Below are 70,059 nucleotides of genomic sequence, written 5' to 3' on the forward strand. Positions count from 1 at the left end.
AGAAAAGAAAAGGAAAAAAATCAACTAACAACAAACCACCTTCCGTCACACGCCGCATCAGAAAGAAGAGGATGTGGTTGTACTTTCAAAGGGCGCAAGCGCTCCTACATGCTAACATGTGTATTGTACATGCCAACATGTTTTTAGATTAAAATATTAATTTTTCAAGCAGATGCATGGCTTATTTTTTCATAATTCAAAGGGTAAAAATGTGTTTTTAATGTATTTCAAATAGCAAAAAAACATAACGTTCATCATTATACTGTTGGATGCATGTATCCCTAAAAAATTCTTTATTAACCGATTAACCATTAGAAAAGATCAAATTACCTCTAACACCAAGGTGTTTCATTTTCATTTTTATTTGAGGCGCAAAAAAAATAATTTCATTATAGCAATTAATAGTTTTTTTTATATCTAGGTGTATAATATTTTTGCTATGCCTTCTAGAGTTTTTAATAATTTTAATTTTTTAATAAATTAAATTTATAAAATTAAAAATGGAACAACAAATCTTTCAAAATTATGTGACTTGGAACATAGTCAATTCATTACTTTTGAAACATGTTAGATACTTCTCATATTTGAAAGATACTTTTATATATGTATCCGATATTTATAGATATTTTAGTGACATAAATTCAGCTATTTTTACAATCGAGAGAATACAATATATTTTATAGTTTATATATATTAACATTAAATTAAAATTGCGTATGTCTCTATAATATTAAGAAAAATCAAAATGATGATTTTTATTTAATTAGTAATTTTGTTATTTATTAGTATTATTTGAATGATTTCTTTTCCATGTTTTATGAAATGTTTAACATTTATCTATTTTTAAATGTTAAGATTTATAAAATTATAAAATTTTATTTTAATAGCATATCCGTAATGTATCTTATTCTAATATTTTAATAATTGACATATCATCAACGTATCCATATGCGTGTTTGATGTCCATATTCGTTTTTTTTTTTTTTTTTGTTACCTAGAATTTCCTATTTAAATATAACATTTCTCTATCTGATGAACTGAAAAACAATTTTTCATCTTTTTAGATTTCTGAGTTTTACAAACACATTTTAAAGATTTTAATTTTCCTTACAAGTTTTTTATTGTTTTTCAAATGAAAAAATAAATAAATAAAATTATAAATTAAACAATACTTTTTTATATATAATATCAATAAAAATAATTTTTTAAAAAAAAATTATCAAACCAGTTAACTCAAGATTTTGATAAGATTAAACCCATCTAGTTTTTGTGAAATTCAATTTAATCTAGGAATTAAATCATATCAAGTTTAATAATCATAGAAAAATGATGGAAAATAATTTAAGGAATCTTAATTTTAAAAATTAAAAAAGAAAGTGATAAAGGAATATTTTTTGTTGTTGTGCTGAATATGGATCAGTACGAAGTAGCTATGTAAATATAATTTTGGTTTGAATTTAAAGAGATACCGTGAGAAAGAAAGTTATTATGATTGTTGTGCCTATGCAACGACAGGGTAACAGAGAATGTTTTTGACATATGAAGGGAGTGTTGTGCCTATGCAACGAGGCAAATTCCAATTCACTGTTCCCTGTAGTACGTTTTATACTAAAAGTGTTTTTAAAAAAGATTAATTTTGTAAAATTTTTATTTACTTTAAATTAATTTTTTTTATCCATTTTATATTAATAATTTGTTTGGTTTTGTGTTTCAAAAATGTTTTAAAAAAAAATTAATTTTTTTATTTTCAATTAATTTTTTTATTTTTATATCGTTTTAATATGTTGATGTTAAAAATAATTTTTAAAAAACAATACATATTATTTTAATATATTTTCAAACAAAAAAAACACTTTAAAAAACAATTTTTTCAATATTTATTGTAGTCTAAGGACATATTTGAGATTGTGATAATGATTATGGTTCAAAGTGTTTTTCACTTAGAATGTATTAAAATAATATTTTTTTTATTTTTAAAAAAATTATTTTTTAAAATCAATTTATCCACAATATAAAAACATAATTTTAATAAAAAAAAATTCAAAAAAAACAAAAACACGGTTTGAATCCCTTTCCCAACCAAATCCTAATCCAGAGATATCTGTACTAAAGAAGTGAAATGATCATCAAGTCAGGTTTATCTTTCTACCCATCATTTTTAACCATGGGAGAAGATTATGTTACTTTCATTTGCTGTCATTTCTTCTGCTGTTTATTGTCCTTTTCTTTGGAGCAAGCAAATATTCTCACTTTTAATTAAAAGGGTGTTTTTTTTTTTCTGATCTGAAACATGTTTTAAAAATATTTAAAAAAATAAATAAATAAATAAATATATATATATTATTTTAATATATTTCTAAATAAAAAAATTCTCCCCCACAATATTAAATTAGCACTAAATATCACAATTTCTTACTGCCATTGTTTCCTAACCGTGTTATTTTTCAAAATAGAATTATGTATATGCTAATTAGCCAAAAAAAAAAAATGTTCAATTGAATACTTTATCTGATTAAGTCACCACATCTTTGTGCTTTTGAATTTTTCTTTTTTACTTTAAATTAATTTTTTTATGCTTTCAAGTTATTTTAATGTGCTATATCAAAAATAATTTTTACAAAATAAAAAAAATATTATTTTAATATATTTATAAATAAAAAATACTTTAAAAAATATCAATTATTACAATTCTAAACACTAGAAGTCACGTTCATTTTTCACATTACTTTTACCGATACTCGGCGTCTCTATGTGACATTTTTCACCAAAAGATAAAGGATATGCAAATAGAGATATGGATTGGCTTTGGAGATTGGGTTTACTGTCTAGTACTGTTAAGTCAGTTCTATTTATCACGACAAAATTTTTTTAGTGTGATAGTTGATATTAGAGTAGTTGATATTTTTTAAAAATATTTTTTATTTAAAAATATATTAAAATAATATATTTAAAAAAGGTTTATTTTTAACATTATTATATCAAAATAATTTTAAAATATTAAAAAAAAAAGTTAATTTGAAGAAAAGAAAAAAAAATTAAAAAATCATTCTTTTTCAAAAAAAAACTTTTAAAATAAAAAATAAACAAACTTTTAATGCTAGGAAAACCTTTGTACTTTCAAACTTTGTATTGTTTCATGGGTAAAAGATATTTTTGGATTAGCTTTACGTCAACATTAGATCATGCTCCACATTGATCTAATGTGTTTAGAAAAAAATTATAAGTTTTTCTGATGTTAACTCTTAAGAAATCAAGAAAAAAAAATCAACCTCCTTTAATCCTTAACCACCAAGACACATTTTAGAGTTAAGGGCAATGTTGAATCTTTTCAATCATACTCGAAGCGGACCAATAGGCTCCATATCAATACCATTCGAATGTCCAAAGAAAGCTGCCTCCGCACAGAAATGAGAGAGAAAGCAGAAAGGCCCAGAAAAAGACTTTCAAGTTTGCATTTGCTAGGAGTAATACTTCTTGACATGATTTCCCTCTTCAATGCCTGGTATTCAAAGGACTACAGCAGGGAAATACTTTCCCTAGACCAATCACCGCACTTGGCGCACCATGTCATTCAGTCACTGGATCTGTTTTGAGAATCGAGTTAACAAGTCAAAAGGTTTTAAGATTTAAAGAAAACATGAAAAGCCTCTACTTGATGGAACAAAAGAAGGCTGGAGCTGGTTCCATGCCATGCCTAATGAACTATAATACTCTTCAAACCATGCATTGGCAAATTTGCATGGTTGGTCTTCCACCAGCACTTTCAGAAATCAAATCCGAGCCAAAATAAATAATCATAGTAGAAATGTAGCGTAGAAAAGATTGGATACGATGAAGTAACCAAGACTACACAACTAGGAGATGACTTTTATTCAAAATTCACAAAAAGAAAACAACTTGAGAACATAAAAAAGTTTAATCCTTTCAAAGGATTTATGTTACCCTCCTCTATAAGAATTTCTTCATATTGGAAATTAGTGTGGTTTTGGGCACAGAACCAATAATTGCATCTTTCTTCTCCCCGTTTTTGAAGATCATGATTGTCGGGATGCTTCGAATTCCATACTTGGTTGTGGTGGAAGGACTTTCATCAGTATTCAATTTGAAGCACTTGAGCTTTCCATCATATTCCGTAGATAGTTCAGCTATTACTGGATGGATTATCCGGCAGGGTCCACACCACGGAGCCCAAAACTCAACCAGCACGGGCCCATCAGCCTCGATGATGAGTGACTGCCATGTTTCATCCGTCACTGCAGGAACTGAGATTTTGAAAACCAAGGAAAGATGTCAATTTTAACTGTGATATAGAGAACTCATTTGGAGTGCATTATAAGAAAGAACAACAGCAACAACATGATTAGAATTGGAGTGCGGTAAATAGAACTAGAGATTAGTGGCATAAATATTCAACTTATTTCAAGGGCAAGTAGCAACATGTAGAGGTAATTAAAATTCTAACCTGGAAGTTTTTCCTGCATAAAGGTCCATAAAGATTTTTCATAAATATGTTAACTGCCTTGAGTGATATCTCAATAGAATAAATAAAATACAACTAAAAACAGTAGAATGATATTCAGTTTCACAGCGATCACCTTTCCTCCTTCCTCGACGACTTTGTGAAGCCGGTGAACTTGTTTAACATTTTCATTCATTTCATTTCCAAATTAAACCATTTAGCTCCTTCCCACTCTACAAGAAAATATATCATCCTGTCCCTTACCATGGTTTGAAAGCTAAAGAGAGCTCTGGAATGCAAGGGAAGAATAGGTGACGAAAGACTCCATCAGTTTAGTTCCTTATATGACCAATTATTGGCAATTATATTTTAGCAGGATCACTGGAGGATATTCAGAAGGTTTTAATATGTCAGAAGTTATGGAATGTAGAAGTAAAAGGCCAGTTTTTTTGAGGTACTCTCAGACCAGCACCAAATCAGAGAATCAGATGCTGTTGCTTCACTCAATTGATACACCAATATCCCCAAGAAAAAAGAGTCCAAATAAGGAGATAAACAAGCCCAATTATTCTTATTACTTTGAGCAGACAACAACTAGGAAGAATACGATAGACAAATAATACAACCAGTTTAAATAACATTTTGCCATCAGCAGATAACCATCAGGAAATGAAGATAATTCAAGGGATCATAAGATAAAAAAACCATACAGAGGATGATCTGGAGAGAACGAGCATAATCAGTTAAGTGGGTCATTTAGGGAATTGAGGGTATTAATACACTGAGAATTTGGGCTAGTTTGAGACCTAAATAGATATCTGAAAAATGCAGGCCCTAATCCAGTATTTCATAACCTTTGCGTGATATTGCAACCCAAACAAAGCCTTAAAGACACTTGAGAAGTCCAGTCCCAGACTGGCCAGTTGAAGAGTTTTTTCATTTCAAGCATGAACTTGTTCCAAATATTCACTTTATACTGCCATTAGAATATGTCATGCAGGATTCTCAACCATGATAAAACTTGATTTTCCTAGGCTAGTGACCAAGCATGAGTTTGTCAAGCTAAACAAAGTTTCAAAGCAGTAGCTAAGTTAGCAATACAAAGTTCATGGGGCTCATAGTAATATATATTAACCAGAAAAAATAAAATTCCAAATATCAGGCCACAGTGCAGTGTTTCTAGATTTGAATGGATAACTAGATAAGAAGAGGTGACTTATGCTTTCATCAAAACATAACGCAGGAACTCTAAAATCATATTTAATGTAGACGAACAAATATTCTCAAGGATGATTCCGTAAAATTTTGAGGAATACATTTGAAACGAAATTTAACTTGAAAAGATTTTTTGTTTCAATGGTGGTTAGATATACTATGAACGAAGGGAAAATCAAGACAATTTAATAAGAAGTTCTTGTCTTTAGTTGTTATGCTTCTCACATTGGTTTCTCTAACCATACCTAATCAAGTGAAGAAGTATCAATTTATTGAAAAGTGTATGAAATTTGCAGTTACCTGCATTCCTAAGCATCTAAACTTGAAACATTTGGAGACACAAAATCATCCAAAATGGAAACAAATTACTAAAAGACATTCCTGGATTTGATGAAATCACAAGTTAGCACCCCACTACCAGCAGTTTGGATGTATACAGCCTATAAGTGCATAAATTCAGCGATGATTTTTTTTTGGGCTCGTCTTTTTAAAAGATAAAAAAAATATACTGAGAAGGTGACACCCACATAAATGTTTCTTCATTTACTTGAGAAAAAGACAGGTGGTTTTGTTCTCTTTGAATCCTCTGAACCCTAGAGAACAGATACGCCAATTTCAAAAAGACTAGGAAAACAAAAATTGCAGGATTCTCAGCCAATTGGAAGATACATAAGAAAAAGCCAGTGAACATCTTTTTTTCTAAAAGAAGAAAATCAACTTCAAGCACGTTAAACAACTAATATAAGTTTCTGCCATCTAATCGCAATGAATCTCGAAAATTTATTCCATCAACAGAGTACTTCTCTTTAGGATCCAGACAACCTCCTAGTCTTTGACAAAGGAAGTGACACAGCTCATTTTCAACACTCACGAACTTCTCTATTCCAAAACTCACACCTTCCCTCTATCATGCAAGCTCCACCACCCCTGCCCTCTCCTCTCCCAACTGCAAATTTCACTAACAAAAGAAATTGTCCTTCTTCAGGCCTGAAACTCTGATACTTGCAAAATGCTGAAAGATTGCAAACCAGATAATTGATAAGTTCAAACTTTTACATTGTAGTGCATTGCTCGCACATGCATTCTCCACTCACCATCAATTACAACCACCCGTTCCTCTTCAGATTTTTCTCACACTTAACATAAGGTTCATTCTTCTATTTGATGATCATGAAGGTCACTTTAACATTCTCCAATGCAATTATTGTTTTTAGAATTGCAATTTCAGCTCTTAATTCCTTAAACCCCATTTTCGAATATCAGTCCCTAATCCCTCCTCTCTGATCAATTTTGTTTCTTGATGATAAAGAGCATCTAGAAAAGCCCTAATACACACTAAAAAAAGGTTTCAATCTCCTGTTTAGATGATAATAGAGATCTCTTCTTAACATTCTCAAATGCAACACTTACTTGAACCATCCTTTGGGTAATATTACTCCTCCTCCCCAATCAAAGATCATATCTTGGGCATCCAGAAAAACTCTAATTTGCTTAAACCCCATTTACAAACTAGATTAGATCTTTGAAAAGTTACTGTTTTTTATCAGTGATTCAATCTTGTTTTTAATATTGTTTATCGGTGATATATTCATGTTTATAATCACACCTTCTGAAAATCACACCTCTCTACCACACAAACTCCACCACCCCTCCCCTCTACCAACTGCAAATTTCACTTTAAAAAAAAAAATTGCCCCTTCTTCTTCAGGCCTGAAACTCTGGTACTTGAAAAACGCTGCAAGATTGCAAACCAGATAATTGATAAATTCAAACTTTAACATTGTAGTGCATTGCTTGCATATGCATTCTCCACCTGCTATAAATTACAACCACCCGTTACTCTTCAGATTTTTCTCACACTCAACAAAAGAGTCAATCTCCTATTTTGATAATCATGAAGGTCTCTTTAACATTCTCCAAAGCAATTTTGGTTTTTAGAATTGCAATTTCAGTACTAAATTCCTTAAACTCCATTTTCGAATATCAGTCCCTAATCCCTCCTGGCGAATCAATTTCGTTACATCTAGAAAATCCCTAACACACACCAAAAATTAGGTTTCAATCTCCTGTTCATATGATAGTAGAGCTCTCTTCTTAACACTCTCAAATGCAACTCTTACTTGAACCCTACTCTGGGTAATATTGATCCTCCTTCCCAATCAAAGATCATATCTTGGACATCTAGAAAAACTCTAATTTGCTTAAACCCCATTTACAAACTATATTAGGTCTTTGAAAATTACTGTTGTTTATCAGTGATTTAATCTTGTTTTTAATATTGTTTATCGGTGATTTATTCATGTTTATAATCAAGGGCGATCAAATAAGACTCGAAATCTTGAGCTAAAGAGACTCTCTTGGTGCAATAATCCAAATCTGAGATAGCACAAGATCACAAACAACGAATCAAACAAAAGCTTAAGAACTAAAATAAACAAGACCAAATAACAAAACCCAAAATTAAAAATCAATTAAAAAATAAAAACTTACTGTCAACAAAAGTCTCATGAGCTTCAGACACAATACGAGAAAAAACCTTAGGATTTCTCCTCGTACTATTCGAAACCAACGAAGTTGACAATTTTGAACCCATTTGGATCCTCAATCCTCTGAACTCCGCAAAGGAAGCTATGCCACAACAGCGGCTGGATAAAGGAAGCACACCTGGGAGCTGAGGTGACGGCACCATCATCATAGGCGGGGGATTAGGGAGGGAGCATTTTAGGCGTGAAGAGTAAGAGGATAAAGCTATCGATGAGTCCATTTTGAAAGCTTTTCTTTGAAAGTTGGGTTTGCCTTGTGTCTTTGGTTTGGAGAGGAAGAAGAAGAAGAAGAAGAAGGCGGCACGACAAAGCTTTGAAAGTGGGCAGAGATGCTATGATTTCTCTCTGTTATTAACGAATAATGTCAGTTTCTACACAATACTGTGTTTGTGAACGTGTTCGAAATTGAGATTGAGAATAGATAGAACACAATTATGTATAAACCTTCACTATACACACATTTTTTGTTTTTATCAAAATTTGATTTCTTTTAATTAATTTTTTTTATCATTTTATAATATAATGATATATAATGTTTAAAATAAATTTAAAAATAATATTATTTTAATATATTTTCAAAAATAAAAAATTTCAAAAAATAATTATTAGCACAATATCAAATACTATCTCATTATAACACAAAATCTTTAAAGTTTGCTTTGGGTTTGTACTTAGGAAAATGGAACGGGTTTAAAAGAGTGTATGAGAGAATAAAAATGGTTGTTTTTTAAAGTATTTTTTATTCAAAAATGTATCAAAATAATATTTTTTTTAAAAAAAAAAAATTATTTTTGATATCAATAAATCAAATTGATTTACAAACACCAAAAAAAAATTAATTTAAAGTAAGTACAAAATAAAAAATAATAATTTTTTTCAAAAACATTTCTGAAATGTAAAAACAAATAGGTTTTTATTCCAGCTTATAAATTAATTAAGTTAACACGTCTTGAATAGAAAAGCACTATTTTAATTTTTAAATTTAAAATAATATTATTTTTTTTGAAGAACATAAATTTAGATTTTAAATGGTTTAACAAAAATATAAGTCAACTTGAATTTTTAATAGATTTACATCAAATTTACTTCTTTTATTATTAATATTTTTATAAAATCGATCCCATATCATACTATTTAACTCTACTATAAAGTGAGCTCTGCTATTTTGGTGGGCAAACTAATTTTGCACCTAGCTATCACTGCTGGTTTTGATTAGAGTAATCATAAGTTATTAAATCTGTGGGTGTGGGTATAAAGTATAAACCATGAAGTGATTATTTTATAGTATGAAATCAATGACTTATGGAAGAATAAAATTGTATTAAATGCAATGAAAAAAAATAATCTTAAGTCAATTCAAATTAACATAACAAACATGTTATATTAAAAATAAAAGATAAATCAACTTAAATTAACTTATCAAATCTAAACTCAAGTCATGAAATCAATGATTTAAAATATAATAGTTTGATGGCATCAATGTTTATCAATGCTGACATTATAACAACTTCCAATATAATAATGTCTTGAGAAGATAGCCATTGAGTAACACTACAAAACGAAAGAAAAAATCTTTTTTTACAAATAGTTGAGTGTTCTTATCACCATGATTTCATGTCTTTGGTGATGATGGTGATGATCTTGAACCATTAACGAGGATTGGAGACACGGCTAAGATTGTGAAAACAACTTGGTGATTAATTAGGGATTGTAATAAACTACACATATAATACATGTTGTTATTCATATATTGATTTGTCCACATTATTACAAAAATTTAAGTCTAAGTTTTAGAACACACATATGTCTTGAGGTTTCAAATTACAATATGATCCATTGGGTTGCTGAGGTCAATCTGCGAGTTCATAGGTTTTTTCTATTTAGTAAGAAGAAGTTTTAGTGCAAAAAATTAGTCTAAAATAAAACTCAATTTAGGTTAAATTCTAAATTAATAATCATCGATCGAATCACATCAAGTTTTATTATGATTATCGAATATCTAGAAAATCAGCTCTAACATGCATAAAAAACATGAAGAAAGCATTCCCTATCACAAAACTTATGCTTTTCACCTGATTGGTTATACTAGGCTTACTAAATATTGCGAGGCTGTATTATTTTTTTGTAAGAAAAAAAAAATCTATAACTTGAGTTATACATCCAAGTAAGTTAAATAACTTGGTGTTATTTTAATTAAATAAGAAAAAAAATCAGTAATAATAGTAATTAAACCAAAACAAAATTAAAAAGTAGTCATGATAACTTAGTAAAAAAATAATATGGTTTAATTTCCAGTCAATTAAATATGAAAAGACAAAATTAAATTAAATGAGACAGAAAAATGCTTAAATCAATCCAAGTTAGCATGACAAACATGTTCCATTGGAAATAAGAGATTAATCAATCCAGATTAACTTGTCAAACCTACAACTCAAATTATGAGATCGATATATCCTGATAAAAAATAAATAAATAAAAACCACAAAGCCCATCTTTCTCTTAAAAAAACCTAATTTCGAACAATGAAATAGAAAAACAAAATAAGTCAAAGAAATGAATATCAACCCATATAAACTTTTTCAAACCCGTAACTCGGACATTAGACTAAAAACACCTTACATGAAAAAAAAAACACGAAGTTCAATCCTTAACCAATCAAATATTGAAGAATGAATTTTGAAAAATAATCAATTGACAAAACGATCCAAAACCAAACATATCAATTAAAAAAAAATAAGAATCCAAGTTGAATTAAAAAATAAATAAGAGGACAAAATTGAAAAGAAAAATCACTTTAACAAAGGAAACAAATTTAAAAGAATGAGGATCAAATTAAAAAATAATATATTATAAATTTGAATTGAATGATGAAATTGAAAAAAAATAAAAATTATACAAAAAAAATTAAGAAAAAAAATTAGAAATCAAAAGAATAAGAATTGAAGTTGAAATATCAATAACTAAGAAGATAATAGTGAAATTTTAAATGGTTAATGCAATTTTCAAGAGGAAAAGAGACAAAAAAAAAAAAAAAAAAAAAACTTCACTAGTGACAATAAATCCCACCATAATTAAAGTAAATGTTAGTAAAAATTCAAATGATCAAAATTATGAAGGAAAAAAAAAAGCATTTTTTAATATAAAAAATACGTCGATAGCATAATTTTTTAAAATTAAAACTTATCATGTTTAGAAAAAGCAATCAAAAACAACAGATTATTTCTTGATGATTTTTATGTGGCTATATAAAAAAATAAAAATAAATTAGTTTAAGAAAATTATATAAAAAAAGTTACAATAAAAGAATAGATTTATGCTCATTAAATATTACTGAACAATTTTTAAGTTTTTCTTATATTTTAGGTTAATAAATAATTATTCATAAAGTAATTTCTAATATTATCATAAAAGCTCATGGTAGGTTTTTTATTTAAAGAGAATTCTCTTTTAATCAAAAAAAGAAAAATAATTAAAGGAAAAAAAAGATGAAAGGCCAAGAAAATCAAGTCCAGAAGCACTTGAGTTTGAAAGTACAGCCTGCGCATGTTTGGCCTTTAATGTGCACAGTGAAAATCTGTTCTATTTCAGTTTACAGTATTAATGATAATAATATTATTAATTAATGCTAATTAATTATGTGAATTACATGAGACATGTTTAAAGGAAACGTTTACAATGGCTGCAATCCCAGTCCTGTATTTTCGTATATTATATCAAATTCAGGAAAATGTTTCTTTTCAATTTCCTGTTAGTAAAAAAAGGCAACCAACAGGACAGGCCTCGCGTTTCCTCAGTTTTTGCTGCTGTTTGATATCAACTGTGTTGTTTTGAAATCACTTGTGTTATTTGTGTTTAGCTGATGAGTTCCCATGAAGGAAGAATGTGAGGGTACGTTGAATTTGTTAACAATAATTCTCTATGATGAATTTAATGAGCAATATGCGTGTGTTACTGCTAGAAAGCTAACGGTTGCTTGCCACCATGACACCTTCTCGCTGTTCTTTGCCTAAACGTTTCCACCACCATTCATGCGATGATGCAATCATGTTCTTTCTGGCTAAAAATAGTAAAAGAAGAAAAATAGGCAAAGGCTGTTTTTTGGCAGCAAAAAGAAAAGAAAAGGGGGGTCATTGCTGGTGTAAGGAGGGTTGGAGATTGATTTAGATCTCCAGAAGATTAAAAATAAAGCTGAAAGGGGACAAAAAAGAAAACAGAAGCATGGCTAGGAAGTTTAATTCATGGTTTTATCTCATTTGCTTCTTCTTCCTGGCTGGACTTGCCACCTCTTCCTCCTTTATTTCCAGTAAGAATCATTCCTTTCTCACATCATAATATTGTATGAGCGTAGCATTTTGAATTTTCTCTCATTAATTCTCGGGTTGGTTTTCTTTCCCTTTGTTTACTATTAAAAACTGCAGATGATGCACTTGATGTTCATGGAGGTTCTGGCCGTACCCTTCTCCAGATGAAAAAAAGTAAGTTTTCTTTTTATTTTCTCCCGTCTTTGGGATAATTCTCGGAAACCTGTATGTTTCTGCAGATTCCAGGATTTGCCTCCATTAATATCTCAATGACAAGAAAGTTAGGACAAACTTTGATCAGAAAATGAATGCTTTTGCAGATGGGAAACATTTCTCCATTCCATTTTCCCTCTGTTGATTCTTTGTTATTGATTCTTGAACTGATTTTTTTAATGGCTTGAATGGCAATGCTGAGCATAGAATGCTACTGTTCATCCCATTGGTTAAGGTGATCAAAGGGAAATGAATATATTTATAAATTACATAGAATCACTTGTTAAAATCACACAGAAGTCTGAAAGAAGTTTGTTGAAGGAAATCTTCAATGGCGGAAAATCTTCACTGCCTGCTCTATCCATCTTCAGCAAAGAAGACAGTTGCTCAAATGCGAACAGCATGCTATACAACAGCACATATGAACAGCTCAAGTTATATCACACATAGATCTGGAATTGGACGTTCTCTCTTGGGCACCATCTGAACCATCGTTCTATAGGACTTTACAACGCTGATTAACAGAAATTTGAGGCTGGTTTTCTGCCATTGACATCACTTGCCTATACTTTTCTATGCAAATGGACTATTTTATTGAAGAAACATAAACCAATAGACAAGATATTAGGCTTGATGCATAATCTAGTTATTATAATAAGATATGACACACTGATTTTTCATGTTTTCCTCCATTTCTCCTTGTCTGCAGCCTGCAACGTAAGCTTTGAGAATTTGGATTACAGTGTCCTCACAGATAAATGCAAAGGACCCCAATACCCAGCAAAATCATGTTGTGATGCTTTCAAGGAATTTGCTTGCCCTTTTAGCGATGCCATAAATGACCTGGAAACTGACTGTGCCTCAACCATGTTCAGCTACATAAATCTCTATGGGAAATACCCTCCTGGCTTGTTTGCCAATGAGTGCAGAGAAGATAAGAATGGTCTTGATTGCCAAAACGTGGACCAATCCAAGAAAAGTAGAGGAGTTCAAATTGCAGCTACTCAATCCTCATTGTTGACGCTCACAGCAGGGCTCATAGTGTTGTTACTCCAATTATTCTAGATGGTCAAGAGTGGATAACCATTCATTTCCTAACTGTTACACCTTCCTGTCCCAAAGTATTGCTTCATCAAATTGCGGTTCCACCATCATTGTGGTCCTTTGTGCTACAATTTGGCATTCTTTTAACTATTAATTGGTGCATAGTTCGCTATCAGATTCTTTCGACTTCGACAAGCCATGTGCTGTTTTTACTGTGAACATGTGTAGCTATGTGACATTCAGAAGAAATTCTTGAATTATTAATGCTGGTGTATCATTGCTATTGACTAAGTTCTACTGTCAATTTGTTAAATTGAATTTGAGAGAATTGCAATCTGCAATCAAGCTGGGGTACTGAGATTTGATCTTTTCACTTGCCCCCTGACATAATTGAAGATTCTGGAGTTATGTCAACGTCTGTTGTCCCTCTATGCACTTGCAATTGCAATGTCATACTACATGTTGCCGAGTTTGCACATCTTGTAACAGTGTTCTCTCAATGTAATAAATGAAAGGGTGAACATGAATCTTTGTAGCAAAGATAAGTTATGGAATCATAAAGTCATGAATCGAGGTTTTTTGAGAAAAATATAGATTTTAGAGGGAGGGCCACGCATGATAGGACAATTTGGATGAAAAGGCATCCGGACAACATCTATTATTGCTTTCAAAACAGTTGTGACTTTCATTTCATGGCCCTTGCTTCTTGGATCTGTTCTGTATCAAATTCCCAGCTGAAAGGCTCAAAATTCTATGGATAAGGGTAGATTTTTCTATTCCCAGAACAATTGGATATGGAACCATACCTGTCCATTCATTGCAACAACAAAGAATCGGATCCCTTATCTTTTTTGAGGTGATTACCATGTAACTTTACCAGCAAACTCCATGTATCTTTCTAGTCATTGTCACCTTTAGCTCTCCCATTCAATGTTTCATTGAAAGGGAAAAGGAAGCATTGATTACTCGTGGAAGTGACCAAAAGAGGAAGGCTATGATGGATATAAGAGCCTGATAGCTTAAAACAATCTGCAATACAACGATGCCTGATTACGCAAACGAGAAATCAAGATATATAAACATAGCCTTCGAGGGATCATAGTTAACTCTTCCATTTGGGAGGTTGCCTTGCCTTGTTGGGCTCTGTCAACACCCTAGATTCAGTATAGAGAGTTGAGTCATCCTCCTCGAATCCAATAAAGGAAGGAGCCATATACTGTGCCCAGGCTCGAAAAAGTTAGGGTTCTAGATCACTGAAGATCTATGCTAGGGTTCTAGATGCTCGTAGTAGTTTCATGACCACTGAAGATTTTGAACTGTGTCTTGTGAGTATTATCTCATGTTCTAATGCCATGTATAAGATGATCAAGGGTATAATTCTTGGGCCCATCAACATCACAGTCAAGAAAGGAAGCCGAGATCTATGATATGCCAAGAACGGCACTGTAGTTTAATTATTGTGCTTGCATCTTTCATGGTGATATGGTCATCCAGTTGATCATCTTAATATGTCCATAGCTCGCTCAAAATGCTTGTGATACATATCCAGTTTCTTACCACTCATTCTTGGCAAAGTGGTGCACGCTACCTTTTTTAAATGGAGAGCTGATATTTGTGCCTTGTGGTTCAAAAATTAAAGGTGTTTCATGTGGAATAAATCCAGTTTTGAGATCTCTATGTTGACTATAAATAGGTTTTTTTTTTATTTTGAATCAAAAGTCAGTCAACCCTGTTTGATAAAAGAAAAAAATCGATTGAAAGATGTGCAGACATCATATCAAGAACTCAAAAATCAATGTGTTTTTCTCAAAAGCTTCATTTGTAGCTTTTATTTATTAAAAAAAAAAACTAATCCTCATTATGAGGAGAAATACTGTGAATCTGCGTAGTGAAATTTTTTTTTGTCCCTTGGATTTTTTACACTTTAGTCTCTTAATTATTTTATTTTTCAATTTGATCCTTAATAATTTATTTGATTTGTGACCGGTCTTAATAATTTATTTTTGATGCGTTTTTATGGTGATCTCGAGGTATCAATGAAATATTATGTTTCTTGGTAGTTCTTAATTTTATGAAATAAAATTTATTTATAATAATTAAAGCTTTAAGGACTGAGTTAAGAGTTTAAATAAATATTCAATCTATTTTTGTCAAAATCAATGAATAATTTGCACGGTCAAGGTAAGTTTTTTTCGGTCCATCAGCTTTTTTTTCTTTCTAATTTGATCTTTTTAAATTGATTTTATTTGTTGTTGGACTGATAGTTTATTTTTGTTGCCTTGATACAGGGGTCTTATAACAAAATAAAATTCAGCTAATTTAAAATAATTAAGTGTTAAAAGATTAAAATTTAAAGTTGAACAAGTATGGGGACTAGGGTGGACGACCAAAACAAATTAGCTAGCACTCGCATTGCATGCGGCAGCGGGTCTGAAATTGCAACATCTAAATTCTGATTAGATTATTATCATTACAGCTACAGCTACATCTAAATTCATGGTCCAATTTCTAAGCCAAACAAACCCTTAGCAATTAGCTTTGGGGTTTAAAAAAGTGTGATCAATAAACCAAGTGGTGAATTAATTATAGAATTTAGATTGCGTTAACATACCGATGAGTGGAATGAAGAATATCCATTTTCCAATTTTTAAGCATTCATAAGGATGCATATACTTATTCCATCACATCCTTTCTTTTTTACTTCTTTTTCTCTGTTTGACCATTGAAAATACACAACTCGTCCCTCCCATTATCATGGGTTCAAGTTCGAAAAAGTTGCTTCAATTTTTTACCATTCTTTTGGAAGCATGAGACACCACTAGGCCATTTGGTCCCTTGATCACATTCTTGTTCCACTAAATTTTGTTCATCTTGTTCCGATGCTGTCTGCAAACTATTTCAAGCAAAAGCATAGTGCTTGATCAAGAATTTAGCACGCTTCATGGAGGTAGCAGATCAAATTTTAGGAAACCACAAGAGCCTGGTGCAAATCAAGAATTTGGCTATGTTATTCCAAGAGAACTAATTTTGAAGTTAACCCAATAGGGCTTTAGGTGGACGACATGTCAGCTCAAGAACAACAAAAAAAATGGATGCAAGTAACATGCCAATTGAACTTGGTTGATCACAAATGAGCTCCCAAATTCATCCAAGCATGGAAGTACTTGATTTTTGGCTCTCAATACCCTAATTTAGCAAGGTCAATAAGGACGAAGTATTTTGTTCCATACTTGAAAGAAAATTGTTCATAAATTGGAATTTCCCTTTGTGACTTCCATAGAACCACATCTTGGACTTGTAGAGCTACAAAACATTGCCATCCATCAGACATCCATGCGTAACCTAACGATGCCTGCCTGGTACAAAATATTGCTGTGAAAAGATAAGTAATGGAACATGACTAATTTAGCAAGCAATCATTTTCTAATCCCAGAAAAATCGATGGCACAAAGAAAATCAGCCGTGAATTATGATCAGGACAAGCAATTTTTGAGTGAAAACACCATTACAAAATTTCAACTCAAGCATTACAGATGTTCTCCTAATCAGATCCACTCAAAGAAACTAAAGAAAAAAGGTCAAACTTTCTTTATGCCATCTTTTTCTCTCTTAATTAAAGAGAAAAGATGGGTGCTAGCTAAAATTAGTACGACTAATCAGTATCATCCATGGAGCTATCAAGGCCAGATGTTGACTCTCTCGTCATCTGTGAGCAGTGACCAGTGTTTCAATAAACCTCAACCCATCATACCTTGGTGCAAATTTATCCATGGAAGCCGATCTCTGTTGATCTTTGTTTGAGCCAGCTTCCTATAAAAGAAAAGGTATAAAACTTTAAGACTAATAGTTTTAGAAAAAACAGAGATCAATCGCAAACTAAAAAGTAAGCTTAAACTATATCAATCAATCAGGGGAAAAAATTGAAGAAACCAAACACCAAAAGGGGTGATTTAAAATTCCACGAGTTTTCAAGAAACCCAAAATTGAGTAATTGAATTTCTTGTTAAAAACATTTATGGTTTTCCAAGAAAGTACAAGGCAGGATCTTTGAGGTAAAAGAGATCCCAAGCTTCTCTGGAATCAATTACTGAACCACAAGACAAGGCAAGACCCAGAAACAAAAAAAACAGAGATAAGAACACAAGAAACCAATTCCCATGAAAAAAAAATTCAAGAAAATACACAAACCCAGAATTGTTTTGTCAACTGTCTTACCTTAACATTGGAGTTACAGCTAGAAGATAAGGAGGAAGCAGAGAAGGCAGTAGCAGTAGCAGTAGCAGCAGCAACAAAGGCTGCAAAGAGGCTCGATTTCTTCATCGGCATGATGATTTGTTTGGAATTCAAATTATTGAAATTTTGTAAAGGCCAAGAAATTGGAAAATAGTTTCTTGGAGAGAGAGGGAGAGAGAGAGAGATGGAAGAGAGTTGAAACTTGTGAAGAAAGGGGTTACTCATGGCGCATATATATATATATAAAAGGATTTTTGGTCATTGAGGGTAACTTTCGAATATTTACGCGGCAACTATCCCCTTCTCCGGGTATTGAATTTACAATTTTGGGTTTGAATTTGTTCTTTAGAGTGATGTTATCATACATGAATTTGATGTAGTAATTCATGAGAATTTTACTTTTAATTCTTAAATTGAAAATTGAATTGAAGAATTTGAAAATCCAACATCGTTGACAAAGAAGGAAACAAACCTCTTTAACTACAAACTCAATTTCTTTGTAGTTTATAAGAAATTATCTCGTGAAGTTAACTCAAGCAAACAAATTTTTTTTATGCATAAATCTATCTATCAACTAAACTTAAAAATCAAGTTTGAGTTTACTTGGTAAAGCTTAATATTGAAGGAATCCAAATTATACTTGTTTGGATCATGACTCATATAGATATTGATAAACTAAGATTTTATAAATATTTTTTATGTATCTTTTCTAAAAAAAATATCAGATCAAGAAAAGTATACTGATATAATTTTTTTTGTATTCTTGGATGTGTTGGATTAACATACATCATCACCAAACATGTCTCCATGAAGACATGCTAGGTAGACCCACGTACTATTAAGTCTAGTCAAATTCAGCTCAAAAGTTGTTAGGTTTAGCCACCGCCAGAACCAAGTGATTTATGGGTTGGCCACTACCACACCCAAATGGTGTTGGGTCTAGCAGTGTGCGCCAAACCTAGCACATGGGTCTAGTAATGTGTCAAACCTAGACATAACTTGGGTCTGACATGTGACACCATCTAAGTTCGTCACTTATTAGACCCAACTCTTAGGTTTGGCAAGTGTTTTTGTGCCCACTAGCTTGGTCTGGGGCACTGTCAGACCAACGAGGTAAACTTATCGCGCATTATCCAATGGTGTCAAGCTTGAGGACTTTTGTCATCACACCCTAGGTATGGCCAATATAGCCAAATTCATTATACTCATGGATTCAAACATAATACCTGAATCGAATATTATTAATTCTATCTATTTTTACATAAAATCTAAAAGAAATTATTTCTTAACAAATAGGCTTAATTAAACAAGTTTACAATCGACCAACATCATTAAGTGTATTGAAGTCTCTCACTGCCTACAATTTCTCCATCTTTTTTATGGATAAAATAAATGGAATACATCTCACAATACAACTAAAAATATTATAAATGTAAAAGTACACTACAACTTATCCTCTCTACAAAATAAAAAAGATTCATGAGTTTTAAATACATCATGAATCTTTCAAAATAAAAGCCCACAATCTTCATTCTCTATTGCATACATATTTGAGAACATCTCTTTTTATAATTTTATTGTACTTTCTTTCTCTAAAAAGATACTTATTTAAATATCCAAGAGTGTCCACATTCATCAAAGAAGGTATTAGCCACAAGTCATCTTGGCCTATCAAGCACTACGTACAAACTATTAATCATATCGGTTAGGAAAAATAGATGAGATTGCTATGATCAATTAATTAACCGATTATCCAACCTAAAAGCTTTGTTCTAAGTTGCTTGGATTTTTTTATATTTCATGAGATATATACATGAATGAAAGAAGTTTATCAAATTTATTGAGTTTATATATATATATATATTGCATTCTAATGTTTCTAATTTCAAATATTATAATTTATATGTAGACTATTACAATTATAAAAATTCTACAATAACATTTTATAAAATAATATTAAAAATAATAAAAAAGAATTGTAGAATATGTAATATTAATATAGATAAAAAGAGTTTTTATACCGATTGAAATCATCATAAATATACTTAATATGCATTATCTATTCTCAAGCTAGAATTATATTATTTGTTGTCAAATCAATTATTATAAGATTTTTTTAATAATAATGATGATGATAATGGATTTAAAGTAATTAATGAATCCATTGAAATTCATTATCAATGATTAAAATTATTTGAATTACTCCTAGGATAAATGTTTTAGAACAAAATTTAATTAATTTATTTTTTTTGCTAAAATTTAATATGGTTTGTACATTTTGAATCGTTTTGATGTGCTGATGTCAAAAATAATTTTTTTAAAATGAAAAAATATCATTAATATATATTTTAACACAAAAATTTATTTAAAAAACAATCACTACCACACTACCAAACATATTCTTACAAGACTCAATTCTTCACTTGATGCCTTTCTCATTCGAATGGATTTCTGGAATTTTGAGATAAACTAAAAGAAGAGGAAAGGGAAGGGTAATCCTGTAAAAGGGAGACTTTCTTCTAGTACCCGATAAAAAAATGAAAAGGGGCAAATAGTAATAACACAAACGGGTAGAGGTTTTCCGCGGCATGTCGATGTTGTTTTTTTCCGAGACGACATGTCGGGAGTGTGTCGGGAGAGTGTCCTGATTGGTTGATTTCTTCATTAAATAGTCAATTAATGGATGACAAGAGTACGGACAACGGACAACATTTTTTTCATTTTCAATAACTTCACAAAGTTAATGAAAATGAAAACTGGATAGTGATTTGGAAAAGGCCAAGATTTGTAGGTTTTGGAAATGAATGAGGTGGTAGAGATGGAAGATATTATCATAGTGATTTTCACTGTTGGTTTCTTTTTTAAAAAATATATATTAAAATTTATAGTATATATATTTTTTTATTTTTTAAAATTTATCCTCACATCAATACTTTAAAATAATTCAAAAAATCTAAAAAATTAATTTAAAACAATATTTTTAAACTTTTTAAAAAAAATGGTGTGGACGCAAAGATGAACATAATGATTTTTATTTGTAAGATGTGATATAAATTTTCTATTATACCCTTTTATTTTCTTATAGTTATCCCAAAAAAAAATTTTGTTTTTTTTTTCTAAAAAAAATTGGGTGTACGAATTAGATATTATATATGTAATTAGGGAAAAATATAGCATTTTCTTGGATATCAATCAACCTTATCTATCAAATTATTTGACACTCATATAAACCAATTTTATGAGATTTTCAAAGAGCTAAAAATTTGTTGTTATCAAGTTACAGTCATTATTATATATTTATATATTAAAAACATAAATTTTATTATATATTCAAGTTGTTTATCAACATACAAAATCGATACCTTCTCACTATTTTTAATTTATATATTCTTTTAATTCTATTATGACTACTGTTGAGATTTAAGGGAAAAGAATAGGAAATTATGTATTGTAACCCTTGATAATCATAGAGTAAGAACATGGTTTAAGTTTGAAGGCGTTGTCGATGCTTGAATTCTTGACAAGAAATTTTAGAGTCAAGTTATTTCATGAAATAAATTGTTCTAAGAGTAAGATTTATTTGATTTAAGTTTAATTTATATTAAAACATTCTAAAAAAAAAAACTAGAGATTGATAGATCCCAAACACACTCAAAATGTGCTTAATTCATTACCTGAGTTGATGATTATGAGTTGGGTGTTGATTAATATTAATTTAAAATAATATTAATTTAAAAAATATTTAAAAATTAAATTAAATTTTAATTAGATCATAAATTAACTTATCGACGAAATACACCGAGCCACCTTCGACTTATTTAATTTAAAATATCATTCAGAGTTGGTCGGGTTTAAAGTCACAGTAATGTGTTGAAGGGTACTTTTGTCATGTTGTTAAGGTATTATGCAGGCAAGAGACACGAGCTCAAGATTTTTCAATTCTTGAGTTGTACTTGCTCCGCAGAAAAGATCATCAGCCATCTGGGTTCATGACACGTGTCGACCAATTATTTTGTCAACCACTATTTTTATCCCAAATTTTGTATATTTTCAGAGGTGGGTTTCGTTAGCATTAGGGTGTTTAGGAGTGTGATAGTGGTTATTTTTAAATAACTTTTTATGCTGAAAAACATATCAATAATGTTTTTTATTTTTTAAAAATTATTTTTGATATTAGCACATCAAAACAATCTAAAAAGTACAAATCGTACTTAATTTTAACAAAAAAAAATTTAAAATTTTTTAGAAAACAGGTTTAACATTAATGCCAAACGGAAGAAGGTAGGAAACTTCCACAGCAAAAACAAAGCAGAGGTTATTTTCAGCTGACAAGAGAGAAAGCAGATGCCAGGTTTCCCAGGTGAAGCTGTCACTGTTGCTAACTTCCAAACAAAGGCTCTGCTGACAGGTGGGATATTTGGAACTATAGATTCAAGAGAGAGGAAGGAGACGTGTTTAAGTAGCATTTTGTTGTTTTTATGTTTAAAAAGTAATTTAAAAAAAAAATTATTTTATCTTTTTATTTTAAAATTTTTTTGTTTTTAAATTATTTTAATATGCTAATATTAAAAATAATTTTTAAAAAATAAAATAATATTATTTTTATGTAATTCCAAATAAAAAATATTTCAAAAAAAAAAACCATCCCTACATTTCTAAAGGTAGAAATATTTTATAACTTGCTTCTTAGAAGCTAGCTGTTGGTTTTAATATTCAAATTCAAGAAATCAAAATGGAGAGCAAAACTTTTTATCCATCAAACTAATAAAATTTGATTTGATTTATGATTGTTATAAAATCTAGGTTAAGAATGGATAAATTAACTCAGGTTAATTAAAATAATATCATTTTAATTTATTTTTTTAAAAGCTAAAATAACATTATTTTGGATTTTAAAAAAAAAATCAATTTATGTATCACTTGGATTTTAACAAGCTTATCTCGATCAACTCCCAACCATTTTAACTTAAAATAAGTTTAAATTAAATGTCGACCCGATCTGTTTAATCCTACTTAACAAGCTATTTTATATATTTTTTCAAGTTTTCAGAAACTATATATATAATTTTTTCATATATATAACTTTTCTATACACACGAGTTTTTCTATGAAATATAGACACAATTCATAGCTCCAATAACATTTTCCACAAGTAATATTTTCAACAATAACATGCATGACACATCAAGCAACCATGCCTAATAATTTTTTATTTCTTTACATAAAGCATGGATAGCACCACACCATATTTTCTTTAATAGAAGGCCAACTTCACAAACAAGGTTTAATATCAATCTCTTTACCAATGATAGAATCTCCTTCTCCATTAAAAAGTTTCAAGGCCTAGCTATATAAATACACCCAGTCAATAGACAAGCAAGCTAGAGCAAAGCTAAGCCTATAAATCAAGACTATTCTAGCTAAAAACCACTCTCAACAAGTTGAAAGGCAACCAGAGCTACATCATGGATAATTATACCAAAACCAAGCTAGGCTATACAATTTTTAGGTCAATACATGAATATACTTATATATTTTTTTTTAATTTCTATATATTTTCTTTCCTTTCCTTACATTTATTGACATATCGGAGAGTTCCTTATTCCCTAGGCAAATCATACAACTATTAGTGAAGTCCATCAACCAATGATTAGTCGGTCCACCATCCATAAACTCAGCCTTAAAAAACTCAATTTCTATAGTGAACCATTACATAATCATATGCAATCCTATCACTTTGTGTAATGAAATCCAACAAAATTTCACTATCGAGTGCATGCACGGTGTGATTTCATCATCCCAAAAGCCTTCAACAGTTGCATAGAGCCAAGAAAAATATTCACTTTTATCTCAAGTTGAAATCAAAAGTTGTATCTCTGTAGCTAACCACATATGAATCATTAGAAATGACAGAAAATTAGAATAAAGTTTAATTAATCGACGTCAAAACCTCGCAATAATTTAGTGGGCACCAAATAACGTTGGAGCCGACAATGCAAAACATGACCAAACCGAATCAGGAGGCACACATGTCATGCTATGAGAAGGACAACTTCTTAAATAAACTAATTTCATAGTCATTAATTTGCTATATGTATGAAAAATAATTTCTAAGCCCACATGATCCATGAGATATTAACCAACCACTCATTTTATATTACTTTATTAAATCTAATCTAGTTTGGCATATCAATTTATATCAATTTAAAATTTAATCAACTTGAAATTTATTCTGAACTAAGTTTTTTTTTAAAATAATATAAAAGTTATCTTAGTCAAATTCAAGCGACTCGATGAATAAATTCAAAATTTAATTAAAACTTGATTTAATTTTTAATTTTATTTAATAATATTGTTTTGAATTATTTTAAATTAACTTGTTAAACTTGTATTTCAAGTTTTTAATTAATATATATAGTAAATAGATTGGATATGATATTGTTGCGTTAAATTAATGAATTGTATTTTGATATAAAACTTGTCAATGACTACCATCTTAACGAATGCCCTAATTACTTTGGTTACCTTTTACCCATTCTACACTACTTGGATATAGGCTAAATTAGATTATCCTTAGTGATGGCCATGATTTATGCCCTCGTCCTTATACATGATTTACAATAGCTATTGCATGTTTAGAGGATATTTGAAAGTGTGATGATAATGATTGTTTTTTTAAGTGTTTTTTATTTTTAAAATATATTAAATAATTTTTTTATTTTTTAAAAATTATTTTTGATATTATACATCAAAATGATATGAAAATATAAAAAAATATATTAATTTAAAATAAAAAAATAAAAAAAAATTAATTTTTTTCAGAAACACTTTTAAAACAAAGTGAATAACATTACTTAAGACACAAAATGAATGTTGGCATAAGATTGTTGTGGATCTTGAAGCTTATTCAAAGACAAGCAGCCCAAATTGGATTTGTATGTCAATGAGCTTTAATTTAAATTTAATATGAACTTATATTTTAGTCGGTTTTAATTTATACTCTAAATATCTTTTAATAAATTATTTTGATTTTGATTCAATGATGACAAACTATCCCCGTATACTAGTCCATAAAAGGTGTGATTGGTTTTAAAGTATTTTTTATTTAAAAAATATTTAAAAATTATTTTTTTTTATTAATATATTAAAAAAAAATTAAAAACAAAAAAAAATTAATTTAAAAAAAAATTCAAAATTTACTCAGGTTCATGATGAGATGTGTTATCTTCTAGTCAAGCCTATAAACTCATCACCAACCAAAAATGCAAAAAATATAATGTATTAAATATGATCAAGATTGGTGGTCCAATACTCGTTATCAATTATGCTAAATCACATAAGCATGTCAGCTTCAACTAGTCAGGCTGTCCATAATCAATTCCGCAGCTCATTTTCCCACCGTCAACCTGACACCACCATAAATAAAAACGCAATTCGAAGAGCGATGGCATCAAGTGTGAATGTTTTTCTGGTGGGTCTCCTGCATTCTCTCTTAAATGATGAACTCATTTGACTGGAAATCTGATAAATTGCTCAGTAGCAGTTGACTTGAATTGAGTCAGTGAGGTAATCATTAGTCAACAGCATCACAAAACCTAGCTCCAAATCATTTCATGAACAGGTCCCGAGTAGATGTTATTATATATGGCCTCTGACCAGTACCCTCTTCCTCCCTCACTCTTCGGCGAAGAAAAATAATCACTGGAACCCGTTGTTCATACTCTTAAAGCACATAGCAATTCTGGTAAGGCAACCAAGCATACCTCACAGAACGAGAAATACAGATGGTTTGTAGCAGGGACGAGTTATCTGGACAGATCTATTACTTCTGGATTACTTTCAATAGAGAAAGAAGTTAAGTAAACAACTCTTTTTTTCAATAAAAACGGAGAACTTCTTCTCATCTTATTAGCTTGTATTCATGTTTGGTTTGCTTCATCATGAACATTAAATGAATAACTTTCTAGGAACCTTGGCTCATAGACTCCATGAAACACAAGATATCATGTTTCTTTAACGGGAAAGAGTCTACATAACTGGATCCTAATCTGCTTCTCGTTTGAAAAAAATCCAAATCGAGGACACTCCTGGTTCTATATTGTGACATTTTCATCCGAAAGCAGTGTCCATGTTTCACAGTATGATTCAGCATAAGCTTCTTCAGGTATGTATGGACAGAAGATGGACATTTTCATGAGCTAGCATGCTCACCATGCACCCTTTTTTTCAGCTCCTTATGATCTCTATCTGATCAATAGACACAAGATCAATAGACAAATTAGCTTCGAGAGGAGAAGGAGGGGAGGGGAGATTTTTTAGCATTGGGAAAGAAAAGTGAAGGCGTGACCTAGTTCATATATGTGAAGGTAAAGAAGCAAATGGCACTTGAGCTTGCGGCCCAGCGGTGAAATTCCCTTTCTCTGCATCAGGTTCAAGTCTTATTCTGCACATCTATCACCCTGTAATATTTTATATGTTTCCTGTACTTGTAAGATGTTCAATAAATTTAGAAATTAATTGTGATGTGCATAAGTTGATACAGATATCCGAAATATTAAAAAAAAAAGAAAAAAAAAAGCAAATGCCAAAGCTGAGAGACATGTTGCATTAACAAGATTGTGGTGTGTGGATTTAGGTTTCCAACCTTTTACAAGAATTGGGCGGCATTCTACTTCGTGATGCTTTGTTCCTAATCAGATTCGTTCTTGAAACTAAGTTTCTTCAGGTATGTAGTTCCACCCATGCTTCCAAGATCGACGAGGTTGAAAGAATGGCAATATTGAAGTTACAAAACCTGCAAAAACAAGCTTTTGTATGGGTTTGGTACTCTCTGATACTTTAATTTGTTGAATCATTAAACATTATCAAACTTAACCTGGATTAGTGAATTGATCGAATAACACACCGATCTAAAATCTATTCATGCTGCGTCGAGTTTTATCTTCGACTAATTTGAAAATTGATCTTTGTTAATGATTCATTTTCAACTTTTATTTAAGGTTTGACCTAACAAATTTAATTTGAATCCCAAGGCAAGTCCGATGATTGTGAGAGTGTCTGTAAAAATATTGTTTTTACGGTTATATCATGTTTTTATAAATATTTAAATTTATTTTTTTATATTTTTAGTGAGTTAATACTAAAAATAAATTTTAAAAAATAAAAAATATTTTTAAAAAATCACTATCATAATATCAAATTCTAAGTATTTCATCCACCTAACTTGCATAATTATGTCGTCAAAGTTAATAATTAGTGACATAATTGTAAGAATTTTGTGGTTTGCGTACTAAACTAAAAAGAAAATCTCTTAGCAATGTCATCTTAACTAACATAAAACTAGACCCAAAAAAAAAAATACAGAACTTTCTTAGAAAGTAGTATTAACTTGTGCAGTTAAATGATGCTTTTTTACAAAAAAAATTATTTTTTAAATTTATTTTTGTGTTTTTTATTGTTTTAATATATTAATATTAAAAATAAAAAATATTTTATTTTAATATATTTTTAAAATTAAAAATACTTCAAAAATTATTTCTGACGTAATTTCAATCACGCAAGCCCAGCTGAATTTTCTCTGCATTATCCTCTTCAAACATCCCAACATTTCTCTCTCCAAAAAGCCTTTGAAAACCCATCTCTTTCGCTTCAATCTCTATAATTTCAATTTTCCACTTTCCAAAATGGCATCTGGGTCATCGGGTCGGGCGAACTCGGGTTCAAAGGGATTCGATTTTGGGACCGATGACATTCTCTGCTCTTATGAAGATTACGGTACCAACAATCAAGATTCATCAAACGGGTCTCATTCGGATCCTGTGATCGGGTCCAATTCGAGCAAGGTAGCTGTTTTGGTTTGATAAAGCTTTGATCTTTTTGGTTTGGGTCAAGTATAATTATTGAATTTGCTTGTACCTTTTTTGGAATTTGGGGATTTAGGGTTTCGATTGTGTTTTTTTTATGGTGGGTTTTGGTTAGTGCTGATTTTTTGTGGGTTTTTGATCAGTTGGATTCTTGACTTTGAAATGAAATTTTTAATTTTTTTTCTTGCTGTTTTAGCTGTAAATATTGAAATTTCTTTGAACGTTTTTAGGGACACAGGGTTGAAGATTGTTGGATTTGGTTATGAATTTTGCTGGCTAATTTTGGGATGATTAATGGGTTTTTGGGGGGGCATTTGGCAGTTGAACCCTCATTTTTTTAGTGAAAGTCTTGATTTTAGCTTCTTTAACAATTTTGCTATGTATGGATTATGGAAAGCAAAAGATGGGTATTATAGTTTACAGGTTTTGTTGAAAAAATCACAGGCTTTGTGGGTTTGGTTGACTTGGGATTTCCTTGCTTTGCAAAATAGAATATGAAATTTAATTGAGTTTTGGCCATGTTTCGTTGTTTATATCATTTCTTAAGATAAGTGTGTGAAGTTGGCGTAGTGGGGGTGTTGAGCTTTAGATGAAATAAGATGATTTGTAAGGATGCTAACCTTAGGCTATGTACTGGAGTTTTTATTACAAATTGAGAAAGAAGTTTTAGGCCTCGATATTTAGCTGCACATAGTCTCATGCTTGCTTTGGTTGGCAATCCTTGTTGAGCACAAGGAGATCTTGTTACTTTGGAACCAAACACCTTGAAGTTTCTTTGGAGTAAAAAATGTGTTTTAAAATGAGTCAATCTGACTGCTTTTTAAATGCCAAGATTTTCATGAGGACAATAAGGGGGAAGGGGTGTGGTTGTGTTTACTTGGCTATTCATTAGTTCAAAGTATCTAATTTGGATAGCACACTAGCGGCATTGGAAAGCAAAGAATTTAGAGGAGTCCTCTGGAGCTGATGTTCTATCAATTGAATTGTTTAGATCTTACATATCTTTCTTTTCTGCAAATTTATATTTTTTGGTGGTGATAACTGGCTGCACTTTAAAAATTTCCTGCAAAGCTTTTTTGCGCACCCACAAAATCACTTGCCACTAGATAGGTTTTTTTTTCCCTTTCTTCCTCTTTGGTAGTTTGTTTGCTAAGAAAGCACCCAATTGATATTTCTGGTGTATATGATGGGAGAAATCCTTCTAGTTTGGGAATTGAAAGCCTAATTCAGATTGCTTTCTTAGATCTTTGCAATAGTTTCTTACTTTCAACTCAAGTTATATGCTCAAACTGGAATGCATTTTTCACATCCATTCAGTATAAGCAGAATTATTATCACAATCACTTATGAAGAATTGCTATTTTCTACTTCAAGCAGGATTTCCACAAAAGCAAAATGACAAGGTCATCAGTGTATCCTGCTAGTTCCTATAGCCAGCCTGAGGATTCTTTCCATTTCAGTCCAGATGTTGTCTCTTCTGTTGAGAAAGGCATGAAAAAACATACTGACAACATTATGCGTTTTCTTGAGGGTATCAGTTCACGACTGTCCCAGTTGGAATTGTCTTGCTACAACCTTGATAAAGCAATTGGAGATATGCGATCGGATTCTATTCATGACAATGAGGAGGCAGATTTAAAACTTAAATCTCTTGAGAAGCATATTCAAGAGGTGAGTTTACTTTGCTTTTGTGTTTTCACTATCATGTATTCATAAGTGGTTGTGTTTGATGGCTAAATATATGCTAGAAAGTTGAACCTTGAAAAATTGGACAAAACAGCTAAATCACAATGGATAGTTGAGGTTATGATCCATAATAATGTCCTAACAGTATTTGTTTTATGCTTGTTATGCACTAGGAACTCACTTCCAAGGCTATGCCTGATGACCTGATCTTAGATAAGCTGTTTCCTGTCAAACTTTAGTACTTGAAAAGGTCAAGGTTTTTAGTTTTTATACACTTGCATTTCTTTTAGAGCTAAGATTTATTGATTATTATCTAGGCATTACCAACAAGAAGTGTTGGATGCATTCTTTAAAGATTATTGATGGATTTAATTGGGACACTTAAGATTGTGGGCCATACCGCTTTCATCTTCTTCTTTTACATGTACTGAGCTCTGTATTATGAATTCATGATACATGTCTTTCATTTCTCTAATGGTTCAATTTTCCATTCACAAACATGTGTTTTTCAAACCTTTTTCCTTTTAGTATGTGCATATGGTAATCTTGTTCATTTCCCTTGGTCTTTGAATGAAATTTGGAAGTGCATAGGGTTACCAGATTTTCAACCTTTTGGTTGTATGACACATCCTGGACTGGCATGCCATTTTTAAACTTGTTAATTTGTCTTTTAGGTCTCAATTTTCTAGTCCATTTTTTTCATTCCATGTGGTGGGGATTTACAAGTAAGAGTTATCGAGGTAGATGGGGGAAGGCACTGGCAGATGGTTGAAAGAGTAAGAGAGAAGCAACCAGTGCTTGGGCTAGAAAAGTTGTTTTGGCATTAAAAATAAAATCATAATACATAATATATTAACTTTGGAACAATTCTAAGGAAAAAGTTTAGAGTTAAAACTGTAATCAGACCATAATTACAGGCTGTAATGATAATCTTTTCCATCTTTAAATTTCATTTGTGCAAGTCATCAAAAACTAGGATTTTTTAGGACTTTAACTAACCCTATGAAACTAATGCAGCTTTCAAATGAAGAAAGAGAAATGTGAATGTCATAACTTTATGTGTATCAATCCGTTTCACATTTGCAGATGTGGATCTGTACAGCTCTTCAGAGAGACTATTTTGAGATTACTTAATGATGTTCATTCCATTATTGAATGAGGTGAAATGCATATTTGAGTGATATTAGTACCTAGATAACATTAGAGAGGCTAAATGAGTAGGTGTGATATTAGTACTAATGTAATATCAGGGTATTATCTGTTTTCTGTTTGTTCTGTCTGGAGCCCCAGCAGAAAAGAATTATGGGTTTATGTGGGAAGGCAGTTCTACTTTTCTCATAAACTTTCGAAGTATTAAAATATAATTACAAATGCATTTGTCACTTCTTTTTTGTCGACTACATGTCTTGATTTTCAAGTATTTTATGTTCTTCTGGCCGTATGATACTAGAGCATGTCTTGTTTTATGATGCTTGCTGCAGGTGCACCGGTCTGTCCAGATCCTAAGAGATAAGCAAGAGCTTGCTGAGACTCAGAAAGAATTAGCCAAGCTTCAGCTTGCACAGAAGGAACCCTCTTCATCAAGCCAGTCCCAATCTAATGAGGAAAAAGCAACACCAGCTGCCTCTGATCCTAAAGCAACTGACAACGCATCTGATATACGTAACCAGCAATTGGCTCTTGCTCTACCACACCATGTAGCACCACAGCAACATGCACCACCTGTGCCTCCACCCTCTCAAACCCCACCTCAGAATGTGACTCAACAGCAATCTTATTATTTGCCTCCTGCTCAGCTACCAACTCCAGCAGCTCCTATCCAACACCCTCAGAACCAATATCTACCTTCTGATCCTCAGTACCGAACACCCCAAATGCAAGATGTCTCTAGAGTGGCACCACAGCCTGCACAGCCACAAGTAAACCAGACGCTACAAGGCCAGCAATTTCCTCAGTATCAGCAACAGTGGCCCCAACAGTTACCTTTGCAGGTACAACCACCTCAACAGACACAGCCCCAGATCAAGCCTCCATCTACAACAGCTTACACTCCCTACCAACCACCATGTCAGCCAACAAATCCCTCTCCACAAGAAACTCTGCCTAACAGCTTGCCCATGCAAGTTTCATATTCAGGTGTTCCTCAATCCTTAGCTAGTCGTGCTGACACCATGCCATATGGATATGGTGCTGGAAGAACAGCTGTTCCACAGCAACCACGGCAACCTTCACCTCAGCAAATTAAGGGCACTTTTGGAGGGCAGCACGGTGATGCATATGCAACTGCTGGACCTCACCCAGGCCAGCCTCCAGTAAGTGCATACATGGTCTATGATGGTGAAGGTGGGAGAACACACCATCCACCTCAACAATCTCACTTCCCACAGGGTGGATACCCTCCTCAGCCAGCTCCAGGCACAGGTATGCTGCCTCGCCATTCAAGCCCTTCACACTTTTTTCGTAACCATCCCTACAGTGACTTGATCGAGAAATTGGTAAGCATGGGTTTCCGGGGTGATCATGCTGCCAGCGTGATTCAGAGGATGGAGGAGAGTGGTGAGCCTGTGGATTTTAATGCTGTGCTTGATAGGTTGAATGTGCAGTCATCTGGGGGTTCTCAGAGGGGAGGATGGTCAGGTTGAAGCCACCATCACCCATGTTCTAAACCTGAATTGCAGGGACAGTTTGCTCGTCTTCAATTGAATAAAGGCATTTATAATGCACGGTGTTCTCCAGTGCTGTGTATATAGTTATTGAGTCTTCATGTATCTATGATGTTGTATGTCAGTAGTTCTTCCTTGTTGCATGTGTGTTGGACCTTACCCTCTGATTTTTAGTAAGGGAGATCCAATTTCACCGCGAGCCTTTTAACTACCATGTAACTTGTGAGCAATTTGGGTTTGTAAGCATGAATCCTCTCATTGGTTTTTGTTTTTAATTTCTTGGAATCCCGTGTTCTTCCATTGACTCAATGTTTAGAACTTGGATGCTTCTATCTCATTGTTTTCCTATTCTACTGGCCTTTGGTTGTTTTCATCAATGGACCGTGAAATATGATATACGAATCTGTAGAATCCTCGTGAAATAAATGGATTTAGTTTTGAGTCTTGACAAATTACAAAATCCAGTCCGATTCCATGTGGACTTAAATTCTGAATTGGTTAGTCTAGATTTAAGTCTGAGTAGAACAGCATGGTGCGGTCAAAATTTGCGAAATAAAATATTTGATCTGAATTATCTGTAGTTAATTAGGGTTTTAAAGCAAGTTGGGTGTTGAATCTTCCTCTTCATCTACCAGAAACCAAGTTACATTTTATTCATCTAGTATGACACCAAATTAGCTTGTGACTTGAGTTGGGTCTGATTGGATATTTAATTTTTATTAAAAATTGATGTCATTTTAGTTTTTTAATTTTTTTTCTTAAACAATATTGTTTTGACGTAGACCGGGTTAATACACCGACTCACATAATTACCTATCCAAGCCCAGGTCATAACTATGAATTTTCTCTCTTTTAGGTTTAAATTTAATTTCATTAATTTTCTTTGGTTTATATCTTTAATTTTGTTTGGTGGTTTTCTTGTGAATGTTTGCTTTTAATATTATATGATTAAATGGTATGTTTATTTTTAAAAAAAATCATTTAACTTAAATAAATTCATAATTCAAAACATTTATTTTATGAATTAACTAGGTTAATATGTTTTGATCTAAAACATGATCGTTTTAATATTTTTTTAATAAAAATAAAATCTTTTCATGTTTTTTTATTCAAATATTATAAGCTCAAGTTTCGAATCAAAATTTTTTGTTTGAGATTCTTATCAATGGATTAATTAAAAAATTTATTATGATATTAATTGATAGGGTATTATTCAATTCCTATTTTTTTTAATAGGATAACAATATATTAACAACCATGTTTTTTGCACATCTTTGTATAATATTTTTTTTCTTGACATTTAATGCAATTCTTTTTCTATAAATGTTTATTTTTATTATTATATAATTAGATTATAAACTTGATTTAAAAGAAAAATTGTTAAACTAATCATATTCTTTACTCATATATTAGATTTGGTGAATTAACTCACATTAATTTAAGTTAATAAAAAGTCATTTCAAAAATTTATAGGAAGAAAAATAAAATAATAATAACTTGAATTTTTTATTTTTCGATGACATGTCAAATTCAGAAAGAGATAACGAGGTTGTGGTTGATACTGCTAGGTTGAACTTTCTATGACAAGCCAAAGCCAACTCCTACATGGTTGGATTTGAGTCCAGGCCATGCAAGTACCCCATCAAGGAACAAAGTCAAATCAATAAAAAGTAAAGGAATTATATTAACAAGTTATTTTATTTCAATTTTATTTTTATTTTTATTTTATTTAAAAAAAAATATTGACACATAATTAAATAAAAATATTAAATAGCATGGCGAGGTGAGAGATCATTTTTTTTTTATCTGAATCTATCGCTTAACATTTTGATGGTGCACCTACATGGTATTTTTTACTCTAAAATAAACTTGCAATTAAAAACATTAAATTAAATCCGAATACATATTAGAAAGAAATTGGTGCATTGTCATGAGATAGATGGTGCACCTAATTTTATCAAAGTAATGTTATAAATATTTCAATAACAAAACATATGTAAATAAGGTTATTTTTTTGACAGTCAACTGTAAATGAGTTGATTTGCATGGATTAATAGGTAAATGTTTTTTGAAAAATTGTGTATTATTCATAATTTATCTGACCTTAAATCTTAATACATTTCTTTTAGTCACTGGCATAAAATCTAGTTATTAAGAGCTGACTTACTTCAATTCTTCAACTTCTCTGGCCAATGAATACTGGAGTCGGCATTTTATATATATATATATATATATATATATATATATATATATATATATAAAAGTTGTTCGGCTTTAAAAAAAAAAGATTGAAGTTGGGATCTTAAAAACAAATATTAAGATAATGATGTATTGAATTGATTCTAGTTAATTTTGGTTAATTCGTCAAACTTATGATTTAAATTGTAAATTATAATGAGTTCAATAATTTTTTATTTTAATTATGATTAAAAAAAATTGATTTAAAATCAACTTATAATGGATGATAGCATTGCAAATTTTGTTAGATATATATATAATCATTATTATATTATTATAATCTATAATGTAACGGAGTCTAGTGTTGATCGAAATACTAATGTTTTTTAGTTTTTTTTTTTTAATTAAAAACCCATCATTTGTAAACTATCGAAAGGTTAGTTGTGTGGAAAAAGAGAAAAAAAAAAAAAAAGTTATCACATGAAGGAGAAATTATCATATGAACATAGTGACATGTAATAACAAGATGCACCACTACATCACTTAATCAAAGAAGAAGAGTTGGATCCAACTTGAAAGGTAACTCAACTTATCAGATTTTAAATTTATTTTTTAATAGTTACGAGTTCAAATATCTTTAAGGCCACTAAAGATATATATAATTATTAATTTTAGTGTTTATAAAATTAATTGAAGTACGTGCAAGTTGATTTGAATATGTATGTTAATTAAAAGAAGAAGAAGAGGAGGAGGAGTTGTATCCATATAAACTCAATGCCTGCAACGATTTTTTGAATTGAAAAATTAAATGGCTAAAACCAAATTATAAAACAGCCTTGAAATCATAAAGGCACATAACTAATCAATAATAAGTTGAAATGTATAAACTTATATTATTATTCTTATTAAGCACTTTAGTCATATATAACCCCCCCTAATAAATAGTACGAAATTAATATTCAATAATAAGAATAATAATAGCAGCAGCAGCAGCAATTACTTGAAATGTATAAACTACGAAAACTTCAAGTTCAAATTGCAGTAAGGTCAAATTGCAGTAAGGTTTAGGGTGCTTATAGTTGTTATTTTTTAAAATAATTTTTATTTGAAAATTTATTAAAAATAATATTTTTTTATTTTTAAAATTTTATTTTTGATATAAAACATTAAAATGATTTTAAAAAACAATTTAAAATGAAAAAAAATCAAATTTAAATAAAAAACATGTTGAAATTTAATGTGAAACATCCATGTCAATGCTCTTCGTTTTCGTTTTTTTTGTCAAATGATGGCAGTGCTGCCTGCCTGGATGCTCACTTGCATAGACAGAGATGGCTTGTAAAGTAGCATTCTTTACGCTAAACCATATAAAGTATAAACCATCCACTTTTTTTTTATCTGTTTGATGATAGTTTGAGTGACTGTATTGAATTGCATTTACATCTGTATTTTAGTGTATTTTAAAAAATATATTTGTTTTTAAAATATATCTAATTAATATTTTTTAGTGTTTTTTTTAATAATTTTAATATATTTAATATTAAAATTTTAAAAATATTCTTTATCACAATACTAAGCATAGACTTGCATTTAGAGTATAAAATACTGGGAAACAATTTAGGTAAAGATCTTGCATGATAGAATCCTGTTTTTTTTTTGTGTTTTAAAAAATATTTTATTATTTTTATTTTTTTTCTTTGTATAGCTACAAAAACTTTATTTCATCAAACTGTTTCTTGGATTTAAACCTAATTAAGATGATAACTTAGAAAGCATACATACTTACGATTCAATCAAAATTGATAATGGAAAAAATAAGAACAGCAACCACATAAACTAGCAATTTGAAAGCAACACGCAATCATCTTGAATTGCTATGGCTACCAGATTAGAATTACCCTTTTGTCCTGTGATCTTTTTGTTACTCTCAGGCATCAAATATCACATGTGATATCGCATTGTGTCTTTTTTCTTTTTCTTTTTCACTAATTCCCCTGAAAACATTCCTTAGTTCTTGGTTTTGGTATCCTCTTCGTCATTTGCCAAAAGGGATTTAACAAATTAATAATCATTTTAGAATCAATTGTTTACTATAATTGAATTCAATTATAATATTTAATGTGAATTCAAATTATAAATAAATTGAATCTAAATATTTTTTAAAAATAAAATTCAATTAATTTTGTTTTGTATATTACTCTTGTTATTTTTATTTTATAGTTTTCAAATAGTTTTTTTATAAAAAAAGGGTAGATGGGCATTTTGAAAAGGTTAATTTTAACATTAAATTTTATATTTTTGAATTTATAAATCAAAAGGGTTGATCTATCATTTATTTTTATAGTATTTTTAAATATTGAATTTCAAATAGAATTAAAGGATTCTAAACATTAAAAATTTTATAATTGAATTCAATTAAGATTCTAAACACGTTATTGAATTATTGTCGTGCACCAAAAACAAAAAACATATTCGGGAAAGAAATATCTTACAATTTTAGATTAGTGTAAAGGGCAAGAGGCCAAAACCATGGATAAAAATATATTCCTTGGAGAGAGATTGAAAACCCAGTAGACAATTATAAATTGATTTGAGAATTCTTGTGATAAAATATATAGATCATAGGGTTTTCTTAAGAACATGTCGTCAACGTTCCTTTGGCATGCATGCACACTCCCCCACACATGCTTGCCGCTCCTTTGAATTGAATTGATAAAAATAAAAATAAAAATAAAAATGATATGATAAGAACAAAATGGTAAATTTAAAGTGTTTTCTTAACGTTTTTGGTTGTTTTTACTGCATTGGGTCGCACTTATTAATCAAATGTTAAGCAACGGTCAGTCTAATGTGATTAAATATAGCTATTAACAGCTAATTATTGAGGCAATATTTCATTGTTCATTGATCAGCACTCATTCTATCGCCCTGTCTCATGCTCGTTAAAAGGAAAAACACAAGATTGAACACTCAAAACTTCAATTGATGTTTACAATCAGTCAAACATCCAGTAGAATTCGATCAATGCATAAGGCAATTTCTTACGATATAATTTTCAATATTATGATACAACTTCAATTGATGTTTGTTAAGCTGTAATTTTGGAAGATATTTTGATATTACCTCTTAAAGAATTGTTTATATTGTATTTTCAGTCAAAATCAGTGACGTACTTCCATGTCAGGCAAGCACTAGCAAAAAATTTCTGGCTAAAATGTAAGTAAACTCTACGACCAGGTCCACTCAGGTGCAGCCAAACATTAGAGACGAGGTCCGTTTCGTAAATTCCGCGCACCCACCTTAACCTTTTGAAAGCCCCACTCTCCCACTCTCCCACTCCCCCTCTCTCCTGCCATCTTCCTCCACTTCGAGAGAGAGAGAGAGAGAGCGACACGAGCCACGAAGAACTAGAGAGAGAAAGTATAAAAAGATCTTTCACATTATAGAGAAAGGGAGAGAGGGGTGGGGAGAGATGGTTGATGATTTGATGGTGTGTGTAGACAGAATCATAGTGGCCTCAAGTTGTTTTGAGCCAGTTAATAATGGAGAAAGAGAAAGAAATGGTGAAGCAACAAGTAAGGATGGTAATGTGAAAGAGAGTGTTGGTTCTGTGAAAGGAAACGAAGAAGGGTCTTCATGTTCTTTGAAGAAAGTAGAGATGGTTGAATGTAGGATATGCCAAGAGGAAGATGAGGTTCTTGCTCTGGAAGCTCCTTGTTCTTGTAATGGCACCCTCAAGGTCATTACTTTTCTCTTCTGAATTTTGAATATTTTTTTTTTATTTTTTGGTGGTGGGTTTTAATTATTATTTTTTGCTAACATGTTTCTGGATTTCGATTTTTTGAATGGATTTTTCTACTTGTTTTCCTTCTTTTCAAGCTTAAAGTTGCGTTCTTTCTGTTTTATGGTGTGCTTTCGGGATGCTGGTTTCTTCGGTTCTGAGATTTTTGTTGATTGTCTTTTAGTTTTACAGTCAACTCTCTCTGTCTCTCTCTCTCTCTATCTCTCTCTATCTCTCTCTCTCTCTCTCTCTCTCTCGTCTTGGATATGGAGGTTTTTCTGTCACTTTGTGTTTCATCACAGCTCTCAAGGTCCTTGCCTGTCTGGGAGTTGTATATAGCTTTAGTTTCCAAATTTGAACTTCAATTTTCTGAACATGATGATGCTTTGAGAATCGGTTATGTTTTGCGTTTCGAAGTTGGGGTTTTTTCATGCATGTTATCAGCTACTTGTGGTTTACCATTGTGTATTGAACAGTTTAGGTGTTGGTGGGTGTGTGCATTTAATGAGTGTCCATATTTTGGTGTGTGTTTGTTGTACAGTTGACCTTCTCTTTTCGTGTGGGTTTTGATTTTATAAAACACTGTTTGATTAACAGGGAAGACATGTTTTGGTAATAAACTGATAAAGAGCTTTTAAACGAAGTCCTTAAATAGTTGAGAATTATTCATGTTTTTATGGTAACGATTGTTTTTCAAATGATCATAAAAAATATTCAAAAATTCTCAAAAGCACTTTTTAAACGTAAAAACAAACACATTCTGAATATTTTCTCTGTACAAAATGTGAATATTAAGGTGTATTTTACCCGAATTTCCTTATTAGCTTGAATAGATTTGTGTGAAAGGGCTTAATTTTTTGGTTTGAAAGAATTTATCAAGGGACTAGCACTTTTCAATGTGTACAACAGTTATCTTATCCACCGTCACCCCGTATTGTTTTGTTGAAAGTTCCTTGTTTTTCAATAGGTGACTAACAAGTTTCTTATTTTGTGCCACAAGTTCCGTATTTCATGAAAGTTGCTGTTAACTTTTTTTCTTTTTGTATGCAATAAACCAACCTAGCGGGAAGGAAAGGCATTTTCACGTTCATCAGCTGTAAGAAGACCAAATGGAATTTTATCTTAAAGTTCTTCACCTGATTTGATTAACACAAATGCATAGAATTTGATAGAGCTGACGCATTTTGGATATGATGGAGTTTTTGATATTATACTATGCTTCTAGATGTTGGTTGCTCCTAATGTGTATCTTTGTTTATAAATATTTCCAATTGAAGGCTGGTTTTGGCTTGGAAGGGTATACAATCAAAGTTTAGATTAAAGATGCTTTCTTTTCTTATGTCCTCTAGCTGCATTTTGGCTAGCATGCCGGGGACAAATAAGAGAGGCGTTGGGCTAGAGGAGTTGCCTTGTATTTCTAGATAAATTGCAACTTGCTCTGGTTTAGAGTATGGAATTCTGTTTTTTTTTTTTGTTTTTTTTCTTATTTTTAGCAAATGGGCTGCATCCCCATTTGTGCTTGTTAGTAAATGCTGCTCTTTTAAATGTGTGCGTGTAGTTCCCCTTATGCTAGTCATCAACTCTGGCATTCAAGATATTTCATGCCCTAATGCACGGTCTAAGAATGGTTTGCTATAGTTTTTGGCAGTCTTTGCTGGCCGCCATGTATGTGCCATTTCCACTGATTTTTGTAAGTTTCACTTACAGTTTGCTCATAGAAAGTGCATCCAGAGATGGTGCAACAAAAAAGGTGACATTACCTGTGAAATCTGCAATCAGGCAAGGGGTTCTGCAAGCTATTACTGCAGTTTTGCATGCTAGGTACATTTCCAGAAGGTATTTTTGTGATGCATGATTTTGTATAAAATGGGCTTTCTGGTTGGCAGGTTTTCTCACCAAATTATTCCCTTCCACCAGCCCGCAGCAATCCTGATGTTATAGCAATTGATATAAGGTAATAACTGACTACTGGGTTCTCCATCGTGCAGATGTGACAGAGAGAATGAAAAGTAGGGGGGAAATTATAGGATATTTCTAGGAAAACCTAGATACTACCATTATAGAAAATGCCAAATCCATGTGAAGCTCTCTTCCAAAATACCAGTTTCTTAGGCTAATACTGGTTTGTGATTGCATAAGAGGAAGTAACTTGGTCCAACACTGTTGTAATCAGGAATAGAGCTCTATTGTAATTTTATGCAGAATATGCTTTGAGTTTCTATATACCGATGCAGCTTTCCAGAAGATATAAGTGTTCTAGTAAAATCTCTTCTAAATGTTTTTTTTTTCTGTGTGTTTCTACATTATCAAATAGGCAAGCGTGGGGCCACCACATTGATCTGCATGATTCTCATCTTCTAGCTCTTGAACATCAATTGCTGCAATCAGAGTATGAGGATTATGCTGTCACTAATACAAGCAGCCTTGCTTGTCTTCGTTCTGTTGCTCTCATTGTAAGCAAACTGTTTCTGAACAACATTCTTATGTATATCGATGCTCTTTTACGTGCTTTCAAGCTAATTTCGGTCAACATTATGCGCAGTTGCTTATAATCTTGCTACTCCGCCAAGCTCTAATGGTTACAAGGGATTCAGGGATGGTGCAAGAAACGTCATCATTCTTCGGTGTAAGTTATGGTGCCCCTAAAAGGTCGGATACACTTGTGAACATGCATGTGCATGCACTCCACAAACATCCCGATCCTTGAAAAATCAGGTGCTTTTACAGTATCAACTCGATATTGTGTAAAATCTAAACTCAGAGATCACATTTTCAGTTTCAGGTTTCGCTTCTTCAATTCGCTGGTTTTCTTTTGCCATGCTATGTGATGGCCCGCTCTTGGTACATTGCGCAAAGCCGAAGGAGGAGACATGTATATCTTTGATCATTTACTCTTACCTGGTTTGCTATTCATCTGCTGATGTGTTTAATTTATTCATTGATTTTTCTAACACAGGGTTAAGAGAGGCATGGTTTTTGTGCTTTTGCGTCTCTTCTTGCCTCTGACGGGCAAGCGCTTTTGCCCATGGCAATTTGCCATGTTGTATTTAAAGTAACAGCTACCAAAATGGTTGAAAAGATCAGCAATGGAAAGGCATTTTAAGAACTAGGGTTTACCCCAGCTACCTAAGAACTCAAAAGAAGATGTAAATGTGAAAAAAACGAGTTCATTAGTCATTATATTTCGTGTTAGAGGCAACAAAGCATCCTGTTGGATATCATGGGATGCATTGATTAGAAGCTTAAGAGTGGTTTGTGCAAGAAATGATTACATGTCTAGAAGAGGATGATGGCGATAACACCATGCTCAATGCTAGGTTTCTTTGGAAAAACACTTGGTTGGTTGGAATGATTAACCGGCCATGAAACAGTCTTAGCCATTAAGCGAAATCTAATCCACCACGCCTGGTCCCAGGAAGAATCAACATGACGAGGTTCAGCACTCAAGTGCTCTCGCCGCCTTGGCAGCCCTAGTTTGCTAGGTCTGTTCTTGCTTGTATAATGTGAGACCTAGTTCTCAACGGAAGCAAGATTGTCCACACAACCCCCTTGTTTTTCTCTTCTCCGAAGAAATGTTGTTCTTGGATCCGCTCCATTTGAGTGGCGCTTTTTTTTCCTCTCTTAAAAAATGTTGTTCTTTGGATCCGCTCCATTTGAGTGGGTTTTGGTGTGTTTTTAAAAATTATTTTTTCATCTAGAAATATTTTGGTTTTTTATTTTTAATATTAATATATTAAAATCATTAAAAAAAAAACAATTATGAAAACGCAATATAAAAAATTAATTTTCAACGATAATCATTTCTCCTTTTTCCTTTTTATTTAAAAAATATATAAAGAGCGAAGTAATAATTACATGACCATACTCTCTCAATTGGTATCGCTAATTTGTGTTTTGAAACTGTTTTTAAAAAATGAATATGTTTGGTTTGAAAAAATATTCAATTGATATTTTTTTAGTATTTTTTTAATAATTCTAATATGTAATGTGAAAAATAAAAAAATATATTTTTAAATGAAAATGCTTTTTAAAAAATCCTAACATCTGCACAAAAATACTACCTCTAAATCATTGCATAGGTGCCATTGGAGTTAATAAAACCTCAAGTAAATCGATATAATAACAATCAGGCAGTCAGTCTCAAATCGCCTCGAGGAGCCATTGAGGACCAGCTTGCTGCAGTGAATTGTGTCTTTTGTTCTAAATTGGAGCCTTCAAATCAGCAGCTCAGCACAACTGCATTTCAATCATTGAAATCTTACAAGCCACAAGGACATAGCAAAGCTATCCATACAATTCATCGTTTGAAGACAACAAAATGTGGAATTTCATCAAGAACAGCCTTCATTGCTTCATCAATTTTAAAACACACCAACATCCAGACAGAAGAATCGCAAAACCAGTGCAATACCCTGAAGGAATAACTCACCATACCCCAGGCAAACCCCTTTCATGATTCAAACCCTGATTTCTCCCCATATTGCCAAACCAATGTCGTTGCTGCAATCCTGTTGAGCAGAACGCTCACTATCAATATCCTTATTACCAGCAAAACACCATTGAAACAAAGTTGTGCAGAATTTTACTTTGTTTTCAAGAAAGCACTACACTTTAGTTTTTTCTCCTCATTTTGTCCCAGCAACTAAATATAAATCAAACAAATGAAGGCTGATGCATCTAGTAGTTAGCTAAATTATTCAATTTCCTTGTAACGATAATCCAATATAATCAACTCAAAACTTAACAAGAGAGTAAAAAGTCTCAAGTTATATTGCCAGAAAAATCCAAAAGCAAAGCAATAATAATCATAAGAACGCAGGAACAGAGCCACGAGAACTGGTTTGTTTTGAAAAATAAAGAGGAAAGCTCACCACTCAACTAAACAGGAAACGTGTACAGCCCATGCAGGCAAAGACATTACATTGGCAGGTTCACTGAGTTGACCAGCCAAGTGTAAGTTAGGAGCCACTGCTGTCAGGGTCAGGCCAAACCTGCCCAAGAAGACCCGCAGAACCAAACCTAGCTAGTTTTAGAATTATATAGAGTCTGCTTTTAACAAGCTGTATGATGATCAGCAGTCAGCATTCTGGTTTCTGCTTTACAAATAACAACTACTGCGACCAAAATTTCTCAAGCAATCTATAAAGTTCAAAGAACAAAACAATCTAAGCTGAATATGTAAATTTCAAAGCACATAAACATATTTGAAAAGCAGTAAATTTCATTCCCAACAATAATTGAAATACCCAATTATCCGATTACAAGAAGAAACCTCCTTTTTCACTCAATTATCATCCACTTGTTTTCTCCTCCTCTTCTTCCTTTGGCCCTCCTCCTCCAATCCATCCTTCTCTTCCTCATCCCTCTCCTCCTTTACCTCTACCTCTCCACTCTTCCTCTTCCTCTTCTTCTTCTTATTTTCCTCTTCTTCTCTAATTTCAATTTTGTCCACCACACTCCCATTCTCCTCAACCTCTGCCTTTTCCTTCTTTATCCCATTGCTCTTCTCAGTTTGCTCTGCCAAATCACCCTTCCTCTTCCTCTTCTTTTCCTTCTTACTCTCTATCTCCTCATCTCCCACACTACCCTCTTCCTTAACCTCCTTCTTCAACATCTGCTCACTATTATTCACTAACTCGGATTGACTCGCCTCCACACTCCGAATCAAAGATGAATCCTTTTTGTGTTTCCGTCGATCGGATTTTGAGTGAAGCCGTGACAGCTCATCGAAAGCGGCGGTGGCGCGACGAAGGTAAGCGTTTAAGGCCTGGGAAGCGCCGTTCTCAGAGGATACGAACTTGGAGAGTATAGAAGCCGCTTTGGAGATTGACACCGGTGTTGAATCTGTGATTTTGCCGGTCACCGTCTTCATCTTTTTAGGGTTTTAAGGATTTGCTAAAACCCTGCTTGTTCGTTAATGCTTTATATAACGAGGAGCGGTCCGCTTCAGATGTTTGTGTTGGGCTCCAGCTCGATTGTTGGGCCATGCAACTATTCTAGGCCCGTAAATCGGAGGCCCGGAACAAATTGTCCATGCCCGTATATTTATGTTCTCTGTGTGGAGTTGCTACTTGCTCCACACATGGACTTGTTTTAAATGAAATTTTATGGGTCCTATAACACTCACTGTGGCAAACTGTATGCTTTTAAGTTAATTTGCATAAAGTAAAGAAAAGATATTATATGTTTTTTAAAATATTATGAAATTTTTAAAATTAAAAAAATATATTATTTATACTTAATAAAATAAATTAAAATGAAATATATATATATATAGCATACACTATTTATTTTTATTTTTCCTTGTAGGGATGCTAAGTCGTATGTTATTCAGCGAGTTTTGAAGTGTGGTTACGAATATTTTTAAAATATTTTTTATGTAAAATATATATTAAAATAATATATGTTTTTAATTTTTTAAAATTATTTTTGACATCAAGACATTAAAATAATTTTAAAATACCAAAAAAATATTAATTTAAAACAAAAAATAAAACATTAAAACTTTTTTAAAACGTTTTTGAAATATAAAAACAAATAGATTTGTTATCCTTCGCAATATTTTTGGGTTATCTCCCTGTAATTTTGATTAAAAGTTTTTCTTTGAAAACTTTGTTTTTACTTTATCTCATTGACTAATTATTAATATCTTAAAGCTATACTTTTTAATTACACAAATGTCAATAATGACCATTTTATATTATTAATTTATAAATACTTTAGATGTTAATATTATTTAATACTTAAATGCATTTTACACATGACATAACTTATTAATAAATGCATCTGTTTTACTTCTTTTACTAGCGTTTACTGTAATTGGTATTGTTATGCAAAAAAGTCAAATTACACCAAGTTATTTCAAATTTTTCAAGAATATGAGTTTGTGAATTATTTCTTACCAATATCTGAGAAATAAGAGTGGTTGAACTAAAAAATCAACTAATTATCTAACATATTAATTTTATTTTTAAACATCTTAAATTTTAAAACTCATCAAAAATGAATTTATATCTTTTTAAAATAAAAGGTATAAGAGAAGTTGTCCCCTTTATTATCTTTACTCTCTTTTTTTTTTCAAGACGGCAACCATCTCTATAATTAAATGTGGTTGGGCTCATTGATTTCGGTGTAAATTCAAGCCACAGCTAACTTCCATTACCTCATAGAGATTCGTTTGGGCCAACTTGAAACCTGTAGCCTCTAGTCTTGTGGCCTAGAAAAAGAAAAGAAAATAAAAAAATATTAATCATGGCCCCCATTTTGCTAAAACTTTGTCAAGTAGGAATATTTATAATTTGTTTTATTAAACAATGAAAATTCATTTTAGTGATTGTAATATAACATGATAATGATGAAAAAATAAGGGACAAGAAAGCAAGCTAAGATCGACGGAACTTTCTTCAAAAGAGATAGTGACTTAATTTTAATTGACAAATGTATGTATCCAACAAGAATACAAACATTTTCAAAACATTTATCAAATAATTTACCGACAAAACAAGAGCATCATCCCACTCTTTCCGCTAATCTTGTCATGAAAAATGGGAGGAGAAGAGGCAATTTTGTCAAACCTAGTTAAATAATGTGATTCCTACTCGCCATTGTGCGTACAAGAAGATATTACGTGTGTGCTTTTTTCTCCTAAGCATGTGTTTAGAATTGTTGTTATCTGAATGAAGGTATCTCGCCATGATCATTGAGAAAATTAAAAAAAAAAAAAAACCAAGAAGAAGAAGAAACAATGGGTAGGTTGCTTTGTTGGAAAAATTCTTGTGCCTTGAAAATGATTTTTGCACATTCGAGAAAGCTTTTGGAACCCTAAAGGTAGATGTTGACCCCATCAACGTTTGACATTATTTAACCACCATATATTTTTAAAATTTTTAAAGACAAAAAAAAAACAAAAGCAAAGAAACAGAGTGAGTTGATTTGATTTTGTGCTTTTCTTTAAGCACTGAGTAAATATTAAAAGCTTTTTGTTTTAGTATTTTAAAACTATTTTTGAAAAAAATTAAAATTTTTTATTTGTTTTTTTTTTTCAAATGAATTTTTCTATGTTTTATTTTATTTTAATATACTAATATTAAAAATAAATACTCTAAAAATTAACTTGTTAAAAAGGGCACTAAAATTAGGAGAAAGAAATAATATCGTGTGATTATAATGAAAGTCGGTGAAAGAAAATTGATTTATTGAGGTCGGTAGAACATGCTTATGAAAAAGAATAAAATTGAACTTAAAAATATTAACCTCGAGATCTGTCTAATCATAACCTAATTGCAAAAAACGTAGAGTTAATAATTCGAGGCGATAGTCATCTTTGGAACACGTAGAAACTATATCATTTATCGTTACATTCTATCATCTATGAGCTAACAAACCATATTGTATGGAATTTTAATATAAATTTTGTTGTAATTCCTTTTTTCTACGATGAAATGGGAAACCGATTCAAGAAAGCAACGGATTTTTTTAGAATTAGGATGCAAGAAACTTGGCTATGCTTGACAAGGGTCTTTTAAATTCAAATTTTTAGCTAAATAATTGATTATAATGTGTTTATTTTTGTGGTTAAAGTTGTTTTTTAAATAGATTTTTGTTTATAAAATATTATATTAGTGTGTTTTAATGATTTTATATTGATATTAAAAATAAAAAAAATTATTTTAATATATTTTAATTAAAAAAATCAACAAATACACTAAATGTTTTTTACCAAATAATAATAAAGGTCTGTTTATTTTTTCATTTTAAGAGTGTCTTTTTAAAAAAATATATTTTTTTAATTAATAATTTTTTAATTTTTTATATTATTTTGATATTTTAATTTTAAAAATAATTATAAAAAATATTATTTTAAAATATTTTAAAAAATAATCGATGTTAGTAATACCCTACCTAAAATTATTGTGAAAGTGAATGGATTTTCATTATATTCTATGAATAAGATCCGTGCAATTTTCAAGATTTTATGTCCTTTTCATTCGAGTTCACAAGACACAGGAACCCATGATTTCTGCCATGATTTCCGATGGATTCACTGTTATACGAACCTATCCCACGGTCATGCCTTCTCGGTCAACGACGATGACCCACGAACCATCAATCCAACTCTCACTTTCATATATTATTTTAAAAAAAAAAATAAAGGAAAACGAAAGAAAACGATAATCAAACAATATAGTTTTCGGCCCAATGAGCATATATCTTAGTCATTTATGACAATTATTATATGAATATATTGTGGAAATTCAATTTCTGTTCAGTATGATTTTTTTACAGATTTATTTAATTTGCTCCTTAACTTTTAACACGTGAAAAAGGTTATGGATGTATTAGCAGGGATGAGAAAAAAAATCAATTAAACTGAAAAAATAAAAATAAAATAACAAAAAAAATCAAACCGTTAATTGTAAAAAAAATCGATTAAACAAAAATACTTCTAAATACATTTTGTTAATATGTTTTATAAATTTTATAAATGGCTTGATATATAGAAAAGTTATTTTTTAAATATATTTTGACTTGAATCAAATTTTTTATTTAATCAAAAATTAAAATAGGTAATTTTTGACTTATAAATTCTTACTTATAATACATATATTCCTTGAAAATATTGATTTCAGTAAACTTTAGCCAAAATACTTCTGATTTAGAATTATTTTAACTTATTTGTGTCATAAATTATTTATAAAAAAAAATAAATTATGACTTAAAATCAAAAGTCATCTTTCATAAATCATACCAAAACAAACTTTTAAGTTTGGGAAAAATATATTTTACTCTCATGGATCTAACAATGTTTCATTTAAATATCTATTTTAAAATTTCTCAACGCTAGTCTTATATTTTTTTCAAAAATCCAAAAAAACTTAAGAGGCATCTTGAAATTTTGTATAAACCATGTACTAACATGAAAAAAAATAATTAATCTTTAGCAGCAAGGTGTGACCGTACTCGACTTTGACAATGTATCCATCCAAGTATAATCAGACAAACTGAAAACCGTGTGGGTCCCACGTATGACCAGAATGTGGACTTTTGCGTTCAGTTTAGCTGTGTCTTTTGTGGGGCCATCCTACAACCCAAAATCTGTTTGAGCACGAACTCCATACACTGTAGTTTTCCATCGGAGACATGCTGACAGGACACGAGCAAGTAATAACATGCCACGTGCAAATTAGACACGTATTTGGTCAGTGAAGCGAGTGTATTTCGTGGGTGTGTGAGCAGGAGTGTAAGAGAAGGTAAAGGATCGTGTTAAAGACAAGTGGGATCCACCGTCAGAAACATCTACCTGAAAACGTAGAAACTGCTCTGACAGTGATTTCCCGCCAATATAAACTTTATTTAGAGGTTTTTTTTATATATTTTAAAAACTATTACAGTAAAAAAAATTAGATGAAATTCTAAATCTAAAATGGCTTTTAAGAAATTTTAATAAAATTGTATACACCCGAGCCGAGACTCTTCAAATTATGTTATTTCTCCATGTAAGTATTTTTATTGTGTTATTTCCTCAAATTTATTTTCCTAGTGTGCTACTTAAGAAAAAAAAACTTTATTTTTATTTTTATTTTTTTTACTGTTTTTCATGTTATTTTTTTAAAGAGAAAATAAATATAATGAACAAGAAAAATGACAAAATTATTAAACTTGACTCGGTGTATCTAGTTGACATGTCTTGATCATGACTATATGTTAAGAAATATCACTCAAAGTTGATTATGTCCATTTGATGAGTTAATTTCTCACCCGTTTAAAATCTAATTTAAGTTTTTACAATATATTATTTTAGTTTTTAAAAAATTAAAATAATATCATTTTGATTGATTTGGATGAACATAATTTTAACCCTCACAACAATAACACCACCATTTACGATCATTTCTAAAATCATTATGACCACAACAATAACCATCACACCTCATCTCCATTACCAATTATTATCATTGTCGTCACTTTGTTATAAAAGCAATTGTTATTATTATTATAGAGGCATGAGAGAAGTGAGTTTCATTATGTTTTTTGTTAAAAATTAAAAAAATTGATTTGAATTAATTTTTTTATGTTTTTTTTATGCATTTGATAACAGAAAAATATATATATATATATATATATATATTAAAAATATATTTTAATATTATTTAGAGCAAAAACACTTTGAAAAACAAATACCACCATACTTTCAAGCACTTTTTCATCACAATTATCATTGTTACCGCTATCACAATAATCCATCAACTTATGATTATTATTATTAATATCATCATTATTATTACCATAGATACTACAACCATAACTATCATTAACATCATTGTTGCAACCATCTTGTGTCACCTTCACCGTAAAAAAAAAAACTAATTTTTTTTATTCGATTACCATCATTTAAAAATCATGAACAAAAAAATAATTTATTTTAAATAAAACATTTTTCTCGAGACATTCAGAAGATGAAAAGAAATTTCAATTGGAATTATCTTCTTTGTAGTTATTTTAGATTGCATGTAAGGAGAAAGGGGGCAAGATTTATTAAATTCAATTAGCCTTGGCGTTATAGTGCATAAACACCCAATAATATGATTGATGACTCGTGAAATACAATTTGCATTTACATCCTGTTGCATGGTATAGTTTATTTTTTTTTATATTGCTTCAAATGCATGTTCATTTTATTTTTCGAGTTTGTAATTACTTACTTGATAAAAAATCTAGATTTAATTATTAATCAACTTCAATTGAATAAATTTATTGTGAAAACAGATCACGGATTACAAGTCCTAGCAATACTTAATTTTTTATTATTATCAAAGAATCCTTGGTAAGAGCTAGGAAAACATAAAGTACCACTAGTAGTACCTTGGTGGGGGAACTTCCAAGACCTCAGATTCATAGGGAGCATGCAAGGTTGTCGAGCTAAGGGAGTCTCGTCTATGGAATAGGGACTATTGACAAGAACAAAGAGGTTGATAATTCAAACTTTTCTTTTTCTTTTTCTTTTTTAAATCTATAAATGGTCATTTTTTTATGTTAAATGAAAATGTCGTTTTCTCCGTGCTACTGTTTTTTTTTCCTTTTTAATTTAGATATTATTTGAAATGGTTTGATTGTTGTTTTTTTAAAGTGTTTTTTTTTAAATATATTAAAATATTATTATTATTTTTTAAAATATATTTTTAAATATCAATACATCAAAACAATCTAGAATAATAATAAAAAAATTCCAAAAATCTTCAAAAATATTTTTTAAATATAAAATAAACATGTTCTATTATATATTATAAATTGATACATGAATATTTTAAAGTTCTAATTATAAATTCATCGAATTAACTCATATTAATCAATATTATATTAATTTTTAAAATGAATTTAAATATTTAATTGGATTAACAGATTAATTGAATCAAATTAAATTAACTCCCTTTTTATTTTTTTAAACTTGATTTTTTCAAGTTTTTGTATGAACCTAACTTGATATATCGTGTTTAATAACTATGTTATTTACTACTAATAGATCAATTCCAGCTACTCATGTTCTGTTAAATAGAAAACTGCATCTATCACTTACTGATAGTGCAGGAAGAAAATACTGATAATAGAGTTATGGGTGACTAGTTAGAAAGACTAAGTTTGTTGTTAATTAGGACTTTTTAACTAATAATTGCTGATTTAGGATTGAATCGGGCTTGTACTAATTACCATTCTTTTGACGTTTACGTAGGATCCATTTGAAGATTTTTTTTCATCTAGAGCAATGTGGAAAATTTTCAACAAGAGAGTTTATTTAATTCTTTTACTGCTAGGGACTCTTATTAAACCAGATCTAGTTAACTCCAAATCAGGCATGGCGGGCTAAAAATATTGAGTGGAAATTGATTCGATTAAAACCGAGCAACTTGATAGACCAACCCACAATTTTTTATTATTATTTTTTAATCTTGAAATAATATTATTTTAAATTAACATGATTTAACTTGTTTAACCCACAATCAAAATCTTGGACCAAGTCATAAAACATACTAGATTTAATAACTTTGGACTATGAACTTGATGCAAATAAAAGTGAAGAATAAATAGATTTGTCACAAACCTGGTTATAGTATAATAAAACATAACAAACCTCTCCCAGAACACTAGAATTATAGTATAATTCTTAAAATACTTAATTTTACTTGTTCATATCTTTACCTTTTAAGAGATTATCACAAACATATATATATATAAACTATAAAATTTTAATAATACTGAATAAAAAAATAAACAAGGAAAAATGTTCATTTCAAATAGGAAAAGAAAAATAAAAAAGCATCATGATAAATAATACAAGAATAAAAATAAAAAATATATATATTTCTCTAAAAAACTCATATGGTTGTCTCCTTGAGTTGGAACTTAGAAAGAAATTTATCATCAAATTTAATGTTTTCGGTTAAAAATTATCCTTTTTAAATAACAATATTGTGTGCATAGACCATTACATTTTGAGCCTCTTTAACATTTTTATGTGAGCTATTTTATCTTGGGTTTTTGACATAACACTATTATATGAACTACCCATTATAATATAACACCTTTGTGTGAATGATTTTTTGTGAGTTTCACCTCAAAAGTTTCAAATGCCAATAACTAACATAGATAAAAACTTAGCACAAATTCGTAAACACTTTTTTGATATATAGAAAAGAACCTTTCTTTACCCTTATACATAAACACATCGCGTTCTATAACATTTTATAGCCAACACAACACATAATAAAACAAAATAACCACAAAAAAATTGTTGGGCTCTCTTATTACAATATTGTCATGTAACACACAACAAAACAAAATAACAACCGAGAATTGCTAGGCTATCTTCTTGCCATGATTGTTTTGCTGCGTGTAGCAAACAATGATAGAAATATTCATTACATGTTAAAATTTTTAAATATCAAGAACATCATAATTACATATACATAGAGACCCTCCTAATACTTAATTATAGTCATTCATGTCTTCAATTATTAAAAAACTATAATAACCCTGTATAAATAAATAAAGAGAACTATAAAATTCTAATAATACTAATAAAAAAATTAGAAAAAATATTTTATTCATATAGAAAAAAAATATAAAAGGATAAAAAAATATCTATTTACCTTAAAAAAAAGCTTCTCCATGGATCTACTCATTCAATATGTAAGAGTTTTTACTTTTAAAAAAAATTAAAATAAGAGTAATGTCACTCCAATAAATTTCACATTATATTTTATAAAAACTTAAAGATTTTTGAATTACATATTTATTTAGAATTGATAGTGATTTTTCTCAACCTACCTTTAATTTTGGTAAACATACATTTTCAAAGGCTAATACTGGCCCCAAATTATACGAGGAAACCCAGCCCTAAATTATTTTCCGAAATGCCATGTAATTTTACCTACAAATTAATTAAAACATACCGGTAATTATCTCTCTATTGCCAAGACATAAAACATATCATCTTTTAAATGTCGACTCAAATTATCTCTCTATCTTACCATTTTTTTTTTACGATGATACGTTTAATACCCCCATCAAAAAATTATTTTCCTTCAAAGTGCCCAAAAAAATAATTTAAAGTCCAAGTCAATTCAAAAGAATGATCTTTGAAGTTTTATTCAAGTTAAAATAATATTATTTTAATTTTTATAAAAAATGAAATATAATTTTAAATGGGTTAAATAGATAACAAGTTTATCTATCAAGTTAGCAAAATCACATTAAATTAATTTTTATTTGATTTAATTTGAAAATTTAATTCAAATTAAATTATAAGTTAATGGTATCTGTCATATTTAATAGTAATGATTATGATGAAAATAATTAAAATAATTTAAAAGGTTAATTAAAACTAATTTAAGAAAATAATTTAAATTTATTAAAATATTAATTTTTATTTTATTTATTGTTTTAATATGATAATATAAAAATAAAAAAATATTATTTTAATATATTTTTAAATAAAAAATATCTAACTGTAAACAAAAATATATTCTTAAACTATACAAATCGATCTCTATCTCTAGCGTGGTTGGATATTAGCTGTCACATATAAAAAAAAACAAGAAAGGAAACATGTAAAAGTATTTCAATGAGTGTTTGTTTCTTCAAAGATTTATTACTACTTCCAAAAACCTTATAAAACCACTTTCAGAGCCTCTCTCAGCCTCCCCCAACTTTTCACACCCTTCCTTTCATAGTTTCTGCAACTCATCAACCAAGCCATCCACCTTCTTCGAAGTTTTCGTTTCAGTCTCTTTTAGCTCTGAAAATGACATAGACTCATCATTCTGTTATTCTTGAGAGCCCCACCCTTTTTGGTGATTAACTGTTGATTTTCGTGCTGCTTTGTCAAAATTAAAAAAAAGCTTGTTCGCTTACCGGAAGTAAAGTTTTTAGCTTTAAGACGCCCCGATAAAGGTTTTTTGGGCTATTTGTTTGTTGACAAAAACTGCGATTAAAGCCCTTTTTGCTGGCTTTTACTTGGCTTTTGTTGAATTTAGAGTGATTTTGGAGGTGGGTTTTCAAGGGCTCCCTCTACAAGGTTTAAAGATTTCATTTTGAGCTCCACTGGCAATGCTCTCTCTGGTTTCTCGGTGAGTTTCTATCTTATCCATGTCTCTCTTTCTATTTTCGTAATTGGTGTAACTTGTTTTACTTGTCAATGAACTATTATCAAGCAGAGGTGGCAAATATTTCATTTTTATTGCGATAAGTGGTCTTAAAAGTTTGTTCCTTTCATGCACCAAATCATCTAATTATTTTGTTTTTTTCTGTTTTTGTATTGAAGTGCTTTTTTTTTTCTTTACTGGGTCATTTAGATTTCTATTATTCGGGATTCTTGGGCGCATCTATGGAATTTAGTAGTAGTAAGTAGTCATTCTGGTATTAAATATAAGTGGATGGAAGGGTAGGTTATGTTTACATTCATGCATGGTTTGAATATTATGCTATTTGGTGGGTCCGGAAGAAATCCTCTACTATTAAAGTTGGGTTTGTTCCCTATCGCATTTTCAAAATCATTATAATACATCATTCAATAACGTCCGTGTTCCTTGCTGATTGATTTTATTTGGTGCATTTTTTAGCCTTTGGATTAGTTTATCTGATTTGGGGTGATTGATCAAATGATGGATTCTTGCCAGTTAAAAAAAAATTGGTGGATGGTAAGAATTTTGTTAATTGATTGTGTGCTCTTCTTATTTGTTGTTAATATTTTAACTATAAGTAATTGATTGCGTGTTTCATTGATTCATGGAACTGTTGTCTGTCTGTACACCCAATTACTTAATTATGGAGATGAAATTTGTGTGATAAGCAGATGCATATATTATTATGTCACACGCTTTAATCGATGGTTAATCTCTGGCGAAAACAGTGTTTTTTTCTTTTTTATGATAACAAAACATTAACATTGCATTGAATCCCCCCCTGATGCGCGCACCTTGTGTAACAGCCGTGTATATTTTATGTCATACTGAGACTAACACTAAGCTCAATGGTGGGTCTATAATGGCTGTGTTCTTTCTTGGATGCTTCTTTTAACAAAAATAGATCTTTTGGTTGGTCAACCAAATTTTCTGTTTCTGTAGGCAGCTGTTCTGCTATTAGTATTCGAGTGGTTGCTTGATCCCTGTGTTCAATGGGGGAAGGATCCCTTGACTGGCAGTCCTACATCACAGGAGATAAAACAAAACCACCCTCCTGACGTAGGCATTGATTTTCAACGATAAATCTGTATTCTTAGGGAGTCTCAATTGTTGCATCTGTCTGTTTTCTCCTTCGAAAGAAATTCAGTACGGAGATAGTTCTTATAATGGAAAGTAAAAAATCCATACGGGTCATTAATTGCTGGTCATGATGTAAAATTCTGATCAAGGAATTTAGAAGTGAAATGTCAACTATTGGTATAACAACATATTTAGATCTAAAACTGTCTGTTACCTGGTTTCTTGTCTGCAAAAGGAGCATTTTTTTCTTTCTATATAATGTCAAATGAAAAAGGATATTGGTGTGGGAAATAAGTATGAAATAACAATGCTATAATTATAAATACAATGTTACTCAACATTTTGAATGTAATAATCTGCAGCTGAGTTTAGTGAACATGCATGGTAAGAAAGACTAGTCAATTTGATTGACGTGCTCCTGGTTTGGCCCTTTTGTGACTATATGTGGCTAGTGGATGAGTTCAGATGATTACTCTCTATCTTTTTCTTTTAGATATAATGCTATATCTCAATGGAAAAGTTGCTGCAAACATCCTAATTGGGTTCCTTCATCTTTAATTGCACATGCTAATTTCCTTACCATTTCATTTAGGGAGAGTAAGGGATCGAAGTGTTTGAAGATGATGGAAAACAAGAGAAGCCCTTGCTCAGTTGACCATGACACTCTCACTTCTCTTGCAACTAAAAGACACAAGGCTGATTTTTCTATCTCCACCAAGGTTTTTCCTCCCTATCATCTTTTTCCTGCACTTATCTCCTGTTGTGAATACAGCACCTGTTTCATTTCTCTGACATGTTTACCGAGTGTAATGGATAAAGGATGACTACCAATATTAACTTGAATTATTGGCTTAAGAAAGTCATTTCCAAAAACTATGTGGTCAGTTCACGGATAGTTTGGCATTGCCCTCTTCTATTTAAACCCACGACAAAGCCAATTTCAAAAAAAGAAAAAAAAAACAGGTGGTCGGTTCATGGATGCTTGCCCTTCTTTATCTAACCTACGTCATAGCCAATTCCAAAAAAAAAATGTCGCCAGTTTCATGGATCCTCTGGCATTCTCTATCCAGATCTACGTGCTCCTTTTGGTCCTCATCAAATGTTACTTTTCTTAATATTCTTGTCTGCCATACAGTCTATGCCCAAGTTTTCATTCTGCAGTTAGGCAAGCCATTCTCTGTAAGTACCTAGTTAACACTGTTGGTGGAGTTTGAAGTTACACCCCCAATTTTTTCCAGCAACGAGACAATTCTAAATTGGAGCGTGCCTACTGAAAACAGGGAAGAAAGTACTTTAGGATAAGTTTTTTTAATCAAGCCTAATACACAGAAATCGCTTAGCTGAGACAGTTTAATTTTAGTTGGAGGTATTTGTAAGGCAAAGCATTTGGGTGCTTTAGTGATTTTCTATGGTGGTCATGTGGTTAAATTTTCACTCAAAGTAGGTCAAGATGCACCAAGAAGCAGATTGTCAGACCTTGGTGCTGGTTGACATCCTCCAAACCCAGAGTCCCTGAGTTAAATCTAATATCTCCTCCTATAGGGGTTATATTGCTGGTCAAGTTAATCCACTGTACAAGATTTAGTGCTCATGTGTGCCTTATTCGAATTGGTAATAGGAACGAAAAGAGAAGCTTGGGGAACGCATCGTAGCTCTGCAGCAGCTTGTTTCACCTTATGGAAAGGTACAGATGGCAACTTGTTTCTGTTAATAAGAAACCATTTTATAGCTTGCATGAGCATTTTAATAATTGTGTAGATGGTCTTTCTGAAGATTTGACGGGGGAATTTATTATATTATTTTTCCTCACACATCATCTATTGTCTTGAATGATTGTCATTTAAGACCTTTACCATTTAATGCAGACTGATACTGCATCTGTCCTTATGGAGGCGATGGAATACATACGGTTCCTTCATGAACAAGTTCAGGTTTGGATTCTGGCCTTCTCTTGCTTATATTTTGCCCTGCACACTATTCTGTCAGCTTGCCTGTTCTGGAAGTACCTTTGCAATCTGGAAATGCATTCACAAGCTGGACTCTAAATGAAATGGAAATTAGTAAGGTGAAACCTTGTGCTTGCAAAATGAGGGAATTTTTTCCCTGAAACACTCTTGACTTGCAAAATGTAATATTGAGCTCTTAAATAGGTTCTACATATTGCAATTTTTGTTGAAGCATCAAGCATATGCAATGGTGTGTTGAATATGCAGATTTGTTTTCAATATCTGACCTGCGAGCTAATGAGATTTGGGCTCCAATCTCTGTTTGAAGACATGTCATCTTAATATAGTACCCCCACAAAATAGAACTGTTGCTTTCCATTGATTTAGGTTATAATAGAGAACTCTTACCCTTTTGAACTTTTGACTTCTAACTTTGAGATGGCTAGCACATCATGGTAAGCTTTTGTTATTGCTGCCTCGTTGCGCAAGTTTGATGGCTAAGACTGAGTATCTGGTGAAGCTAAAAATATGATTTTTTTTTATATTGTTGCAAATACAATTTGCAGTTTAAGAAATGGTGGTGATAAGATGTTAATTTCTCATTATTGTAGTTTTAGAACTGCAGAACATTGTAGTTGTGGAATCATTGCATGTCTGCACTTTTGTTTGAACATTAATATGACTATTTAGACATTTAAACTTGACCTTTTTGTGGTGGTTTCAGGTGTTGAGTGCTCCATACCTCCAAGGTACATCGCCAGCACAAATGCAGGTGAGCATGAGCTGGACCTAGATTACATGACATTTTCCCATCACACACTTTACTTCTAGAGAGCAATGTCCTTTGAAGTGCATTTTCCTGATACATCCAAAAACTTGTTGCATGTGGTCCCCTTGAAAACATGCCACTGCCCCTATTGAAAATGTATTATGTTTTTAAACCATTGCACCATTAAAAAGCATCCTTAATTGAAATTTACAGCTGGGTTTGATTACTTGTGCTGCTGTGCAGGGGTTAGGGCAACAGAGTCTAGAAAGCAAAGGTTTATGTCTTGTACCAATATCTTACACTGCAGGCATTGCTCGTAGCAATGGTGCAGATATCTGGGCCCCCATCAAGAGCCCTTCTCCCAAATTTAGTAAGTCTATTTCACAATTTCATTGACACGGTTTAGCTCAGCAACTTGAAGGTTGTTTCAAGTTTCTAGATAAGGTGGCGTTAAGGGTAACCAACATTCGGGATGCGTGACAAAGTTTTGTCCAGCAGATGCAACTCTGTAACAGAATTCAACTTCGGAAAAATGGAGCTTCGTATGTTATATTAGCCAAGCTCTGAATGATGTAAAATGTCAGGTCCCTATTCTAGTTTTAAGTGATGACAAGGCAACGGTATATGTATTTCTCGATTAGCAAAATGTATATTTACAAACCTAAGATGTACAATAAACATTAACAGAAGATTAATCAAATATATGGGGATGCATTTATGGTTTAGATTTTCCCTGCCTTTTCCTTGAAAGCTCGATCTAGCAGACTTCTGTTGTCAACTAGAAACATGTGCTGTTAACTTCCAAATTTTCTTTTGTACTATTTTTTGTGTAATTTAATCCCAACCATGTCTGGTGGGGGTGATTTGAGTCCCGAAACTCTCACCTGAGCATAAGATTGAACCACTGTGGAAAACCTGATCGTGTCTGTGTGGTTGTAACTTAGGTGATTTTGTAGGAGAGATAAAAAACTGACGACTTTGGCTTGCATGCTTGCAACTGCAAAACTAAAAATCACGAAGCCTGGCTACATGTTAGAATTTCAGAAACTTGACAAGTAGGTTCTCCTCCAGTTTTAGCCTTTGCGCGACGAACAATAAGTTCAATGGCCTGGTCCTCAGCTCAGCTGAGATCCTGAATTGCAATGATGGATTCCAAAATGAACCTGAATTCTCATGACAACAAAAATCTGTGTTCACGGGGATGCGTTTGTGGATGTTCTCAAAGCAGGGCACCCACCACCCACATTGGATGCTCTAAAAGCATGACCTCACCATAAACCATCATTTCGAGGCACTCTGTCAAATGGAATCTTAAAGGGGGGCAGAAGGAAACTAACATTGCTGATCACACTACACACATTGCTCCAAGTTAATTTACGAATCCAAACAAATACTTAAGATACAGGCATATCAGCACAGAATTAAGAGAAACTTTTTATCAAGGGTAAAAATGCCACTCTCTTAGATTGCTGAAGTAGGCTTAACCTTCCCCTGCAAGAACTGAAGCATGTGTTCACGTTTCCAATTGTCAATTCTGCAAGTAAAATAACAGTAGAAATTCTCAGTACAGAAGCCAATAGAACTTCATTATTTTTCTTGAAATGCAAATATGAAAGATGATTACACAAGGTTCATGTTATTTTCAAGGCCAAATGGAAATCAAAGCAAATTTCTGTAATATTTCATCTATTGTCATGCAGGAGTAAAAGTATAATACATATGAGTGTGTTTGGTATTGTGGTAGCTGTTGTGGTTGTGGTTTAAAAAAAAATTATTTTATAAAAAAGTACTTTTAGTTGAGGTTGGTTTGAAAAAATAGGTGTTTGGTTAAAACTATGGTTGAAATTGAAGTTGAAGAAAAAGTAGTTTAATGTGTTTAGTTAAGAGTGCTTTTAAAATTGCGGTTATAAAATAATTTTAAAAATATATATTAATACTGATGATTTTTAATTTAAATATTATGGATTTAATTATTGCTATTATATCATGAAATAAATAATACTTTATATAAAATATTTTTTATTATTCCATGAAACCATTTATAATTTCATTATGTACGAAATACATCCGACAAAAACTACAGTTTTAATAATATTTTTAGCATGTAATAAAATTGGATAAAATATTATCAGGTATAAAATTCACTCTAAACTAGTTTTTTTTTTTTTAAATAACACACTGAAAAAAAAAAAAAAAAAAAGAGTTCTCGCAGGCAAGTGAATAGTGCAAGAGAATTGAACTGTTCCCTATTTTTTTTAAGTGAACAGTGCAATTGAACTGTTCTCTATTTTCTTACACAGTGCAATTGAATAGTGCAATTAACATGAACAGTGAAAAAAGCATGAAATGACTACTTCTCTTTTCCTGCGTTTTCAACACAGAAATTAAGTGGGGCCCAGTAAACAGTAAATGAATTTTTTCGTTAACCAAACGGCTGCGCACTGCGTTTTAAATAAAACGCAGCCACAGCCGCAGAGCCAAACAGGCCCTTAATAAAAGCAGCTCACCTGATGGTTTCCTTATGCTGACCCTCATCATCCAGCATGATCAGCTTTGGTGGAGAATTGAAAAGATATTGGACTTTAACGGTGGGAAATTGATCCTTCTCTTCTTCAATGAAACCAACAATTTCAGGATAGAAAACCAATTTCCTCATGCAAACCTCTATTATTGCACCAGAGTAGGTAATCTGCAGCAATTTAAATACATCTTTCAGTTCCAATAAAAAGGAGAAACTTAGTGTTCTCTTTGATATTTGCATATACATGTATGTGTGCATGCACATACAAAAGTAGACAGTAAACTTGTTTAGCATTCAAAGCTGGAGTCGTTCACAATTGCATGTCCATTAAAAACTGGAAACAAAGACTTAGAAATCTGTTCTTCATTCATCCAAGGTTACAATTGACCATATTTTGTCCATAGTCCATTCCAATCATGGGCCTTTTGAAATTGAATTAGAAATGAGAGATTAGTGCAGTCATGAAATTATAAAACAAGGTGCCCGAGGGAAATTCAAAACATTTATTTGAGCTTCAAATATTATTTTACCCTCAATATAATACCTACCTTGCTTATGGAATCATCAGAATCCTCCGTGCAACACTTCAAACAGTCAGACACCAACTCTGCAGCCAAAACTTTAGGGTTAAACTTCTTGTAGCCACAAGGCAATATTACAGACTTCTACATTATCATGCCCATCCGAAAGGTTGAGTGCAATAAATAAGTACAATATCTTAAATCTAATCACTTTATCTACACAAAAGCAAAGTCAAGTATCCCGTCATTTAACTCCATAAACTAAAAGACAGCCTCTGACTGTTAGCAGCTAGTGTAGTGCTATAGAAGGAGAAAAAATAGACTGCATGGCCAATGGTTTAAATAACCAGTTCCGGTCTTATGGACTTTGCCTTGATCTCCTTTTGGGTTAAGCTCATTGCATTACATAAGTATCTTTCCACCAGGCCTGGTTTCATATTAAAATCAGATTATGTTAATAATTCTCATTCGCCTCGCTTGTCGTGGAATGGGCATGGGCATGCTACCACACACTATAGTTCATCCTGTCTTGTCTTTGGACTCCAAAAGCTCAATAACTTCAGTTCACAGACTTTTATCATCAGGAATGCATAATGCATATGGTAATGTCAACATCTCAGTTGAAGAAACAGAGCAGACAATAAGCTAACATAAAGCTTTTTGGTGGACATAACACCCATACAACTAATTTCTATAGCACGATCTAGTCATTTAGAACAATATGCACTGTTTGCGTCCTGAGTTCAAGATGACTGATCATGTCTTAGTACATCACTCACAAGTCATCTACATTAGTTAAACAGCCAATCCACCCACACCAAAAACAAAACCAACGAGGAGAATCATTGAACCATTAACATGTTTTCATCATGCAAATATCTATGCCTCCCTACTTCATATGCAAAGATCTCACAGCTCTAGTTCACCAATCCATAACAACATTGTCAAAGAAAATCGAAATGGCCAACACTATCCATACAAGGCAATCTCCTCCCAACAAGAAGTGCCAGCTCTTTTTCATCGAACTTGGTAAAAACACAGGGAAAATCTTAAATTCTCCACACTTTCAAGTTAAATAAACACAACTATTTGAGAATCCAACAACATCAGTAATTAACTAGAAACAAACATAAACTTCCTCACATGGTGTCACCACCAATTGCATTCCGTAAAACACACAAGATCCCAACTTTTAACCCAAACAACCCTTCAAAACCACAGAAACCAATAAACCAAACAAGAAAAAACAAAACAAACGCATAACCACAATACGAACTACAATTCCCCAAAAATTCCAAAAAGACACAAACTTTGTGACCAAAAAGGCAAAAACAGATAAAAGATCAAAAGGGTCTTTACAACTCACCTTGGTTTTTAACATACTCAGCTAAAGTATTGCAATCTGAGCAGAGTGCAAGTCCTGTGAATCCCAGATCCTCACATTCTCTTGAACTCAATTGCTCTTTTGATTTCACAATTGGTAAAAGAAAAGTAAAAAACAACAACACTCCACAAGCTTTATACACATTCATGTCTAATATCTCACTTCCTACCAACTATTTGGTGCAAAGTTTCACTCTTTTAGATCAACGAAGGTACGGATTTGATCTTGATGGGGAGGATGTTTTGCTGTGGCTATTTTCAGGAGTTCACTGTAGAAAACAAGGCGTCGTCTCGGATAAGAGTGGAGGGATAGACGACATGACGTTTACATTTTAACGGATGCGAGCGAAACCTTGAGGGGTCTATTCAAAGTTTTCCATTTTAGCAATTAGACTTCTTCTAAAAAAAATCGAATATTCGAAGATAATTGAAGATCAGTCCACGTAAGATGTAAAGTTGATATAGTTGAGAGCATTGGGCATTGACGAGTCCAAGTGAGCTTGGTTAAGGTTGTGCCATGCTTCATGCACTACCAATGATGGGTATCAAACCAGATTGTCAACTCCATGTTGTGATTTATGGATAGAACAAAAATGTCCAGATGGTCTGGGTTTAATGTCCATGAACAACTGCGACTGCGAGGAAACTATTTATGGGGTAAACACTTTGTTGGATGAAAATGCTATGGCTCCAAAGGACCTTGGAGTTGATATACTTGTATGTACAAAATTTATGTAATTGTTTTTAATTTTTTAAAACGGAAACTATTTCTCACCTTATTGTAATTTAATTTAAATTTTGGATATAATGATACTTACAAGTTGATATATTTGTATGTACAAAATTTATGTAATTGTTTTTAATTTTTTAAAATGGAAACTATTTCTCAGCTTATTGTAATTTAATTTAATTTTTGGATATAATGATACTTACATGTTGAGTTTTTATTATATTCATATCTTCTCTATTAATCATACAAATAATAATAATTAGATGTTTATATTCTACTGATCCAATAAGAACAAGCCAGATGGCTAAAACCAATAGAGCCCCCGGAAGAATGGAATGGGAAGAAGGGGAAATATATTTTCATCCCTATACTTGCAATGTGATTATATAATGCTCCCTATTTTTTTAAACATTATATTTAATCCGTTTATCATTTATCCATCAATAAGGTGTTGAGATATCACATATTTTAGTAATAATTGTTCCATTAATAATTTTTCTAATCTCACCCACTATAAAATTAAACAAACAAACAATTTTTAACCCATAAAAATCTATTATCTTCTTTATAGAAAATAAATTTGAGTGTAAATATATATATACAAAAGTTGGTCACTAGACTATAACTACACAGCTTAAGGAACTAAATAACGAGGTTTTAAGCAATTGAGACTAAGTTACAAAGTTTATCAAAATGCAGGGATGAAACCATAATTTACTCAAACATTACAGCAACTACTTTAGATCCCTAACGTTTACAACTAATTTAAGTGTTTTGTACTGCAATAATTTCTTGGGGTGTTTTACTTAAAAAAAAAAAAAATTTTAATGATAATTTTGATCAACTGATATTAAAAATAATAATAAAAATATATTAATGTATTTTTATATATTAATGTATTTTTATGTGAAAATATATCATGTATTATAATATCTAATATAAATTAAGATGATGATTAAAATTGCATTCCAAACAGAATCTAATGAAAACATAAAAAGTTTTTTTTGTTTAATATTAATTTTTTTATATTTTTATTATTATTTTAATATATTAATATTAAAATTAATTGTTCAAACACGAGAAATAATAATAATTTTTTTCTTTCTCCCCCGTCTCTCGGCCACCTCTCTCTAACCCTCCGCAAATATCATTACACAGAGGTATTTATTTCTTTCTCTATATATGGGGCTACTTGCTCTGTTTCTTGTCATGTTGAAGTCTTTCTTTAGCTTAATGGGCCTAATCATTCAAACATAGCTTTAAAAAAGCATCTGAATTTTTGTGAAATAGCTTGATCACATGTTTATCACAGATATCACTATGCTGTACACGTGAATGTACAAGTGTAATGTGGTTGTTTGAGGAGAATTTTTTCAACTTTTTTATGTTTTTTTTACATGCTGTGGCAAGTTTCGTTGCGGGTGTGTGTGGAACTGTGTTGTGTTCTCAAAGCAGGCATGCAACTTTGTGCTAAAATACAAAGCAGGTATGCAACTTCTTCTACTCCCATCTAGGAAGAAGAAGATAAGGAGTCATTGGAGGGTTTTATTCATCCTCTAATGTGGTGCTCTGCAAATGGATAGAATTGAAAATCAAAGAAATTGAGTCTCAAGCATCAAAATAAGGCAGAGAAATTGCAGCATGTGAACAGAGGAAACATTCAGGAATTTACCAATCTACGTTTGAAGGTTTTTGTTCAAAGTCCTTGTCATTTTCAAATGAATGTTGTAGAAGAAAGGCCATTAAGAATTTCTTTGCTCTCTCTCTCTCTTTTCCCTTGAAGTTCTTTGACTTCATTCTGTGATAAATTGCAGAAAACAAGAAATCCAATCCAGAGGGCACTTCTCATGATAGATGATTTTAGCAATACTGCTAAAGTGTTTTGCTGTACATTGATTTTATTTCTCCTCCATATCTTTTGTATATTCATGTGGATTCTCATGTTGCACTTCTTTTTTGTTCTCTTGTTCTGTGCTCCCATTTACCAGTAAAGATTGGTGCTTGGTGTTCTTATTCCATATTTTATAGACATGCTTTAAGTAATCATTATTAATACTGGTTGTTGGCTGTTCGTTATCTTGAACAAAAATTACAGAACAACATGCTGATGGCGATGATTAATCTGGAGTTGGCAATGACCAATTGTTTATCGAGTACAAATTCTGGGAGCATGTCCTTTGAAAAATTGAAATAGTGCATTTTCGGGTTCGCAAGCTGAAGAATCAACTTGACATGGTGATATCAAAGAATGCCTCCAAGTTTTCATCCTCGAGAGAATTTGAGCTTCTTGCAGCATGTGATGCACAGGCTAGCTCTGTTTCTAGTCCTACCATTCTCTGCTGGAAATGGAGATGCGATAGATATCAGGAGCTATTTATTCTGCAACTCAGAATATTCCTGGATATAACACAGGAGATCTGGTTGTGCCTGAAAGCGCCATGTCTCACAGTATTTTCATCAGCAACAAATTGCAGATTCAAGTGAAGATGTAAGAATTCATTATAATCAGTATTTTCATAGTCCATACAACTATACAATTCTTGTCTTCTGATTGAATCTGAATGACCAGATGAAAGTTTAGATTTCTGATACATGCATGCATGGGTATCAATAGAAAAATCTGATGTTACCTTCCATCAGCAACAAATTGGAGATTCAAGTGAAGATGTAAGAATTCATTATAATCAGTATTTTCATAGTCCATACAATTGTACAATTCTTGTCTTCTGATTGAATCTGAATGACTAGATGAAAGTTTAGATTTCTGATACATGCATGCATGGGTGTCAAAAGAAAAATCTGCTGTCTTTGGAGCTATCAGGAGTCGGGACTATGAATGTTGAAAATCATAATATGCCTGAAAATCTGGTTCATAGCTTGCAAATTATTTGCAGGTCAATGAATTACAGCTCAACTGACACTAGTGTGTTCCCTCCAAAAAAGTCTCCAACTCTCTCCTCTTCTTTTGTACCAAAAAGAAGGCCTGCAAATCATTATTGCAAAGCTTAAATGCCAGCACAGAAACCTAAATAGGAAAGTAGGCTAAGGAGAAATGGAAAATATGCCATGATGGGTGAGAACTCAAGCTTTTTTTTCTTTTTTTTTAACTGCACAACATGATGAGGGTTGTAAACTGGAGAGATTTGGAACTTGATTGAGTAGTTTATTGATGTGAATTTAACTATCAGTAGTTCACCTCTCCAATGGCTCAAATCATCTCCATGGATCTAAAGATCATAATCTAGTGCAATTGTGGCCCAAAGCCTAAAATATCAAGTGATCTAAGAATTACGACTACTGATCAATCATCAACTGCTGTTTCTCACATTCTCACAGCTACATCTGTAGCAAAACGAAAAACAAGAAATTACCAAAAACAAGAAATATTCTGGTGTACATTCCCTTTAAAATGGCTGTAAATGATAAAATTTGGGCAGCAGAAAAGGAGAGGGGGGTAAATTTTGTCTCAGAAATTGCAGGCTTTGGTGTGGGCTCAGGTGGTTCTAAGCAATTGATTGGTGACAGAACTTTGCACGTACAAGTACCTCTGTTGCACTGCAACTGCACCCTTCTTTTCATGTGAATGTGATAACTTAAAGAAAAGGGTTAGAACTCATAAAGAAAAGGAAAAGGAAACGCATGCATCATTAACTTCCATGCCATTTATTTTGGTGGACAAAACTTCAAAAATAGCTTCACATTTCATACACTGGATGCACGTATTTTCACCAAAGACCTTAATTTCAGTAAAGTTCTGAACCTTGTGAAGCTACTAGTGATCGCTTTATAACTATCCTCCTCCTCCTCCTCCTCCTCCTCCTTCTTCTTGGTGTGGGGGATCACATTTCCAATCCAAGGTGGACAAAATGATGCTCTGGTCTACAATGTACAAAAGCAAAAGATGACTGGAAACCGTAGTGCCTTTTTGACCTAAAAAAGCATGTGTGAATCAATCACCACTTCTCTTATTCGTTTGCTCCATTAGTAAATCTCTCCACAACTCCATTAACATAGCTGGAGCTTATGACTCTTTCGTTTTAGAGCATGAAATCCAGCCATTTTAATGTAATATTCTCGTAATATTCGTTTGCTCCATTTGTAAATCTCCCCCCAACTCCATAATTTAGTATTTTTTAAAGGTAAACATACTTTTAAAAAACATTTAAAAACAGAAGTCACCCTCTTAAACGGGGTATTAATAGCCTAATCAACAAAGTTTTTGAGTGGAGATATTCTACGGGCATTGCTCAGGCGAGTTACATGCATGAGATTAGGCATGATGAGCTCTGAATAGTTATCAATTTAGTTTAAAAACAGGCAATCTGATTGCATAAACTATATATCAAAATTTCTTGTAAAATTTGGAAAAAGGGTTTTACTGTGCTGGAGGAAATATCCAATCCAACATGAGCAATCATCATGTCTTTTTCTCTTTGCAGCAGCTTTTGGAGTTCTAGATATAACATGAGCCACAAAAGAATCATTATGCCATCCATATTAGCAAATAATATATATACACACTGACTGGATCTTAGCCATGCCCACTCCATCGCTCAGTTTTTCCACTTTTTGAAGTGTTTTGATATCTTTCTGAGGTTCAACTTTCACTTATATTACAAAGCCTACTCTCTCTCAGTGGAACGAATAACACCTTTGCTGTGTATGAAATTAGAGGCTGATAAAAAACTAAAGTGAATGCCAAAGCATGCTAGAGAATCAAAGGTATAAAAAACGATATAATATCATAACTAAAAGATAAATGTACTTTGAAAGAATATAAATTCCCTTTAAAATTATCTAAAGATTAAAATTATTTAATTTTTTTCTCTACGTTTCTTTCACTCAAAATAAACTTGAATGATTCTTACAATACAAGGAGAGGGCAGGCATGTCTGAGGCAAATTAATGACATAACTAATCACAGTTGCTCACAATCATGCACAATAGGAGATAAGCATGATTATCAAGTGTCTGGATACACTTTATGCCCTAAAAAGTAATCAATTGCACAAGAGTTTTCCTTTTCTAAAGTGATCAGAGGGGGCACTCTAGTAATTGCATTAAAAGCAACAATTTACTTTGCCTTTGAAATTTGAAAACCTCACTCTCTCTTTCTAAATCGATAGGAATCATGCCTGCCAAAGCAAAAGAGGTGGTGTTGTAATAAAGAATGGAGAAAAAGAAAAGAAGCACATTGCCAACCCATCTTTCAGTCACAAAATTGAAGGCAGAGAAAGGCTCTTCTTCCCTCTCGCCACCCCTGAAATGAAACTTCCTTCTCCTCCTTCTCTAGCTTCTCCACGGACTTCAATTTGCTTTGTTCATGCAAGATCCAAAGAACTCACACACAAGGTATGTCACCAGCTCCCTCGCTCCCTCCCTCCTTGCAATCTGATCAACCAAGTGATTTCTTTGCTCAACTAATCAAATTCTGCAACATTGCTAAGATGAACTTTATCATTTTGGTGTTTATATGGGTTACCCTATAATTGGAAGTGCTTGTATTGGAAGGCATTCATCATCTAGCTTCTCTGACATGCAGTGTTAATTATAACTTATGAAATATAGCAAAGTTTTTACCAGATTATGCAAGTTTGGCATGTGCTTTACATCGTTCAAACCTCATTAGATGTCTTTTTCTGCCAAGTAGCAACCACTCTCTTGCCCACTTTCTGTCCATTGCATGGAAGAACGTGTCCATTTTGCTTTTAGGGCCCCCTGGTTCAAAATTTGCCAGGAATCTCAACATGGACCAGCATGATTAGGCTCTTTTTAGAAGAGCATCCAGGCCCATTTTGACCAAGGACAGAGGGAGAAATGGACTCCATTTACAAGCTCATCTTATTTCTCATCAAATTCGATCAAAGCCCATGTTAATACTATATATCTCTTTTTGGTGATCCCGTCGCATGTTTTTCTGTCGTTGTTCTAAAAAGAAATGCTCTAGATTACATTGAATTTAGCAGGGAAATAATCAATATAAGACGCAGGATTCATAAAAAAAGAAGAAGGAAATAGTCGTACATAAGAATTATGGGTGTTCTTGGAAATTTCTGTGCTTAATATGTTATACTAATTAGCTGTACATTAGACCTTGTCAAATACCTTGAGCTGTAAGTACTTGACCTTGTCCTTAATTACTACATGGTTGCCTACAATCTAGGGACTATACCAATCTGAGAATCAATTTCGACAGAAAAAAGTGAAAAACTCAGCTGAAATTAGGATCTAATCTTGATGGATGGAATATATAGGAGAACCTCACAATTTGGATAAGCTAGAAAATTGATTCGGTTATAAAAATTACAACTCTCTAGTTCTTCCAAACCCAAATCGAAAGCTTGTTTTCTTGATTTTCCTTGTGCGTGTCTTGATTTTTTAAATGCATGTTAAAAAGCAAATCATCACTCATGGGGAGCTCATGCATGATGTGCAATATTTGTTGTGCTCCAGGAAGCCTTGGTATCAAAAAGCAATAGAGATGGCTACTCAGTGGAAAACAATTTCCAAGTCTACAGAAATATCGACGACGACGACAAACCCTGGACTGTGGAAGGCCATTTCCAAGTCTAAGGAAGTCCCAAACAAGAACAGAACATTGTGGAAAACTATTTCAAGATCCACGGAAATCCCAACAACAAACCCTAATAGAGCAAAGCTAAGGAAATGCAGCTCTGTTAGGGTCGCGACGACATTCACTCGTGTTTGTCTTTGCGCACCAATCTCTTCATACAATGAGGTTTTCCGAGCTGACGTTCCTCCTAGAAGAAGCAATAGCTATCCTAGGTCGAAGCCATTTCCTGCGGTGCAAGAAAGAGTACCTAGTGCGAGACCTAGCATGGAAGGAAGAAGAGTGATTTTTCGAGGAAAATCGTTGACCGATGATGTTTTGATGAGGAGATTTGTCTTGGAAGAAGAAGCGATGATGCAAACTAAAAGGAGGAATCAAATGGAAGTTATTTGGAGAAGGACTATGTTGCGAAGGAAAAAGCTTGGACCAAGTCCTCTTAGTAGAATGGTAATGGCTACTATAGAAGAATTTTAATTTAATTGAGAATAATTTGCTTCTGTCAAGACAGCAAATCCTGAAATTTCCCCTTTGATTTTCATTTTTATCTTTCCATTTTTTCCGATGGGATAGGTGGTTTGTACTTTTCAAAGGCAATTGATCTCTGCCATTTGTATTAGATGCTTGGGTGGCGATGGAGAACTTCCGGCAAGAAATCAAAGAAAATAGCATTCTAATATATATA

General features: G+C 31.8%; 9 protein-coding genes across 14 annotated transcripts in view; 5 read left to right on the forward strand and 4 right to left on the reverse strand.

Annotated features, from left to right (window-relative positions):
• Nucleotides 1-3,832: 3,832 nt before the first annotated feature.
• Nucleotides 3,833-8,614, reverse strand: LOC118056595 (uncharacterized). Its single transcript, XM_035068840.2, has 2 exons — nt 8,165-8,614; nt 3,833-4,262 (listed from the first exon to the last, which is right to left on the reverse strand). The coding sequence occupies exons 1-2, from the start codon at nt 8,436-8,438 to the stop codon at nt 3,949-3,951; spliced, it is 588 nt and encodes a 195-aa protein (XP_034924731.1). The 5' UTR covers nt 8,439-8,614; the 3' UTR covers nt 3,833-3,948.
• Nucleotides 8,615-12,435: 3,821 nt separating this feature from the next.
• Nucleotides 12,436-13,796, forward strand: LOC118056569 (GPI-anchored protein LLG2). The gene is made up of 3 exons (XM_035068810.1): nt 12,436-12,520; nt 12,636-12,692; nt 13,441-13,796. The coding sequence occupies exons 1-3, from the start codon at nt 12,436-12,438 to the stop codon at nt 13,794-13,796; spliced, it is 498 nt and encodes a 165-aa protein (XP_034924701.1).
• A 2,462-nt stretch (nt 13,797-16,258) lies between these two features.
• Nucleotides 16,259-18,221, reverse strand: LOC118056650 (uncharacterized). 3 transcript variants are annotated; one of them, XR_004688835.2, is made up of 3 exons: nt 17,991-18,221; nt 17,527-17,585; nt 16,259-17,127 (listed from the first exon to the last, which is right to left on the reverse strand). XR_004688835.2 is itself a non-coding variant. In XM_035068918.2 (3 exons), exons 1-3 carry the CDS (start codon nt 18,099-18,101, stop codon nt 16,954-16,956), a joined length of 348 nt encoding a protein of 115 aa, XP_034924809.1. In that variant the 5' UTR covers nt 18,102-18,221; the 3' UTR covers nt 16,259-16,953. The 3 variants fall into 3 exon arrangements, 1 of the variants encoding a protein (XP_034924809.1); XR_004688834.2 differs by having other exon boundaries at nt 16,259-17,147; XM_035068918.2 differs by having other exon boundaries at nt 16,259-17,131.
• Nucleotides 18,222-27,555: 9,334 nt separating this feature from the next.
• Nucleotides 27,556-32,520, forward strand: LOC118056544 (uncharacterized). Of its 2 annotated transcripts, none has more exons than XM_035068783.2 (3): nt 27,556-27,850; nt 29,246-29,542; nt 31,039-32,520. In XM_035068783.2, the coding sequence occupies exons 1-3, from the start codon at nt 27,692-27,694 to the stop codon at nt 32,197-32,199; spliced, it is 1,617 nt and encodes a 538-aa protein (XP_034924674.1). In that variant the 5' UTR covers nt 27,556-27,691; the 3' UTR covers nt 32,200-32,520. The 2 variants fall into 2 exon arrangements, with proteins under 2 accessions (XP_034924674.1, XP_034924675.1); XM_035068784.2 differs by having other exon boundaries at nt 27,557-27,850; nt 29,249-29,542.
• A 5,198-nt stretch (nt 32,521-37,718) lies between these two features.
• LOC118056592 (uncharacterized) lies at nt 37,719-41,872 on the forward strand. Of its 2 annotated transcripts, none has more exons than XM_035068838.2 (7): nt 37,719-38,137; nt 39,887-39,958; nt 40,066-40,133; nt 40,494-40,632; nt 40,722-40,805; nt 40,962-41,051; nt 41,136-41,872. In XM_035068838.2, exons 1-7 carry the CDS (start codon nt 37,871-37,873, stop codon nt 41,139-41,141), a joined length of 726 nt encoding a protein of 241 aa, XP_034924729.1. In that variant the 5' UTR covers nt 37,719-37,870; the 3' UTR covers nt 41,142-41,872. The 2 variants fall into 2 exon arrangements, with proteins under 2 accessions (XP_034924729.1, XP_034924728.1); XM_035068837.2 differs by having other exon boundaries at nt 37,721-38,137; nt 40,956-41,051.
• Nucleotides 41,873-43,244: 1,372 nt separating this feature from the next.
• Nucleotides 43,245-44,083, reverse strand: LOC118056593 (uncharacterized). Its single transcript, XM_035068839.2, has one exon. The coding sequence runs from the start codon at nt 44,049-44,051 to the stop codon at nt 43,464-43,466; it is 588 nt and encodes a 195-aa protein (XP_034924730.1). The 5' UTR covers nt 44,052-44,083; the 3' UTR covers nt 43,245-43,463.
• Nucleotides 44,084-53,289: 9,206 nt separating this feature from the next.
• On the forward strand, nt 53,290-58,376 carry LOC118056546 (transcription factor bHLH153). Of its 2 annotated transcripts, XM_073406869.1 has the most exons (7): nt 53,290-53,802; nt 54,295-54,372; nt 55,529-55,655; nt 56,555-56,620; nt 56,802-56,867; nt 57,607-57,654; nt 57,895-58,376. In XM_073406869.1, exons 3-7 carry the CDS (start codon nt 55,557-55,559, stop codon nt 58,045-58,047), a joined length of 432 nt encoding a protein of 143 aa, XP_073262970.1. In that variant the 5' UTR covers nt 53,290-53,802; nt 54,295-54,372; nt 55,529-55,556; the 3' UTR covers nt 58,048-58,376. The 2 variants fall into 2 exon arrangements, with proteins under 2 accessions (XP_073262970.1, XP_034924678.1); XM_035068787.2 differs by lacking the exon at nt 54,295-54,372 and having other exon boundaries at nt 53,291-53,802.
• A 579-nt stretch (nt 58,377-58,955) lies between these two features.
• On the reverse strand, nt 58,956-62,560 carry LOC118056547 (uncharacterized). Its single transcript, XM_035068790.2, has 4 exons — nt 62,060-62,560; nt 60,721-60,779; nt 60,159-60,340; nt 58,956-59,185 (listed from the first exon to the last, which is right to left on the reverse strand). Exons 1-4 carry the CDS (start codon nt 62,223-62,225, stop codon nt 59,113-59,115), a joined length of 480 nt encoding a protein of 159 aa, XP_034924681.1. The 5' UTR covers nt 62,226-62,560; the 3' UTR covers nt 58,956-59,112.
• A 5,358-nt stretch (nt 62,561-67,918) lies between these two features.
• The window catches only part of LOC118056632 (uncharacterized), a 2,187-nt gene continuing 46 nt past the window's right edge, over nt 67,919-70,059 (forward strand). Inside the window, exons 1-2 of the mRNA XM_035068892.2 lie at nt 67,919-68,158; nt 69,260-70,059. The exon at nt 69,260-70,059 is cut by the window's right edge and continues 46 nt beyond it. Coding sequence (XP_034924783.1) covers nt 68,130-68,158; nt 69,260-69,851 — 621 coding nt within the window. The 5' untranslated portion in view covers nt 67,919-68,129 and the 3' untranslated portion in view covers nt 69,852-70,059. The remainder of the gene's footprint in view (nt 68,159-69,259) is intronic.

Source organism: Populus alba, chromosome 19 (genome assembly GCF_005239225.2).
Source record: "Populus alba chromosome 19, ASM523922v2, whole genome shotgun sequence".
NCBI classification, from domain to species: Eukaryota; Viridiplantae; Streptophyta; class Magnoliopsida; order Malpighiales; family Salicaceae; genus Populus; species Populus alba.

What these genes read in the sequence shown, in the direction of transcription:
- LOC118056546 (XM_035068787.2), top strand. Translation starts at nt 53,783, where the DNA reads ATGCTCTCTCTGGTTTCTCG. An exon ending in ATGCTCTCTCTGGTTTCTCG is followed by an intron (nt 53,803 to 55,528) that starts GTGAGTTTCTAT and finishes CATTTCATTTAG; the next exon opens with GGAGAGTAAGGGATCGAAGT. An exon ending in ATTTTTCTATCTCCACCAAG is followed by an intron (nt 55,656 to 56,554) that starts GTTTTTCCTCCC and finishes AATTGGTAATAG; the next exon opens with GAACGAAAAGAGAAGCTTGG.
- LOC118056593 (XM_035068839.2), bottom strand. Translation starts at nt 44,051, where the DNA reads ATGAAGACGGTGACCGGCAAAATCACAGATTCAACACCGGTGTCAATC.
- LOC118056547 (XM_035068790.2), bottom strand. Translation starts at nt 62,225, where the DNA reads ATGAATGTGTATAAAGCTTGTGGAGTGTTGTTGTTTTTTACTTTTCTT. An exon ending in CTGATGATTCCATAAGCAAG is followed by an intron (nt 60,341 to 60,720) that starts GTAGGTATTATA and finishes AAATTGCTGCAG; the next exon opens with ATTACCTACTCTGGTGCAAT. An exon ending in CAGCATAAGGAAACCATCAG is followed by an intron (nt 59,186 to 60,158) that starts GTGAGCTGCTTT and finishes TTTTACTTGCAG; the next exon opens with AATTGACAATTGGAAACGTG.
- LOC118056595 (XM_035068840.2), bottom strand. Translation starts at nt 8,438, where the DNA reads ATGGACTCATCGATAGCTTTATCCTCTTACTCTTCACGCCTAAAATGC. An exon ending in TCATGAGACTTTTGTTGACA is followed by an intron (nt 4,263 to 8,164) that starts GTAAGTTTTTAT and finishes TCAAAATCTCAG; the next exon opens with TTCCTGCAGTGACGGATGAA.
- LOC118056592 (XM_035068837.2), top strand. Translation starts at nt 37,871, where the DNA reads ATGGTTGATGATTTGATGGTGTGTGTAGACAGAATCATAGTGGCCTCA. An exon ending in CTTGTAATGGCACCCTCAAG is followed by an intron (nt 38,138 to 39,886) that starts GTCATTACTTTT and finishes TTTCACTTACAG; the next exon opens with TTTGCTCATAGAAAGTGCAT. An exon ending in TTCGTTCTGTTGCTCTCATT is followed by an intron (nt 40,633 to 40,721) that starts GTAAGCAAACTG and finishes CATTATGCGCAG; the next exon opens with TTGCTTATAATCTTGCTACT.
- LOC118056650 (XM_035068918.2), bottom strand. Translation starts at nt 18,101, where the DNA reads ATGCCGATGAAGAAATCGAGCCTCTTTGCAGCCTTTGTTGCTGCTGCT. An exon ending in GCTGTAACTCCAATGTTAAG is followed by an intron (nt 17,586 to 17,990) that starts GTAAGACAGTTG and finishes TTTCTTTTATAG; the next exon opens with GAAGCTGGCTCAAACAAAGA. An exon ending in ATGGATAAATTTGCACCAAG is followed by an intron (nt 17,132 to 17,526) that starts GTATGATGGGTT and finishes ATTTTGTACCAG; the next exon opens with GCAGGCATCGTTAGGTTACG.
- LOC118056544 (XM_035068783.2), top strand. Translation starts at nt 27,692, where the DNA reads ATGGCATCTGGGTCATCGGGTCGGGCGAACTCGGGTTCAAAGGGATTC. An exon ending in TCGGGTCCAATTCGAGCAAG is followed by an intron (nt 27,851 to 29,245) that starts GTAGCTGTTTTG and finishes TTCTACTTCAAG; the next exon opens with CAGGATTTCCACAAAAGCAA. An exon ending in TTGAGAAGCATATTCAAGAG is followed by an intron (nt 29,543 to 31,038) that starts GTGAGTTTACTT and finishes TGCTTGCTGCAG; the next exon opens with GTGCACCGGTCTGTCCAGAT.
- LOC118056569 (XM_035068810.1), top strand. Translation starts at nt 12,436, where the DNA reads ATGGCTAGGAAGTTTAATTCATGGTTTTATCTCATTTGCTTCTTCTTC. An exon ending in CTCTTCCTCCTTTATTTCCA is followed by an intron (nt 12,521 to 12,635) that starts GTAAGAATCATT and finishes TAAAAACTGCAG; the next exon opens with ATGATGCACTTGATGTTCAT. An exon ending in CCTTCTCCAGATGAAAAAAA is followed by an intron (nt 12,693 to 13,440) that starts GTAAGTTTTCTT and finishes CCTTGTCTGCAG; the next exon opens with CCTGCAACGTAAGCTTTGAG.